Source organism: Cannabis sativa, chromosome X (genome assembly GCF_029168945.1).
Source record: "Cannabis sativa cultivar Pink pepper isolate KNU-18-1 chromosome X, ASM2916894v1, whole genome shotgun sequence".
Classification (NCBI taxonomy): domain Eukaryota; kingdom Viridiplantae; phylum Streptophyta; class Magnoliopsida; order Rosales; family Cannabaceae; genus Cannabis; species Cannabis sativa.
Genome location: NC_083610.1, coordinates 26429261 through 26501349, shown reverse-complemented (window position 1 = coordinate 26501349; position 72089 = coordinate 26429261). Strand labels below are relative to the sequence as shown.

Sequence of the window (72089 nt, the reverse complement as noted above, 5' to 3'; positions counted from 1 at the left end):
TGGAGCTGAATCTTTAATTCCTTAAGTTCAGCTGGAGCCATTCTATATGGAGCCTTGGAAACCAGTTCCACCCCTGGTGCCAAATCTATCACGAAGTTAATCTCCCGTTGAGGTGGTAACCCTGGAAGTTCCTCGGGAAAAACATCTAAAAACCCTAAACAACGGCCAGAAACCCTAAACAACCGCCATGCAATAATTCTCTAGCTGACATGGCCGAAATCACCGGGATCCGAGATCCCCGAACTGAACCAACAAACACAAAAGGTTCTTCACTTTCCGGTTGGAAGATCACCACCTTCCTTTTGCAATCAATACTCGCCGAATATTTAGATAGGAAATCCATTCCTAAAATAATATCGAACTCAACTAAGATCATCTCTATCAAGTCAGCGCTTAACTCTCTACCATCTATTCTGATCGGCATAGACCTAATCAACCTTTTGGAGATAACTAACTCTCCGCCAGGTAATAGGGTTCCAAACCTTGATTCATATCTGTCATACGGTCTATCAAATTTACTAAAGATTCTGGCTGGCACATAAGAATGTGTAGCCCCAGAATCAAACAGTACTGAGTAATACGAGTTATTAACAGAAAGCTGACTTGTTACAACTTAGGGGTTGGCATCTGCATCAGCCTGAGTGATGGTGAACACCCTAGCAGGAGTGGGTATCGCCGGAGCCCTCGGTGCCTCTGAGCGGAACTGGGGACAATCCCTCTTGAAGTGTCCGGGCATGCCACAGTGAAAGCACCCCTGACCTTTGCATTCACCCCGATGGTGCCTTTTGCAGCTGGGGCACTCGGGATAGGAGAACCGGGTCTCTTCACCACTAGGACGACTACCTCTATCCTGGTTCCCCCGGAACCTCTTGTTCTGACTCGAGCCTCCGGATGCAGTGGATGCTCTCCTCTTCTGGTCCATGGCCGAACCACTACTCCCCCTGCTAAAGCCTGATGTAGGAGTGGTAGGAGCCCCGCCACTCGCCGGAGTACTAGCTGACTCCGACATACACCCAACTGCGCCCTCAGCTCGCAGTGCCTTCTCCACCATCTCAGCATAGGTGGTCTTGTCGTTAGTGGTGATCATCAAATCATGTTTAATCTTCGCATTTAACCCGTCCAGGTATTTCTCTTTCTTGCTGAAGTCGGTTGGCACTATTCCCGAGGCTAACCTCGCCAATAGGTCGAACTGAGTTGTATACTCTGTCACGCTCATATTCTCTCGCTGGGTCAGGTGAGCGAACTCTTTCCTCTTGGCGCTTCTGACCGCCTCGTTATAATACTTGGCGTTGAAGAGTTCCTGGAACCTTTCCCAGGTCATGGTAGTGACGTCATGGATCTGAGACACCATGTCCCACCAAACAAGAGCGTCTTCCTGGAACTGGAAAGTGGCACACACCACTCTGTCATTACCGGTGACACCCATAAAGTTTAGAATTTTGGTGATCACCGTTAGCCACTGTTCGGCCTTCATTACATCTGGACCCCCCAAAAAGACCGGAGGTGCTTGCTTCCGGAACCGTTTATACAAAGGTTCCATTCTGTTGGACGCCACAACTATTTCGGCCTGAGCAGCAGGGGCGGGTGCCACTGGAACTACTGGAACAGGCACTGCAGGAGCCCCCTGCGGCCTCAATCTCTGAATCTTGAGGTCTTGCTCTTCAATTCTGGCTTGCATTTCAGCAAACCTAACCTCCCAATTCTGGGCTCCCTGATCGGCTTGGGGAGCCTAGGCAGCCTGTGGCGGGTTCTCATCACCCCGACCACGAGCCCTGCCCCTGGGACCTCTACCTCGGCCCCTAGCTGGCGGGGGAAACTGAGCTCCCTGACCTTGATTCGACCCTACCGAATTGCCCTGGCTCCTGGTAGTCCGCCTGGCGTCCATCTAGTCGGAACCGCCTGCGAAACCAAGAGTTGGCATATAAGGTCGTGTTCAAGGAGAGCTTACTAATGCCGCTTAATTTGGAAATCAAAAACAAAACATGCGCCTATTCTACTATCAGGCTACTAACATGCTTCCTATCAGGCTTTTCTTATTCATAAATAAATAAATAAACTACTAAAGCAATAAAAGCTTACTGAACCGTGGAACGAGCTAACTGCTGATGATGATTGTACATGTCGTGACGATCTTCGGAAGACAACCTGGCGGCTCTGATACCAAATTGTAACACCTAACTAGCATAGGCGTATGACGTGATTTTTAAACATGCTGTGCATCTCGTTGCTAATCAACGAGGTTTATGAAAAACGTGATTAATTAAAATTTTTGCTTTTTAATTAAACTTGTAAAATATGTATACAAAATACTCGGGATCTCGATTACAAAACCATTTACAAAACTTTACTGCCTATACAAAATACTTGTCACCTAGCGACTACTTGTCGCCCCGACATGTACAATCTTCACCGGCTCGCTCACGGTCCATCTGCTCTAGCCTTGCCCTTACCTACACATAAACATAGCACTGTGAGTCGATAGACTAAGTAAGAAAAGCATAATAATACTCATACATAAATCCCAGTCATAATCAGACGCCCATACCCCTGACTATAACCCTAACTGCCGTGTCCAACACGATACTGAGTCCCCCTAACTGCCATGTCCAACACGGTACTGAGTTCTGAACGTTCATAGGGACGGTACTATTGACAAGTAACAGCCTAATCGGTCGAACCGGTCATACTCCGGCTGTTGGTCATACTCCAGCCTGTACCGATGTGTTACAGTATCAGCCTAATCGGTCGAACTGGTCATACTCCAGCTGCTAGTCATACTCCAGCCTGTACCGACGTGATACCTCAAATAGTACAAAACCACCAACCTAAGTATCAGCCTAATCGGTCGAACCGATCATACTCCGGGTGCTGCTCATACTCCAGCCTGTACCGACGTGATACAGTGTCAGCCTAATCGGTCAAACTGGTCATACTCCAACTGCTGGTCATACTCCAGCCTGTACCGACATGACACAGTTGGATGGTTCGAAGCCAACATACATATCTAATGTAATCTAACAGGCTTCCTACATCCACGCTAAACATGTAATCTACATATGCATACTGTTATACTAATCTTACCCGGATTCCGAATTTAGGTGTGCCGGTCAACCTGACTGGAACTAACTGCGCGGCTGATTACATGCTCCTAAACCATAAAAATCACAACACTATAAGTGATACGCTAAATCACTTCCCGGGGACTTAAACTAGGAACTAAAAGTTTCCCTATCGATAAAAAGCATGGCAATACCCCAAATAACATAAAAACGAAGAAATCAAGGGTTCCTGAAATTTCCCCAACCAGTAGACCGGTTGTCCAACCGGAATTCCGGTTCTGGGAATTTTCAGAACCCCATCAAGAATTTTGGATGCACAACCGGAATTCCGGTTCCTCGCAGGCAGATTTTCAAAATTTCATAACTCAACCAAATCACACCCAAACAACCTCAAACCTTCCAGACCTGTTCTATAGGACCCAAATAACATATCTAAAGTAATAACACAACCTAGAATGCACAGATACAAAAAGTGCCATTAAAGCCCAAGCTTTGAGTTCCAAAACTCCAACTTGGTTAAAATCAACTAACATGCATCCAAATCAGATCAAACCTACTTAAACATGCATATAAAAGCTTCTGAAAACACAAGAAATCGACCTCAACAAACACAGCAACAAAACTCACAATTTCACTTTGAAAACTCAAGCTTTTGCATAGAAAATTCATAACTTTAAACAACCTAACTATCAAGCACCACAAGTAGCTTAATTAACCTCAAATAAACATGTTTAAATCTCAGAAATTAACAACAAAATCACAGCAGCAACAACATCAATTTATCATGCATGCATTACACAATTTTCATCAAAAATTTAACAAACTTTAAGAAGAAAAGATGAGGAGCTAACCTAGCTTGGATTAAACACACATAAATCTTGAATCCACAAAGAAAGAGGAGCAAAAACCAAGCTGCTCCAAGGGCCAAAAATAGAGAGAGAATTTTGAGAGAAAAGGCTTGGATTTTTTTCAAGTTTTCTAACTTTGTAATTTTTGAATAAAAGGGATGATAACATGCTCAAATAACACTCTTTATTCAGCCAACACATAGCATAATAAAACACATATAATTCACATAATTCCAACTACAAAGTCCACTAAAGGACAACATATCATTGGGGGCAAAAAGACCATTTTGCCACTCCACACTAAAATCACATAAATAACACTAAAGGGGTATTTTTGGGAAAGTCTAAATTCCCGGCCATTCCCGACATTCCCAATGTCTAATAAACCGTCCCAAACTACTAACATACTAAGTTGTGATTTTACTGAGCCAAACACCGAGTTCCATGTTACCGGGCACCGGAAATGCAAAATTATGAAAACTACTAACTGACATAAAATGCATCTCAGAATTCAACAATAACAGTATAAATAATTATTTAAATAGCTATAAATAATTTCATAATTAAACGTGATTAACTGCTAATTTCCAAATTAAACTAAGCGGTCTTTACAATGTGTGTGGGCACTACTCTATCACTCAAGGGAATTTCGAAATTTTAGAGAGGAAAGAGAGAGAGGGGCGACAAAGCTTTTCTCTGAAGGAAACAAAGTGCAAAGTCATGAGTTTCCTGAAGCCAATACTTTCTATTTATAGAATGCTCTCTAGGTTTAGGTTAGAATTGTATGACATTAAAATAATGAAAAACTAAATGGTAAAGGCTTGTGCATAGTGGGCGGCCATATAAGGAAATTGGGCCTCACTTTGCAACTTTCCCATTTTGTTATTTTTCATTCCCATTTTCTGAAAAATGCCAATTTTCCAATTTTCACCATTTAAATGCCAATTCTAATTATTTAATAACTTAAAAATAATATTAAATAATATTGTCATTTAATATATTTATTAATTTAGACATATAAAGTATCCTAATTAATAAATAAACCTAGAATCTCTTTTCTTTACAATTTCGCCCTTGCTTAGTGAAAATTCATAAAGTAGACATAGTCTAACTTTAGAATTATAATTGATTAATCAAAATCAATTAACTGAGTCTTACAAGCAGTATGGTCTCAACTAGTATGGGGACCATGGGTCTATATAACCGAGCTTCCAATAAGTCGAACCGAATTTACAAAGTAAATTCCATAACTTATTAATTCCTTATTGAATCCACAGTTAGAACTTGGAATTGCACTCTCAGTCATATAGAACGCTCTATATGTTCCATGATATAGACACGTCATTAGTTATCCATTGTTATAATCCTAAAGTGATCAATGACCCTCTAATAGATGATCTACATTGAATAGGCACTAAGTTACTGTTACACATTCAATGTATTTTATCCTTAAAACACTTAGCTCCGTATAAATGATATTTTAGCGAAGTGAAATGAGATCTCCACCATTTATCTCTGTTTAGCCAAGCTCAAAGGATATCATCGTTTCACTTCTAAATTCCTATAGAAGTTATAAACTCCATATTTATGTTAGCGCTCCCACTCAATTATACTATCATGTTCCCAAAATGTACGTATCACCCTGACCCAAAAGTAGGCTTAACTAACAAATCAAAGAACATGTATAGTACTCTTGAGATCGAACCTAAACATATCAGGATTAAGATCATTTGATCTAGGATCAAGGGGTGATATTGAATTGAATAGATATTACGGTAAATTTTAATATATCTAATCAAAGTTCAATATCGGTCCCTTCCGATGTATACTCCATACATCCGATACTGGTAAACTTTGCCAATGTCTTGGAAAGGACATAACACTTTTCCAAGGTGTAAGAATACCTATCGCTGATTCTACCATGTCAGTCTAAATCCAGTGTTCTGACAAATCAGGGAATAAACATTCGAACATATAATTAAGATTATATTCCACTGTGCTGACAACACTATAATCATTAACAAATTCATATGTTCTGGACTTAAATGGAATTCATACATTATATATATAATCATGAAATAAATCATGTGAACCATGCATCATAAAATGTTATTTATGATCTTTATTAATAAATAAATCTGATTTTATTGAAATGGGTTTTATTTAGGGCAGAAAACCCAACATGTTCTTCGTAGGACAAGTCTGACTATAGTTCAAGGGCTTCATAACTCAAGAAATGAGTCAGGTCTAAAACATATTTCCTCAACATTGAAATATGAAATACATTTTCAACAGTCAATAATGTTGGTGATAAGGCTAGCCAACATGCTACCTGCCCAACTTTCTTAAGTATCTGAAATGACCCAATGAACCTAGGGCTTAACTCGCCCCTCTTTCCAAAGCGCTTAATACCCTTCTCTGGAGAAACTTGTAGGAAAAACATGTTTTCTTTCTCGTAATGTCATGTTTCCGCGCTTTAGATCAACATAACCTTTCTGCATGTTTTGGAAAATAAGCATCCAAGCCTTGATCTTATTTATAGATTCATTAGTCCTCGAACTAATGAATTACGGAATGACACTCCCTACCATACAATATCTCATAAAGAGATATTCCTATCATACTCTGGTAGCTGTTGTTGTAGGAGAATTATGTTATAGGCAAGTATTTATACCATGAACCCTCAAAGTCCATGGCACAGACTCACAATATGTTTTCTAATATTTGACTAGTTCTCTATGATTACCTATCAGTCTGAAGATGAAAAACTGCACTGAACTTCAATTTGTACTCATAATTCCCTAATGACATATCAAAATTTTCAATGTAAACTTTGGATCTTTATCTAAAACAATGGATTTAGGAGCTCCATGGAGACAAACTATCTCCCTCGCATACAGCTCAGCATACAGGTCCATTGTATAAATGGTCTTTACCAGCAGAAGTGAGATAACTTTGTGAAATGGTCCACTACGACCTAAACTTAATCATACATTCCTGTGGTTCTAGGCAAACCAACAACGAAATCCATTGCAATAACCCCCCACTTCCATTTAGGAAAGGATAATATTTACAGTAACCCTGTCGACCTCTGGTGTTTCGCTTTGAATTGCTAACATGTTAACATTTAGTCACATAATCCACTACATCTTTCTCACTTCTATACCACCAATACTAAGGTTTGTAAAATCCTGATACCTCTTGGTGGTTCCTGGGTGTAACGAATAAGGTATTGTATGAGCTTCATCAAGGATTTCCTTTTTAACCTCACAATCATCTGGTACACAAACTCGAATTTTTTAAAGTAACATTCTGTTATTCAAGGTTGAAAAGTCCCTAGGCCATCCGGCAAGTACCTCATTCCAAACTTTATCTAACTCAAGATTTTGTAACTGTGCCCTTCTGTAACATCCGAACATAACTGATTAAAGTGTCAGGTTATGTAACTTCCCAACCATAATTTAATTTCAAATTTAAAAATTTCGGAAGTTACGGTGTCAAAGACCTGCCCAGGATCATTTCTACTCAAAGCAACCACCATAACATTGGCGTTCCCAAGATGATACAGAATTTCGCGATCTATGTAAATCTTTAACTAATTCCAGCCACCATCTCTTCCTCATATTTAAATTTTCCTGAGTTAAGAAATACTTGAGGCTCTTGTGACCTGTCTAAATCTTACATTTTTCACTTAAAGGTAGTGTCACCATATTTTAAAGCATAAATTATAGCGGAAAGCTCTAAATCATACGCTGGGTAACGCTGTTTGCATTCCTTCAATTGACAGAAAGCATAAGCTATAACGCTATCAGCTTACATCAGGATGCACCCCAGACCTGGTCTGGATGCTTCACAATAAACAAGAAAATTTTCTCGATCTGATGGCCAAGCAAACACCGATGTTGTTATCAATTATTGTTTCAACTCCTACAAACTTTCTTAACACTTATCAAACCATGCGAACAGTTGATTCTTTTTTATTAGCTCAATTAATGGCATAAAGATCTTAGAAAATCCTTCAAAAAGATGCCAACAATATCCTGTTAAATTGAGATAATTTTGCACTTTTGCCACTATCTTGGCCTCGACCAACTTTTCTCTGACTCGATCTTCCCCGGGTCAACCATGATTCCATCCTTTCTGACAACGTGTCCTTGAGAAAACACCTCCAATTACAAGAGTTCACACTCTTTTAATTTTGCATACAGCTTTTGATCCTTGAGTTGTTGTAATACCATTCAGAGATGTTGCTCTTACTCCTAATCTATCTGAGAGTACACGGGGATGTCATCGATAACCATTATAACACAGTTATCGAGAAAATCCTTGAATACTCTATTTATGAGATCCGTAGAGGCCGCTAAAGCATTTATCAATCTGAATGACATTACCAAAAACTCATAATGACTATACTTGGTCTAAAATAAAATTTTGGGATTATCTTCTTCTCGAATTCTAAGCTGATGGTAATTAGGTCGCAAGTTAATCTTAGAAAATACAAACTTTTCATGAAGCTAATTGAACAAACCATCTACTCTGGGCAACAAATACATATTCCTGATCGCTAACTTGTTTAGTTCTCTATTTTTAGTATATATTTGAAGGGAACCATCCTTCTTTTTCACCACAAAACCGGTGCTCTCCAAGACGGTACACTAGGTCGAGCGAACCATTAATTAAGCATCCCCTGAGGTTGTATTTTAACGCCTTGAGTTTTGCTGAAACCATCCTGTATAGCGCTTCTGAAACAAGTCCCACACAAGGTACCAAATCAGTTATAGAATCTATTTCTCGTTGTGGCGGTATTACAGGTAACTTCTCAGGAAATATGTCGAGAAATTATTTTACAACTTTGACTACTTCAAGCCCAAATGTTTTGGGTCTGTTGGAGTCAATCACAACTGCTAAAAATCCTGCACATCCATTGTATAGTAAATCTTTAGCCCTTAAAATTGAAATCGTTGTGATTCAAAACCCCTAAACAGATTCAACATAGACAAATGGATCTTCACCCTCTGGCTAAAATGTTACCATTATCCGCTTACAATTAATGTTGAACAAATACTTGAGACGGAAATCCATCCCAAGTATAACATTGAACTCCACTAATTTCAGCTCTACTAGGTCAGTACTCAACTCACCATTTACTACTCTAGCCGGCATAGACCTAATCTGATTTTTGGAGATAACCAACTCCCCACTAGATAACAGGGTTCCAAACCCTTTTCCAATAAAGTAATAAGGCCTACCCAAATAACTAATCACCTTTGATGCAACATATGAGTGTGTAGCCCCAGAGTCAAATAACACCGTAAAATAGGAGTTATTAAAGAGAAACTGACCTGACATCACAGAAGGACTGGCTGCAGCATCAACTTAAGTAATAGCATACACCGGAGCAGGTACGAATTTTGCTTCCTGCTCCTACTCTTCTTTCTCTGCCTGAGGGCAATCTTTCTTAAAATGCCCAATCATGCCACACTAGAAGCATGCTTTCCGATTGCACTCTCTGGGATGGTGTGTCATGCAACATGGGCACTCAGGGTAAGAATACCCCTGGCATCCACCTCTGCCTTGATTCCCAAGGAGCCGCTTGTTTTGTCTTAAACCCACCACTGTCAATGTAGGTTTCCTCTTCTGCTCAACCACAGAGCCCCTACCACCCCCACCATAAATGGAAGTAAGGGGAGCAGTAACTCGACCTTCTATCATAACCTCCTTAGGCTTTAAAACAAATACTTTAGGGCTCCTAGTCCAAAAGGTGTCCTTCACCTCTGAATCTCCTTGAAAGGCTGGAGATTCTTGCATCCAATTTCCCCCTGGTAATAGTTTCACTTGGTTACTAGCCATACTCTGCTCCACTGGTAATACTGGATTAAAAACTTTTAGTATATAAGGTAAAGGTACCATAGGAGATCTTTGTTGTTTGAACCTCTGAATTTCCTCTTCATCCTGTTTAATTATAGCTTCCATATCTACAAACCTTTGCTCCAAATCTAGCAGAGTCTGTGGCGGATAATCATAACTCCCACCAATAGCCCTCCAATGGCTTTCACCTCAGTTATGGGAACAGCTTAGATTCCATTCTCTCCAACTGTTACTAGCCCTGACCACATTGTTCTGACTCTCCACATTTCACCAGGTGTCAATTTTATAGGACAAACCTGTCGATTCGTAAGTCAGTCTGGTCAGGCAACGACCCAATTTGCAATCTTACTAAACAAGTAAAGGCTTACAGAACCATGAGCCAAGCTTTTCTCTGATTATGATTGTACATGTCTTTACGATCTTCGGTGGACAAACCTATCAGCTTTGATACCAAAATTGTAACGCCCTGATACTTAGTTGCACAACAGTGATTTTCTAATTACAGTGCCACCTTTACAAATCAAAGGAGTTTTCTTGAAAATCGTGAGAAATTAAAACTTTTGATTTAATTGCTGAATGTTATAAAATTTCATACATTTATTTGCAAAAGCCAGGATCCCATATTTAAACTTTTATAATATTATTAAAATATATTTATAATTTGGTCGCGCAGCGACTACAAAATAAAACCCAGATGTCTCGAGACTGAACTCTCTAGCTCGCGTCGCCTTGACATGTACAATCTTCATCGAAGACTAGAGCTCACTCCTATTCAGCCTTTGCCTTACCTTTACCTACACATGAAAGTAACATCCGTGAGTCAACACACTGAGTAAGAAAAGCATATATCAAATCATATAATCACGACTTGTGTTTAGGCACCCATACACCCATCCACAAGGCTTACCAGATGACTTAAGATTGTTCTTAACAATTGGTACTACTGACCATGATATCACCCACTACCAGCACTATGATCACATTGCGAGACCGACACTATGTTCGCACCGCAATGATAGCATCAATAATACCTAAAAGTATAATTTGCCATGATATCATTTTAACTAGTACGATACCTATACTGCTGAACCGACACAATGGTTGTCCCGCTATGATAGCGCCAATTAATACTTTGTGGGGTGAGTACCACTCTTAACCTGTACGATGACTGTACTGCTGAACTAACACAATGGTTGTGCTGCTATGATATCACCCAAATCATATACAATCACAACAAAACATGTATATATAACATACATACATACATTAGCATATACAAAACGTTCTATACTATTCTTAACTAATTTCCGAATTCAAATGAGTTGGCCGACCAGAACAGAAACCTTAGTACTGGATGGATGCCCTATGCCACATTTACATAACCGGGTAAATAACACGCCAAAACCCTAATCCGGGAAACTCAAACTCCAACAAAGGGTTCTGCCATTACTAACTAATACCCCAATACCCTAAGTATCAAGGAAATAACTAAGGCACGAGAAATAACACGAATCAAGAACACAAAAAATTTTGGAAACCCGTTTCTGATCCAGTTAAACAGATTTACAGGGCCGATACAACCGGTTAACCGATTTGCACCAGGTAACCCAAACAAGTTCAAATTCATGCCCAACACGTATCCAAACTTTACCAATCTTTCTAGAACACCTATAAAAACCTCAAACAATATATTCCAAGAAAGAAAATCCAGAATTACACCCAAAAAGAAAGTGCCATTAATGACTCAAGTTTGAGTTTTTAAACTCAAACTTGATCATTTCAAACAAAACTCATCTAAACCAGCTATTACAACTCAATTGCAACTCAATAACAACTTAGAAACAGAATCACAAACCATTCAAACCCTAGCAGCCAGTAATCCACAACAATACATACTAAAATCAAACTTACAACTCAAGAAAACTTGAAATAAAAAGGTTTAGGCTTTACCTCAAGCTACAACTGAATTTTCCCACACAAGAAGAGCCCTTGAATCCAGCTAAAGTGAAAAGCTCAAAGACCAAACCCTAGGTGTTGGTTTGGTTTGAAGAGAGAGGGGAGGAGAAAAGAGATAAACATTGCTTTTCTTTTAATTATTTGATTTTCTTCAAAATCCTAAATTCAACATTAAACCTTGCTGAATAAAAGAATATGGCCAGCCGCCATCCTAGTATAGTGCAACCTAATTCCAAAAATGGAAATATCCAAAATGCCCTTGGTCCTTCAAAATAGGTAAAGGTAAATCTAGGGGTAAAATGGTCAAAAGCCACAACCCCACTCAAACCGGATATCCTATCTATCTCAAATATTTATCCAACTAAGGAAAAATGTTCTAGACTTGCCCATGTGACTCAAATGGCCATCAATTGCATTTTCCGTCGTTGTCAAGCAAAAACTATAACAAAAAAAAGCATAATTGATATATAATACGAATAATACATCTAGAGTTTAATAAAATATTTAGAATTGAGAAATTACAACTCTAATGCCCATTTCTAAAAAAAATGGGACCCACAACTAAATAAATTCATAAATATTTATACGAATATCAATAATTAACGCTAATTGTCTTTACTAATCAATATTCTAAAATGTGGTCAGTACAAGCGCTTTGGTGAGTTGTAACAATTCTACACTAGGAAAAAACTCTAGTCCAAGTGGATACAAAAGAGGTAACTCACAAGGACATGATAATCCAACACCATATTATGGGAGCATCATGTGAAACTGTTTTAAGATACTAGGTCACACCAAGTTTGAGTGTAGGAAGTTACAGTTCATAAATTGACAACCACACTCTATTGATATTGCAAGCACTAGTGATGCATCTAACAAATCAGTCCTTATTTCTACAGATGAATTTTCCAAGTTCTCAAGGTATCACGAAAAACTTAAGTCTTCATCTCCCTCTGTCACTGTGATTGCTAATTCAGGTAACTCTAATACATTCCTTCTTTCCAAATCTTCAAAATGAGTCATTGATTCTAGTGCCACAGATCATATAACAGGTAATTCCAGTCGCTTTTCCACTTTTTAGTCTCATAGTCCGACTTCTATTATTATCTTAAGTAATGGATCACCATCTTCTGTTCTTAGATCTTCCGTTGTTGTTCGTACACCTCTGCTCACTTTATCGTCAGTCTTACATTTAGCTAATTCGTCCTTTAATTTGCAATCTGTTAGTCAACTCACTCTTAATCATAATTATTGCATCTCATTCTTTCTCGATCATTGTTTGCTTTAGGATCTTATGACGAAGAAGATTATTGGTAAGGACATCAATCTGGTTGCTTGTTCGAGTGTTGCTTATGCTTTTGAGGCTCATTGTCGTTTGGGTCATCCATCCCTTCCTTTGCTCAAGAAACTTTGTCCCCAATATAGTAAGTTGTCTTCATTAGATTGTGAGTCATGTCAGTTTTCTAAACATCATCCTGTTAGTTTACGTCTTCAAGTCAATAAATGTGCTAGTGTTCCTTTTGAGTTAGTTCATTCTGGTGTTTGGGGTCCTTCTCCTATTCTGTCTCAACCTGGATTCAGGTATTTTATTACTTTTCTCGATGATTATTCTTGTCCAACTTGGTTATATTTAACGAAACATTATTTTGAGTTATTTTCCATATTCTGTGCTTTTTCTGTTGAGATTCAAAATCAATTTAATGTGTCTGTTCGTACTTTGCAAAGTGACAATGCCAAAGAGTACACATTAGCTCAATTTCAATCTTACATGACCTCTAATTGCATGCTTCATGAAACTTCCTGTGTTTATACCTCACCTAAAAATTGTGTAGTAGAACATAAAAATAGACATTTACTTGAAACTGCACGTGCCCTCTTATTTTAAATGAAAGCTCATAAACCTTTTTGGGCCGATGTAATTTTGACATCATGCTTTCTTATTAATTGCATGCCATCCTCTATACTTAATGGTAAGATCCCATTTAAAATTCTTTTTCCTAATAAGTCATTATTTCCAATTGCTCCTCTGGTATTTGGTAATTTTGTTTTACTCGCGATGTTCGTCCACATGTCACCAAATTAGACCCTAAGGCCTTAAAGTGTGTCTTTCTTGGTTATTCTTGTCTTTAGAAAAGGTATAGGTGTTATTATCATGATCTCAACAAATATCTTATTTCTTTTCATCTTCAACTACTCCTACTCATTAGGGAGAATATGATGATTTTTTGGTATATTCTGTCAAATCCTCTGCGCATGATACATGTTCTAACGAGTCTCTTGTTCCTTCACTTGCCTCGATCATAACTCCCACAATGCCTACATCTCCACCACCTCCACCACTACCTCGACCTCCTATAGTGTACACCACGCATCCCTCTCCTTCACCTCTTGTTTCATGTCCTGCACTTGCATCTTTGTCATCAGATCTGGAATTCAAAGATGTTCTTTCCATTGCACTACATAAAGGTAAACACCAATGTACTTTTCTTATTTCTTCTTTTATTTCTTATAATCATCTTCTTGCTCTTTTATTGCTTCACTTGATTCTATCACTATTCCTAAAACTGTTCATGAAGCAATGTCTCATCTTGGGTGGCTTGCTGCAATGATAGAAGAGATGAATGCTTTTGTTGCAAATAATACTTGGGACTTGGCTAATTTACCTTTAGGAAAATGGGCCATAGGGTGCAAATGGGTGTTTACAGTTAAATTCAATCAAGATGGAACAATTTCTCACATAAAGGTATGTCTTATTGCCAAGGGTTATGCTCAAACCTATGGAATGAACTATCGTGATACTTTTTTCCTATTACTAAACTCACATCTGCTCAATTGTTCATTTCCATGGCAGCTACTCATCATTGGCCTTTGCATCAACTTGACAATAAAAATGCTCTTTTTCATGGAGATCTTGAGAAGAAGTGTATATGGAGCAACCTCCTGGGTTTATTGCTCAAGGGGAGTTAGGGCGAGTTTATCGTCTTCGCAAATCTTTATATGGATTGAGACAAAGTTCTCGTTATTGGTTTGGTAAATTTAGTCAGCCTGTTGAGAAATTTGGTTTGTTAAAAAGTAAGTTAGAACATTCTGTGTTCTATAAAAGATCAACTGCTGGTATCATTTTATTAGTGGTGTATGTTGATGATATCGTTATTATTTGAAATGATAATGAAGGCATCTCATCCCTTAAGTCTTTCATTCGTACCCAGTTTCACACGAAGGATTTAGAGGTGCTTAAGTATTTCTTGGGAGTTAAAGTTACTCGAAGTAAACAAGGTTAAGGAAGTATTGAATTGAATTGTTAACTTAGAAAGAAAAATAGGGAGTAAAACCTTGTAATGCTCCAATGAATCTACCTGTGCATCTTACACGTGATGGGGAACAATTTGAAGATCCTGAGAAATATCGCAGATTGATTGGAAAGTTGAATTATCTAACTGTGAATCATTTAGATATTGCATTCCCAATTAGTGTCATTAGTCAGTGTATGTCTTCTCCAACAATTCATCATTGGGTAGCATTACAGAAAATTTTATGTTACTTGAAAGGAGCACCAGGACAAGGTATACTTTACAAGGATCATGAACATACACAGATTGAGTGTTTCTATGATGAAATTGGGTAGGCTCCAATGTAGGTAGACGACCCAGTTCAAGATATTGTGTATTTTTTGGGGGAAATCTGATCTCTTAGAAGAGTAAGAAACAAAATATTATTTCTAGATCCAGTGCTGGATCAGAATATAGAACTATGGCATAGTCTGTGTGTGAGGTAATATGGAATTATTAGCTTTTGAATGAATTTGGGTTTAAGACTTCTGTTCCAGCAAAATCGTGGTGTGATAATTAAGCTGCTCTTCATATTGCCTCAAATCTCGTGTTCTACAAGCGAACTAAGCACATTGATATTGCTTGTCATTTTGTTCGTGAGAAAAATCAACAAGGCCTGATCTCCACATGATATGTGAAGACTAGAGAACAATTCAGAGATATTTTTACAAAGGATTTGAATGGGGTGTAGGTTGATTATCTTTGTAACAAGTTGAGCATGATTAACATCTATACTCCAACTTGAGGGGGAATGTTAAATTATTAGATGTAAAAATTAGGATAAATTGTATTTAATAGTTTCCTATTTGTATTTAGTAGTTTCCCATTTAGTCTCCTAGCTTTGTATATAAATATATACTAATATATGGAATATAACACACAAATCTATTCACCATTCTCTATAATAAGGAAGATAGAGGTATGAGTTTTAGATACATTTGTTTATTTAACAAGACACTCTTGGCTAAGCAAGTTTCTCGCATTTACCATGTTCCTGATTGTTTGGCTTGTTGTATGTTAAAGGGCCTGTATTTTTGAAAGCGGTCCTTTGTCGAGATCAACAAATCAAAGAGTGGCTCTTTTGTGTAGAAACATATCTTATGGGGGAAAGAACTTTTTGACTCTGGGCTGGTTGGCATGTAGGGAATGGGAATGACATTGCTATTTATTCTAACAGCTGAATTCCTTCAGTTATGCCTTCCGTTTTGTCTGCTTCTTCTTTAACTGATGGATCTAGAAAGGTGTCGGTGTTACGGAAAGATTCAGGTGTTTGGGATAATGTGTTAATTCGATCCATTTTCTTGCCTCATGAAGATGAATCTATCCTTTCTATCCCTCGATCTTCACATGATGTGCCAAATAAAATAATATGGAGCTTTGAGAATTCAGGTTGGTATTCTGTGTTAAGAGTGGTTATCGGCTGGGCCTTCGCAATTCTGCTGCCCCTCGTGCTTCTCTGTCTGATGTCGTATCTGGTTGGTGGAAAAAGATATGGTGTCTTAATCTTCCTTCAAAGGTTGGACTCTTTGCTTCGGAGCGTCCCATAATTGGATTCCTACTAAAACTAATCTAGCACTTCATGGTCTATTATCTGATGGATTATGTCCTTTGTGTGGGTTGGAAGATGAATCTACTCATATGCTCTTTGGGGGTGTACTACGTTGTTACAGTGCAGGAAACTCTAAGAGTTTGTGTTGGGGGATCCTCTTCTTCATTGTGTGGATTTTCTTGACTTTATTAATAGTGTTAATGTTGATTTTTGTTAGCCAAATTTGAACCTCGCGATGATAATTCCACACATAAAAAATAAAAGCTATAGAAAAATAATATATGAACAAAGGGTTCTTTACGTGGTTTTGCAGTTAAAATTCTACATACTCCACGAGTCAATCTTATTCAGATTTCTGAGTATTTTTTTCAGGGCCTCTTTCATAAGAGTTTTTCTGTCCCCTCTTTTGATCTTGTCTACCACTATTTATAATTGCATAGCGGCAGTTAATTACAAAGCTGACCAAAATATGTTTACAGCCATTATCCCTAAAATCGTGGGATCTGATTACAAATTAAGCCAAATAAATTAGGGTTTTACACAGCTGTGAATATCCCGCTTTTATTGGGCCGAGAAGAACGTGTAATCAAAAATATACGGTAAGCGTTATCTCATAGGGATGCCTCGCCGAGAATGGAGTCAAGATAACTTTGATAGCGAGCGGTTGCTTGTCGAGATGATCTTCTCGAGACTAATATTGTTTTAACTATGATAACTATGCTTTCTGGTGTTGAGATGATCTTCCTCGCATGCATACCATCTTCGAGCAAGATAAGTGCCTCGCTGTCTGCTATCTTGACTCGTCACACTATCTATACTCAGTTTTTATATCGTATAATATACACTAAGTATTTTAAGTGTAGTCATTTTCTCTTTCATGCACGGAGGTTGAGGCCCTGTCATGAACGCGTGTACCCACATGGTTTCTTGTCAATACATAAGTTAGTAGTTCGTACATTTTTGTCTCGTAGAAGGCTCTTCAGCAAGCCGAGTTATAAACATACGCTGGAAATTATATTTCCAACAAGTTGTTCCATGCTAAGTATACTTTCGCTTGCGTGTTTGAGTTCTCGTTCTTCCCAGCTCGACACATGTCTTCCTCTGATGTGCTTACCGAATTTCGGGTATAACAATTACCCCTTAAAAAGTTCTTTTCTAATTAAAAAGAGCTTTCTAATAATTACAAAGGGTATTTTTGTCATGTTCTTCTTTTTTGAAAAGACGCATTCCCTCTAATTTTGGCAGTTGTGCGGTTTCAAGGTACATCAAAATTAAATGACCATCTTTTCCACTTCCGCTTCAAATCATGTCCATTGGATCAAATCTTTCTTTGATCTAATGAAACCATTATCATGGGTATAAAATAAGGAAAAAGGGACCACCTTTGCACCATTTCAGAAAGTTTGAGAAGAACCCTTAAACTCTTTTGGCAAGGATCACCATTAAATCCGTCCAAAGACTTGCATGCCATCCTTGTCTTTGACCTTTTTCCTGCGAGTTTCCTTCGACTTCATTTTCTCAAAGAGATCCTTGCTTCGTTCAAAGGTTTGCAGATGGAATTACGAGGCATTGCCCTAAGCCCTAACTTCAAACGGTAAGTTACTTTCTTCTTTCTCTTGTTTGTTACATAGTGTTGATCAGTTACTTGACTTGTTTGTATCGTTATCATCTCATCTTGTTTTGGTAGTTTTTTAGGGTTAAAACTGTTCATACTAGGATTCAGGTAATATGTAGGTTGTTTTAAGATCTCCAACTCATTACCTTCTGGTTTGATAAAATTCTCTCCAAGGATTGGGACTGCTTCTTGACGGCAGCAATGTCCCACTCTGGTTCAGCAATTTATCTTCCAGAAGTTTTAGAGTTTGAGTTTCCTACAGAATCGACCATCCTATATAAACCCAACCTCTCAAAACCCACCTCCAAATTAGAGCTAAACAATGCTAGGTCTAGGGAACACACAGTGAGAACCAAACATGAAGATATTTCTAGTCGCTACAGGCACTTCCTGGAAGAAATATCCGAAAAGAGACGCCGATTCTTGCGAGAAGCAGCCTGGCCAGAACAACGCATCGTGGCCTTTATTCCTGTGGCAAAGCCTTTGTTTTTACCCAACGTCACAATTGCTTTTAACCCAGGTGACTTGGATTTTGAGATTATGCCTCCCAAGCCACGTACGTCTAAAACGCCTCAGGATCCCAGAATCACCTTGGAGGCTGAGTTGATAAAACCGATGGTCCGATCTGTCTCAGGCTATACGGGCAACATGCTGAAGACCTTTGGAATTGCACTTGGGCAATCGTGCCACGTTAGTTCAGTACGAGAGGGTGAATTCAGTTGCTACCCCCTGCACGCTTTGCTAGCAGTAACCCATGAACCAGTGGTGAGACTACTACTAGTGGTTCAACTAGTATGGGCACCTAGAGCCTTGAGCATATTTGTGTAGGGGCCATCCTCCCTCTTCGGGACTACTTCAAAGACTACATACATGACATTGGGGTTGCCCCATTCCAGCTGACTCCCATCTCCTACAGGATTCTCAGTAGTCTGAAAGTCTTGTACAAAATTATGAATTGGTGTTGTCCCACACCCGTAGAGATGACTGGGTATCTTTACTCAGTTAAGGCCATTCCATCGAGGAAGCACGCCACAGTCTATTTTGGTACTCACGCTAGCGAGCCAAAAATTATTATAGACTTGCCAAATAAGGTGTCTTTCAAGGACAAGCTCTTCTAGACATTTGGCCTCTCCCCCATTAGAACAACCACGTTTTGCAAACTCCGTAAGTGATTGCTCTCTTCTTACTTATTTGTATCAATCTTCCTTTTTCAAGTAATTGACTAATATTTTGTTTGTTCTGACAGCTCTTCTGACGAGACCTACTCCTACCCCCCGAGATGGTAAGTAGGCACAGGCGCCTGATGACTCTCCCTTATGGTCTTCAATCATGCAAATTCCTTTCGAACGAAGTTAACTTGCGATCGGCGGGCCTTCTTGCTGACAAAGAATACACTTGCAATTACAAGGTTCCTAAGTATTCTTCTTGGCAACAAATAATTGTTCCACCCGAAGACCAGGCCTAAGATCACTTAGCCCAATCACAATACCTTCAAAGCACTACCCCTCAGGAATCCGGTGAAGGAGCATCTCGAGATAATCAATGTGGCTTGTCACCTACTGTACTTAAGGCTGAGTATAATACATTAGTTACCTTCCAAGACTCCCGTCTTAATTTTTATACTTGGAATGCCATTCTCGTGGACCACATTGCTCATAAGTTTGATAGTTGGTATCCTAGATTCCACGTCCAAATTAACTGTCACGAGTCATTTTATGGTATAGCTGAGCAATACGATACTATGGAAGATAGGGAAGGTCACATAGATGCGAGCTGGGATTTAGAACAAATCGACCCTTTTGATATATTCAAAATTACAGGCTGTAGGGATTTTAACGAATATTATGGTCGTTCTACCCCTTCATCTAGTGATAGCTCGCCTTCTAGTGATTTTGGTAAATATCTTAGGTGGAAAATTATACTCCTCCCCTTTTTAATCGGCTTTTATAATGATTGTAACGCCTCGTCCGGTTTTGCAGACATGGGTTATGAAAACATCCTAGACCGTAAGGGGAAGAAAAGGACATCCAACCCCGGAGTCCCTACTGCTGCCGAAGTGGTTCCTGCTAAGAAGCAAAGGAAAACCACTGCCCATAAGAAGAAATTACTTGCCAAGCCTATCGATCTCGAGGTTTTGGACAACGAGATCCAAGAGCAAGTTCCTCCTCTAGTTGTTCCCAATGCCAATGCCCCTCATCTCGAGGCGACCCCCGCTACCGCTTCTCTGAGTCAGGCCATCGAGACCCTGTCGGTCGCAGCTGGAGAAGCTGGCTCTGAATTTTCCCAGGCATATGGGGTCGCCTATTGGCGCAAATTTCAAACTCTCCTTCCCCCTAATTGGGATATTCTCAATCTTAGGAGCCCAAAAGAGATGCTTTCAAGGACCTTGGACTGCACTTCATGGTATGTCGCCTTTGTTATTATAATTATATTATCTTCTTATATCTCTTTTATATTCATCTGCTTGCAATTCTCAAGGCTTCTTTTGCTTCTTTTGCTTCCAATCAACTACTCTTTGAGCGACTTGGGTATTTGGAGGGCAAGAATCACAAATTAGTATCCCAATGCAAGGTTGTGTGCGAGCAACGAGACAACGCCTAACAGGAGATTACCCGCCTCATGCAAGAAGTCAAAAAAGCAAAGGAGGAAGTCGAGAAAGCAAAGAAGGAAGCCAAGACGGAAAAAGAGGAAGCCGAGAAGATGAAGGAGGAGGCCGAGAAGACCATCAAAGTCCAAGCCGAGGAGTTTGAGGAGAAGCTTGCTGAAAAAACTTGCTAAGAAAGAAATCGAGACCGTAGAACGGTGCGATAAAGTTTGTTTTTGCACTGTATATCAGGCATGGCTTTGGAACCCTAACATATACCAGCTTCTTGGAGGAGAAGGAAGAGAAAACTTTAGCTCTTTGCGAGAAGACCAAGATGGACGAAGAAGACGGCGAGGTCGAGGAAGAAGAAGAAGATCTGTCCAAGTCTCGCAGCATGTAGACTTGGTTTATTTATCTTCCTTTTTTTTTCTTTTAGGAAATGGCCCTTTGGTCGAGACAATGGTTTTGCCCCTAGTGGCACTTTTTTGTAAAGAAAGATTTGCAAGGTTGGGCGACCAACTTTGCTTTTTAATGCCTCACACTTTTAAGTGTAAACTTTATTATGTGGATGTTTGCTTGTATTTTATTCACAATATAAACTATCACATGCATAAAGTTTATTACGGGTTTCCATTGATTGTCTTTTCCTCCGACGTTAAGTAGTTAACTTCCTACTTTACGCGCGAGCAGCTTATCTGCCCGTTCCTTAATCTGCGAGCCATCATCGATTCCATCTCCCAATAATTGAAAATGATCTTATTTTAAGCACATTCAAATATATTTTTAATGAACTTGTCATCTTATATATATATATATATTTTCATTGCTGACATGAGTAGTTAAAATTTCTACCCACGTGTTGGGTTTAAGTATTTTTTAAAGACATTTGGATGTCTTGTTTAATACTTTCCCTTAGCGCGAGCCGTTAGTATTCAGCTTTATGTGCTAGTCATAACTTTTGATTTTCCTTTCTCGTCAGATAGGTTATAAATCAAAAAATTACAGTTGTTTCATCCCTTTCTCGTCAGAAAGGTTTGATCAAGGCATTATAATGATTCGACCCCTCTTCCATTGAAAATGTTTGGTCAGTGAGTTATAACAGTTTGACCCCTCTTCCATCAAAAAGGCTTGGTCGAGGCCCTTTTTTTTTTAAACAATGGGTTTGCATTTTACTATGTATCTCCAGATCAATTCTGGTTAATCATACATATATGCCCCTCAAGTAATTTTAAAGGGTTTACACTTTATAATTACTTGTTTGAAAGAAATGATTATTTTATTCACAACTGGAATTCAAAATATTTCATCAGTAATGTGATTTACAATCATTAATCTCAAAAGAACTTCCCCAGTTCAATTACTTACTTTATCAATCTTCCAGGACAATCTGGTTTTGATAGAACGGGTTTTGATAAAACGGGTTTTGATGTCCAGGGTCAATCCCCAACATACTCCCACAATTGTTTCAATATTGAGGGTGAATCCCTTACATATACTGGGGTTCTGTGAGACCCTAACTTAGGTTCGCTCGGCGAACCTTGACATCACTCGATGCTTAGCTTGTGGGATAGCAGCATATGAGTGAAGTGCACCTGCCAGGGGGCAGCAGGCAGCAGCAGCATAGGCGCACAACAACATTGGGGGATGTTAGCTGAGCTTGGCTACGTTATGGGCTTAGATGGACGTGACTTTGCATGGGCATGCATGAAAATGGTTTCTCAGACAGTGTGCATGGTGACACACGTGAATGACAGTCATCGGAAGTTACCTATTTCTATCCAAAGACACGCACGTGGGCTTAAGTAATCTGTTGAAGGATAGATGCATGGAATCTAGGCGAGGGCTTGGATGACTGACACGTGGGTGTTAGTTATTTTGCATAAGCTATGCTGATGTGTAATGTGCTGGTGAGTCCAGCATGGCCTAGGCGGTTGGGGATGTCAAACGCAACCTATTATTGTGTTATATAGTACGTTGGGCCCTAGAGTCATCAGAGTTTGTGATGTCCAGCTTGAGCATTGTGTAATCCTTGATATTGGGTGAATAACAAGGTTGGGAAAAGGGTTTCCTGTATAATGTGTGTTCTTATGCTTGTGTATGCATTTACTTGATAGGAAGAGTGTGTTGTTGAGTGACGCTGGGTAAGAGTGAAACCGTGAGTGTGTGTGCATACTAACGGGTTGTTGGGTTGGCTGACTAGATTGGGGTGAATCTAGGACATCGCAGGGAAAATTTGAGTCTGAGAATTTAGCCTTGTGACAACTAGTATCAGAGCAGGAATCGTGTTGGGAAATAGCAGAAATCATGGTGACGAGTGCTGAACTTTGTTCTCGAGTTGAAAGACTCGAATAGTTGGTTGGTTCTCCCAACGAAGATGATGGTGTCAGTTTGTTTGTTCTCAGTGAACAAGATTCTGATTAACTGGAATCCCTTGAGATGCTGGCTCGAGATTTGTTGAAGGAAGCATCAGATCAAGTTGCGGGTTGTGGCATGGCCATGATGGATATGCAAAGAGAATTCGATGAGAATATGAAGGGGGTGGTGGACAAACTATCGGACCTGTCAAATTCTGTGAGGAGAGATTTATGGCTCTCGATGCGGATGTAGCAGTAATTAAAAGGGCGATAGCAAATCCGTCCCAAGGAACTGAATCATCTTCTAAGTCCCTGAACTGAAAGCCTTCAATGGTAGTCGAAACTCGAAGGAATTAGAGAATTTCCTTTGGGACGTCAAGCAATACTTCAAGGCATCGAGAATTCTAGATGCAGATAGAGTGACCATTACAAGCATGTATCTTCAGGGTGATGCCGAATTATGGTGGCGCACTCGAATGGAGGAAGATACATGATCGGGAAGGCCCAATATCGGGACTTGGGAAGTGTTGAAGAAGGAGTTGAAGGATCAGTTCCTTCCATGCAACATGGATCGCTCGTGAGTCCCTAAAGAAACTCAAGCACACTGGTTCGGTGAGAGAGTATGTGAAAGAATATCGTTCTTTGTTGCTGGATATAAAGAACATCTCCGAGGAGGACAAGATATTCAACTTCTTGTCGTGATTGCAGCCATGGGCACAAGCTGCATTGAGGAGGCAAGCAATAACGGATTTACCCTCGGTGATTGTGGCTGCTGAGAAATTGGTGGATTACAGATATAATTCGAATCTGTCATAGGGTGATAATTCAAAGAAATCCACTGGTGAAAAGAAACATAATCAGAAGCCTTCCTCGTCCAAGGGTGGGCAAAGTTATGATGGCAAGAAGAAAGATGGTGCTGGTGGGAATAACCAGAAAGGATCACAGCCGAATGCCAAGAAAGGTGTGGGGTGTTTCATCTGCAATGGTCCTCACATGGCGAGGGAATGTCCTAGTAGGGAGAAGTTAAATGCCCTGATCGGACAAGACAGAAGAAGCGGCAGCGAGCAAGAAACAACTTCTAGGATGAATCCCTTACAACTTCTCAATGCGATCACTACGGAGAAATCAAGTTTGTTCAAAGGCTTGATGTATGTGAAAGCATTTGTCAATGGGAGAGAAGTCACGCCATGGTTGACTCGGGGGCAACAAATAATTTTGTGGCGCAAAAAGAAGCAACTAGACTTGGTCTGGAATTGATCGGAAGTTCAACTCGGTTGAAGGCAGTAAACTCAGAGGAAAAATGATTCAAGGGTTTTCTACGGTAATGTTGAAGGTTGGGGCATGGGATTCTCAATCCAAACTCATGGTGGTCCCGTTGGATGATTTTGACATGATTCTTGGTGTAGAATTTCTGAGTGCAGCCAAGGCAATGGTTGCACCCCATTTGAGAGGGGTCATGATTTGTGTGGAGGACTGCCCATGCTTTGTTGAAGCAATCTCCTCAAGTCAAGATAAAGAGAAGGACGTTGTGTTAGAATCAGTGACCCAATTTGGGAACTCTATTAAGAAGAAAGGCAACCAAGCGTATGTGGCTGCCTTGATAGAGATAAAACCAGATCAATGGGTAGAGGTACCCGACAAAGTGGTTGGATTGTTGGAGGAGTTTGCCGACACCATGCTAGACGAGTTGCCGAAAGAACTCCCTCCTAGGAGGGCGATTGATCACAAGATTGAGCTTATACCGGGAGCTGTTCCGCCAGCAAAGGTGCCGTACAAGATGGGTCCTTCAGAATTGGAAGAACTCAGAAAACAATTGTACGGGATGGTGGAATCAGGATACATGGTGCTCTCTAAAGCTCCATAAGGTGCTCCGGTATTGTTCCAAAATAAATCAGATGGATCGTTGCGAATGTGTGTGGATTATAGGGCTTTGAACAAAGTCACAGTAAAGAACAAGTATTCGGTGCCAAATGCGGTAGACTTGTTAGATAGGCTGACAAAGGCGTCATACTTCACTAAGTTGGATCTCCGGGCGGGGTACTGGCAGGTTCGAATTACAGTGGGGGATGAAGCAAAGACAACCTATGTAACAAGGTATGGGTCTTTCAAATTTTTGGTGATGCCTTTCGGTTTGACAAATGCCCCGGCAACATTTTGCAACCTGATGAACGATGTGTTATACGAGTTTTCGGATAGATTCGTTGTAGTATATCTTGATGATATTTTGATTTATAGCAACTCTTTAGAGGAACACTTGCAGCATCTACAGAAGGTGTTGGCAAGGCTGAGAGAGGAAAAGTTGTACATTAAGAACGAGAGATGCGAGTTTTTTCGGAAGGAGGTGAAATTGTTTGGTCATTGGGTTGGTCAGGGGAAACTGAGAATGGATGAAGGCAAAGTTAAGGCAATCATGGATTGGCCTATCCCCACCAAAGTAGTGGAGTTGCAGTCATTTTTGGGGCTGGCTAATTACTATCGGAAGTTCATAAAAGGGTACTCAAAGAGGGTGAGCGCTCTTACTGATCTCCTTAAAAAGGATCAGAAATGGTGTTGGTCCGAGGAATGCAATGAGGCATTTGAGAAGCTGAAAGTAGCAGTGTCTTCGGAACAGATATTAAAGTTGCCTGATTTTGATCTACCATTCGAAGTACAAACAAATGCATCGGATCGTGCCTTGGGTGGAGTACTGGTGCAAGATGGTCATCCAATAGCTTTTGAAAGTTGGAAGTCAAAGGATGCTGAGCAAAGGTATTCGACCCATGAGAAGAAAATGGCTACGGTGGTGCACTGTTTAGATGTGTAGAGGCACTATCTTTTGGGAACAAAATTTACAGTAGTGACGGATAATGTAGCCAACACCTACTTTAAGTCTCAGAAGAAACTAACTCCGAAGCAAGCTCGTTGGCAGAAGTACTTGGCTAAATTTGATTTTGTATGGGTTCATAGACCGGGGAAGAAGAATCAAGTGGCTGATGCACTTAGCCGAAAAGATGTACAAGTTTTTGTTGGTGCGTTGACTCAAGTGAGTTCAACTTTCTTCGACCGGGTGAGGGAGCAGTCATTGCTCGATCCTAGTTACAAGAAGCTTCTTGAGGAAGCAAGAAAGGGAGAATCAGTGCAGTAGTGGGAAGAAGATGGGATTCTCTATGCCAAGGGTGGCAGATTGTTTGTACCAAACAGTGGAACTTTCAGGAGGGAATCACTTAAAGAAACCCACGATCCTAAGTGGGCTGGTCACCCGGGTGTGGCTAGGATGCTAGCTTTACTGTCAAAGTCTTACTATTGGTGGAAAATGGAGCAAGACATAGAAGTGTATGTGAGGACATGCCTTGTATGTCAACAAGACAAGACGGAAACGAGGAAAGAAGCAGGGTTGCTTCAACCTTTGCCAATCCTTGGGAAACCATGGTAGTCTATAAGCATAGATTTCATTGTGGGATTTCCAGAAGTGAAGGGCTTTTGGTCTATCCTTGTAGTGTTGGATCGATTCTGGAAATACGACATATTCATTCCTGCGCCTCATGCGTGTCCAGCAGATGTGGCAAAAAAACTTACCATGAAAAATGTGGTCAAGTACTTTGGGTTACCCGAAGACATTATAAGTGATCGGGATTCAAGATTCACGGGGAGGTTTTGGACGACATTGTTCAACATGCTTGGTTCAGACCTTAAGTTTTCAACAGCAAACCATCCCCAAACTGATGGTCAAACGGAGAGAATGAATCAGTTGTTGGAAGAGTATTTGCGGCATTATGTGACTGCTAGTCAGAGGAATTGGGTTGATTTGCATGATGTGTCCCAATTTTGCTACAAGATTCAACAATCTTCTACAACGGGAATGAGTCCAGCGGAGATTGTCTTGGGAAGACAACCTCTGACGCCACACAAAGTGGCAAAATAGAAATCTCAAGGGGTCTGTCCTGCAGCCTATCGGTTCGCTAGGGATAGGACTGAGTTGCTGGAATTGGCCAGGGACAGCTTGGGAAAAGCTTCACGGAGGATGAAGAAATATGCTGACGAGCATAGGAGAGACTTGGAATTTTCTGTTGGAGACGAGTGTTGCTGAAACTCACTCCACAGATTTGGAAAAAGATAACTGATAAAAGGTATCATAAGGGCTTGGTCCTTAAATACGATGGTCCCTTCGAAGTTGTCCAGAAAGTGGGGGTTGTAGCATACAAATTGAAGATGCCGGAACGTTTCAAGATACACCTGACTTTCCATGTTAGTTTCTTGAAGATATACAATGAGGACAAAGAGGAAGGAAGACAGCAGGGGGTGAGGGCCCCGCCTATTGTGAGGAAATAATTTGAGAAGAAGTTGTCGAAGATCCTTGATCATTGCACTCTTGGAGCCAGCAAGAAAAACCAGAGAACCGAATATTTGGTTCAATGGGAAGGTGAAGAGGTGGCAGATGCTAAATGGGAAAAGGCTGTGACTTTGTGGCATTTTGAAGACGAGGTGCAGTGCTATATCAGAAGTATATCGACGAGGACGTCGATTCCTTCTGGTGGGGGTGGTTTGTGAGACCCTAACTTGGGTTCGCTCGGCGGACCTTGACATCACTCGATGCTTAGCTTGTGGGATAGCAGCATATGAGTGAAGTGCACCTGCCAGGGGGCAGCAGGCAGCAGCAGCAAAGGCGCACAGAAACATTGGGGGATGTTAGCTTAGCTTGGCTACGTGATGGGCTTGATGGACGTGACTTTGCATTGGCATGCATGCAAACGGTTTCTCACACAGTGTGCATGGTGACACACGTGAATGACGGTTATCAGAAGTTACCTATGTCTATCAAAAGACACGCACATTGGCTTAAGTAATTTGTTGGAGGACAGATGCATGGAATCTAGGCGAGGGCTTGGATGGCTGACACGGGGGTGTTAGTTATTTTGCATATGCTATGCTGATGTGTAATGTGCTGGTCAGTCCAGCATGGCCTAGGCAGTTGGGGATGTCAACCGCAACCTATTATTGTGTTATATAGTAGGCTATGGGCGCTAGAGTCATCAGAGTGTGTGATGTCCAGCGTGAACATTGTGTAATCCTTGATATTGTGTGAATAACAAGGTTGGGAAAAGGGTTTCCTGTATACTGTGTGTTCTTATACTTGTGTATCCATTTACTTGATAGCAAGAGTGTGTTGTTGAGTGACGCTGGGTAAGAGTGAAACTGTGAGTGTGTGTGCAGACTAACATGTTGTTGGGTTGGCTGACTAGATTGGGGTGAATCTAGGCCATCGCAGGGAAAATTTGAGTGCGAGAATTTAGCCTTATGACACGAGTAAAATAATCCTGGTTTTAGTTGTTTGTCTTCGATTACTACTGGTGGACGATCAGCTTTCCACGTGGTAGCTTGATATGGCAACCAAAGTGGGCCGATATCAACTCACGTCGCAATTCTTTTACATAATTGCTTTACCGGAGTAACTGCCCTTTGTATTCTTGTGACCCCCTCCCTCTTGAGATAACCAAAATGTATCTTCTTCTCGCAGAAGAGGGTTATAATCTTAAGTAGCTCGAGTTACTGGCAGATCAAACTGATCATAGGCATCTTCCTACCCCTTTATATATCATTGAAGGTGTCCTTGTGATATGAGACCTTCTATCTCATCTTTCCACCGACGACACTCTTCCGTGGTATGACCAATATTACCATGATATTCGCACCGCTTATTTGGATCCCTCTTGCGCCTCGCATGTTTCATAGGCTCTTGGCTCGCCAAAACCAGTTTCTTGTACATGTGCGAGGTAGAACTTTTTCTGAGTTTCATTGAGCTCGGTATATTCGCCATAAAGAGGGATATACCTGTTGGACTTCTTATCCTTGAGCAGCCTTTTGGAATCCTCTTTTTTCTTTGATCCTGAGGCCTCCGAATCAGGTTCTCCAACAGTATCGTGCCCCGGATGTCTCCTGGGTTCCGGGACTTGATGCCCTCTAAACTTATTCTCTGACTCACTCATTCGCAAATGGAATGAATACTATTGCCTTGAACTGAGTCATTGGCGGAGGTCAAGCTTCTTTAGCTTCAGATGTTCTCCACATATCTCAGGCTGTGTCTCCAAGTTTTTCTCAGTTCCCTCAGCTTACATTTCCTGAGGGTTCAAAGTATATCCCTGGGTTATCCTCTGCCCCTTGGCCTGCGAGCCGTGAGGTTTGCCTTGTGAATCTCTTTTCCCAAGGTCAGGTTTATTTTGGGTACCATCTTCCCGCGTTTCCTTTACTGCAGCTATTTCATGCTCCAACTCGGCATTACGCCAGTTTACTTCCTCCAATCGATGCCTAAGATTGCAGTTTTCCAATTCCACGATTGGTATGTATATGGTTGGGTCGTAAGCGCCATCCTTATCAACGTGATTAGGAGGGACCGATTGTTGCTCACCCAAGGTCCGTCAAGCCAGGGGCCCAATACTGGGTCTTCCTGGGGCTTGCATTCTGTTCATGCAATGACTCGATAGATCCTTGAGGACTCAATGGTTCTTTTCCGGGATGATGATTGTTTCCTTCTTGAGGATTATTATCTTTGATGTCATCCATCACTTTTATGTCAAGAGGCTTTTTTTCTGAGCTTTTTCACAGAGGCTCTCAATGAAAGCAGAAAACTGTTAACGCAAATTTTCGTTAACCAAATTTGAGCCTCACCGATGATAATTCCACAAAAAAAAATAAAAGCTATAGAAAAATAATATATGAACACATGGTTTCTTATGTGGTTTTGCAGTTAAAATTCTGCATACTCCACAAGTCAATCTTTAGATTTCAAAGAATTTTTTTGAGGGCCTCTTTCATAAGAGTTTTTCTGTCCCCTCTTTCGATCTTCTATGCCACTATTTATAATTGCATAGCGACAGTTAATTACAAAGCTGACCAAAATATGTTTACAGCCATTATTCCTAAAATCATGGGATCTGATTACAAATTAAGCCAAACAAATGAGGTTTTTACACAGCTGTTAATATCTCGCTTTTATTGGGCTGAGATGAACGCGTAACCAAAAATATATGGTAAGCCTGATCTCATAGGGATGCCACGCTGAGAATGGAGTCAAGATAATTTTGATAGCGAGCAGTTGCTTATCGTTTTTCTTCTCGAGACTAATATTGTTTTGACTCTGATAACTATGCTTTCTGGTGTCGAGATGATCTTCCTCGCATGCATACCATCTTCGAGCGAGATAAGCGCCTCGCTGTCTGTTATCTTGACTCGTTACACTATATATACTCAGTTTGTATATCGTACAATATACGCTAAGTATTTTTAGTGTAGCCGTTTTCTCTTTCACGCAGCGAGGTTGATGCCTCGTCATGAACGCGTGTACCCACATGATTTCTCGTCAATACATAAGTTAACAATTTGTACGTTTCTATCTCACAGAAGGCTATTCAGCGAGCCAAGTTAATACCCTGCGAATTATATTTCTAACGAGTTGTTCCATGCTAAGTATACTTTTCGTTTGCGTGTTTGAGTTCTTCGTTCTTCCCAGCTCAACACGTGTCTTCCTCTGATGTGCTTACCGAATTTTGGGTATAACAAATAGGTTTATTGATACCCTTTCAATGGAAATAATTGAATTGCTTATGGTAATTTTGTTAAGTTGACTACTGTGCTTACTGTGCATTGGGCCTGTGATTACTTGGGGACGTTTCGTAACAACCAGACTTCAGCCACATGTCCCCCCTATCAGAAGGCGCTTGACGTCCCTACTGGTGGGATGCTGTCTCAGATAGCACCTCTTCAAAGCTCCTCTACTTGGTTATCTCAAAGTCAATACAGATGTCGCCATCAGTTCTTTGGGCAATTGTAGTTGTTTTTGTATGGTGATTCGTACTCAATTAGTAATAGTTGTAGCTTCAGCAAGTTGGCATTTGGATGGCTACTTTGTTCCTGAAGTAGCTAAAGCTTTGGCTTTCCGCAAGGCGCTAATTCAATGCATCTCCATTATGTATGAAAATATTATTGTTGTCTGATTATTTGAATATTGTGCTTAAACTGAAAAATAATGTTTCTATTATTACTTATTTGGGTCTAGTTTTAGATGATATTATTGGTCTTGGCAATAGGCTCCAAGATGTAAATTTTGTACATTGTAATAGATCTTGTAATGGCGTTGCCCATACTTTGGCGAAACTTACTTTAACAGCTGGAAAAAGCGTAGTTTGTTGGCTAGGGAATCCTGCTTGTATTAAGAACTTATTTATAACGGATGTTATTTTTGAATAAATCCTCACTCCCACATTAGTAGAGTGCTTGTTACTCTTGGTGTTTGGTAGTTGAGACCTTTTCTTCAAAATAAAAAAAAAAATAATGCATATCAGTATGATACATATAAGAAGAGGTAAGTGATAACTTTTAACGGTACAAATTAATTATTGTATAAATGAATACATTCAATTAATTATAGGGACTTTTTCATTTTTACACTTTAAAATAATTTTGGTTTCTTGCATTTTTACAGAATTCTACATAGAAACCTCTATTGCAACTAGCGCTGCAACCTAAATTGCAACAAAAATAGTATAGAAAACCCTATTGCAACTAGCACTACAACCACTTTAGAAACCCAAACCGTAAATGTGAAAAAAAAAATGTTAAAAAAACAGTATATGTGGTAATTCTCCTTAATTATATTATTAATAAAAAAATTTGAAAATACAAATGTCAAAAAACTTTTAAGAAAATAAAAATAATTTCAATAAAATAATATAATATATATTAGAAATGATATCAAATCAATTAGAATTTTAACACTTTTTTTTGAAGATGTAATTGCAACAACCCACAAGAGGGAAAGGAAAAGAAACAATTACAAACTTGGAAACAAGAGAGCCATCAAGCTCTCCTAATATGATCCCTATCATTGCATAGAGCATCCAACATGTTTAGCACTCTTTAAACGTGATGAAGGGAAGCACTAGGTAAAACAGATAAGGCGTCGATGATACCAACTATGGTACCCGATAAAACTGACCTGTCCTCTTTAAAAGTATTCACTTTCTTGACTAGCAGAACGCAATCTAATGAAATACACTTTAGAGGAATCTCTATTAGCTGTTGGGTTTTATGCCTTAAATAAAACTCATTTCAATATAATCAGATTTACTTATTAATATAGATTAGAAATAACATTTAATGTTGCATGGTTCACATGATTTATTTCATGATTGTATATAATGTATGAATTCATCTGAAACCCTTTTCACATACTTGATCCTGTTTATTGTGCCGTCAACACATTGGAAAGTAAACATGACTATGTGAATAAAGTTTCCTAGATTTATCAGACATAGGGTTTTACTGATATGATAATCTACAACAGAGTTTACTTGCATTTGGAGAAATGCTATGTTCTTTCCAGAGCATTGGTTAAAGTAAAGCCCAGGTTGGATGCATGGAGTATGCATCGGAAGGGACCGATATTGAACTTTGACTTAAATTTATTAAACTTACCGTAATATCTATTCAAGTCAATATCGCCTAGTTGATCCTAGATCAAATGTTCTTAATCCTGTTATGATTAGGCTCAATCTTGAAAGGCTATTCGTGTTCTTTGATTTGTTAGTTAAGCCTACTTTTAGGTCAGGGTGATACGTACATTTTGGGAACACGGTAGTGCAATTGAGTGGGAGCGCTATCATAAACATGGAATCTATAGCTTCTATCTGGCGAATATTAAGCAAAGGATGATCTCCTTCGAGCTTGACCAAACGAACATAAATGGTGGAGTACTCATTTCACATAAGCTGAAATATCATTTATACGGGGTCAAGTGTTTTAAGGATAAAATACATTGTAGGGTGTAACGGTAATCTAATCCCTTTACAGTGTAGATCATTCATATAGAGGATCATTGATCACATTAGGATTATAACAATGGATAACTAATGATGTGTCTATATGGTGGAACATATAGAGCATTCTATATATTGAGAGTGCAATTCTAAGTTCTATGCGTGGATTCAACGAAGAATTAATAAGTTAGTGAATTTTAGTGCTAAATTCTTGATCTACTTATTGGAAGCTCGGTTATATAGACCCATGGTCCCCGCACTAGTTGAGATAATATTGCTTGTAAGACTCATATAATTGGTTTTGATTAATCAATTATAATTCTCAAATTAGACTATGTCTATTTGTGAATTTTCACTAAGTAAGGGTGAAATTGTAAAGAAAGAGTTTTAGGGGCATATTTGTTAATTATGATACTTTGTATGTTTCAATTAATAAATATGATAAATGACAATATTATTTAATAATTATTTATAGTTATTAAATAATTAGAATTGGCATTTAAATGGTTGAATTAGAAAATTGGCGTTTTTGAGAAAATTAGATGTAGAAAAGGTAAAACTGCAAAATTGCAAAAAGTGAGGCCCAAATCCACTAGTATAGGGCCGGCCACTTTTGTAGGGTTTTTCCCTCTGATAATTTTATTATTTTAATGCCAAATAATTCAAACCTAACCCTAGTGGAATGCTATAAATAGATAGTGAAGGCTTCAGGAAAATTACACTTTTCTTCTGACACTTTTGATTCAGAAAAACCTGAGCCTTCTCTCTCCCTATCTTTGGCCGAACCCACTCTCTCTCTCTCTTCCTCTTGAATTTCGAAATCCTTAGTGTATGAGTAGTGCCCACACACAGCAAGTGATACCTCAATCATAGTGAGGAAGATCGTGAAGAAAGACTTTCAGCAAGAAGGAGTTTCAGCATCAAAGATTCAGAGAAAGAGATCCAGGTTCAGATATTGATAATGCTCTGCTACAGAAAGGAATCAAGGGCTAGATATCTGAACGGAAGGAGTCATTATATTCCGCTGCACCCAATGTAAGGTTTCCTAAACTTTATATGTGTTTATTTCATCGTTTTAGAAAGTTCATATTTAGGGTGTTAACAAACATACTTGTGAGTAGATCTAAGATCCTGGTAAAATAAATTTCCAACATTAGCTTGCACCAAGTGAGACCAGCAAGAAGAGCTTGTGCTTCAGCAAGGATGGCCGAGTGAGTACCCATTCGAGGCGAAGAGAAAGTTGCCACCAGATCTCCATTCCAATCCCGGATGACAGCACCCAAACCAGTTCGATGGTTTTTAGAATCAAGGGCTGCCTCCACATTTACGTTGTACTCACCTATAGCTAGCTGGGGAGGAATTTTGGGAGGGTCCCTCTCAGCCACAAAAGAAACTTGAGGATTTGATCTCTCAACTGTAGAAGAATTAGGACATTGTGAATGTTGGGCCATTGAGTATTCCTGCAAATAAATGTTAGCATAGGTTTCAAGATCATAATGACAATTTGGCTTTTTATGAAAAAGTATTTCGTTTCTTTTTGTCCATATTAGCCAAATCACACACACAAAAATATTAAAATCCTGCTTTATTAATAAATCATATCCCCGAAGAAAAAACTCCCTAATGTCACACTTTTTATTTTATCTGTAAAACTTGTTGAACGAAGTCTTTTCCCACAAATCCTTAGCTGTGCGACAGTCTAATAGGGCATGGGAGACTGTTTTCTCCTACGTTTCGCAACCAAAACAAAAAGGAGTAGGAATACTTTTTCTTTTAAAGAGATTATAAGCACAAGGGAGTAGGTGATGGAAGGCTTTCGAAACAAAGTGTTTTATTTTTGGGGAAACATTTGAGGACCATAACCGCTTCCACCATGAGGATAAGCTAGTCTGAGTCGAAGTGGAAGGAGAGTGAGTTTGGGTAAGAGAGTGAGCAAGGTGGTAGGCCGAGTTGACAGTAAATAAACTTGAATTATGATGGCCCCAAAGAAGACTGTCATCTCTAGATGGGTCAATGGGAACTTGGAGAATAGACTGAACTTGGTATGGAGGAAGGTGAAGCTTGAGTTTATTGTAATTCCAAGTATGATTAGTGTCAATGAAAAAAGAAATAGTTTTGTCCCTAAGATGGTCAATTGTCGTAAAAGCATGGCTATGAAGTCCAGGAGCCCATCAGGTGTCTGTGATAGGAATAGCAGTACCCTTTCCAACTCTCCAGGTAAGGCCTTTAAGAAGGAGTTCTCTTCCCCAAAGTAAACTTTTCCAGGTACTAGATGGATTATGACCAACACGGGAAGAGAGAAAATCATTCCGTTTAAAGTATTTGGCTTTGAGTAAGGATGAAAGAAGGGAGGAAGGGTTGGTCCAGACTCTCCAGGCTTGTTTGGCCAGTAACGCTTGATTTTGCAATGTGATAGAACGAAACCCAAGACCCCCAGTAAATTTTGAGACAAAAAGACTGTTCCAATTTTTCCAATGTATTTTTTTCTTATGATTTGACGAACCCCACCAAAAGTTTGCAATGAGACTTTGCAGTTGCTTAGTACTGCGGATGGGAAGTTTGAAGGAGGACATGGCATAAGACGGGACTGCTTTGACCACTGCTTTTATAAGGTTTTCTTTTCCGGCTCTAGAAAAATATTTAGAATTCTAAACACTCATTTTGGAGGAGACATTTTGGACAAGATAGTGAAACACCGAGTCTCAGCTCGAGCAGAAGTTTGTTTTGTCCAAAGGATTGGTATTGGGTGAGAAAAGGATAGAGGATTTGGCAAAGTTTACCATTTTGGTCAGTGGCACGATTGTGGATTGAAAGAATGTCTTGAATGGCACTGCAGGAATCATCATTAACAGTGGTAAAGAGAAGACTGTCATCTGCGAAGAGAAGGTGGGAAACAACAGGAGCGCTTCTACAAATGGCAAAACCAGTAAACTTCCTTTGGTCCTCGTAGACACGGATAGCAGCTGAGAGACCTTCAGCTACCATCAAAAAAGGTAGGGAGATAAAGGATCACCCTGTCTAATGCCTCTAGAGGAGGGGAAGCTTTCAGAGAGTTTACCATTGATCCAAAGTCTAAAAGTGACCGTAGAAATACATCGAATGATGAGAGTGACAAGACGAGTTGGAAAACCAACACATCTCAATATGGCTTTAACAAAGCTTCACTCCACTCTGTCAAAGGCTTTTTCCATGTCTAGCTTGACGGCTGCCCAGCCTATACGGCCTCTCTTTCTATTGGATATACGTTTACAAAACCAACACATCTGAGTATGGCTTAAACAAAGCTCCACTCCACTCTATCAAAGACTTTTTCCATGTCTAACTTGTCATATTTAATTATGTTTTACCTTTTTACTTTTTAAAAAATAATGAACATGGTTCACTTTTTTTTTTTGAATAAAATTGACAAAATAAAAATATAAATATTGTTTACTTTGTTACCCCAAAATAACTAATATCAATTTTTCTATGTAATAATTTTAATATAGAAAACTAAAAAGAAAAAATTTCTAAAAAGAGAAACAAATTTGACAAGATAAAAAGGTAAATTACCCCATATACTATTTTGTTAACTTTTTTTTAAAAAAATTTACAGTTTGAGTTTCTAAAATGGTTGCAGCGCTAGTTGCAATAAGGATTTTTATACGATTTTTTGTTGCAATTAAGGTTGCAGCGCTAGTTGCAATAGGGGTTTCTATGTAGAATTTCGTAAAAATGCAAAAAAAAAACTGTTTTGAAGTGTAAAAATGAAAAATGCCTAAATAAAAATATAAATTTAGAAAAAAGAAATCCTTTGTGTTTTCATAGATTAATGTTAATGGACTTGATAAAAAAAATTATGGACACGATAAAAAAAAAAAAAGGGAATTACCCTATATACTAATTTTTTAACTTTTTTTTAAAATTTACGGTTTAAGTTTTTAAAATGGTTGCAGCGCTAGTTGCAGTAGGGGTTTCTATACGATTTTTGTTGCAATTTAGGTTGCAGCGCTAGTTAGAATAGAAGTTTTTATGTAGAATTTCATAAAAATACAAAAAAAATTATTTTAAAGTATAAAAATGAAAAGACATGGTAATTACCTTATTATTATTATTTAAAACAATTTAATCTATTACAATATATTTTTTAAAAGAATAAAAGTGATGTGTAATTTTTTCATTTAAAAAAAGTGTATTTTTTTCAAAAACAATAAAGGTTACTGTATGGGAAAAATCACAAAGTTTGAACTTTGAACTAACCAATTCAAAAGAATAAAAAATAATTACTATTTTTTCTTTCTAAACTTCTAGCACAATCAGATTTTGTCCTTATGTTTGTTAAAAAAAAATTCTTTAAAATATTATAATTACATAATTATGATTCTTCTGTTAGGTTTTGTTTTTTTACTGTCAAAAATTAACATTTTTACCCCTTGAACTTTGATCAATACAAAATTTTCCCTCTTTTATAAAAAAAATTAATTTTGAAAATTGTAATTCTATTAATTCTGAAAAAAATAAGAAAAAGTATTAAAAAACTTTATAAAGATATTAAAATTTATTACAAAATATTAATTTTACTTTAAAGAAACTTAAATTATTTCTAAGAAAATATTTTTAAACTTTATTTTATTTATAAACACGTATCTTAAAAAATCAAACCAAAATTATTAAGAATCTAATAAATAATTTAAATAAACTTAAATTTTTTGAAGGAATATCAAACTTATTAATTAAAAATTTAATAAAAATACAAAATTATTTGAAAAAAAAATTAGAAATTAAACTAAAAAATATTATGTTTACTCTAACAAATCTACATTTTTTTGAGAAAAACAAAATAGACACAAATTTATTCTCGTAAAATTTAGTTTTTACAAAAATTAAAATTTTAATATATTTTCTTTAAGATCAAAATGATTTTTTAATAAAAAATAAATAAGTTTTTACATCACTTAATTAGTTTTAAAATTTTAATTTATTTTTTAATTTCCTTAATCATCCAAAATAATTTTATTAAGATCTAAATTAATTTTTTAAGATTTACTAAAAAAAATATTGAATCTTTCTCACTTTTATTTTGAAGTGGTACGATTTGATAATTATCAAAGTTCAGGGGATAAAGTTGCTAATTTAGAATGACACGTCAACATTTAAACGAAATAATGGGACGGAACATAACAGAAGGACTAAATTTCTGTAAACGTAAAAGTTCATAAGGTATTCTTGACAAGCCGTATATTTTAAGAGGTAAAATCAATATTGTTAAAAATTCAACGAGAAAAATTCTTAATTATTCAAAAAAAAAATAATGGAATCTTCTGATTTTTTATATAAGACAAAAAAATAATTTGAAAATAAAAAAATTGCATAATGTTATAAATAATAGATATATATATCCAAATTATTTTAAATCAATTATCATTAATTAATTGTAATTAGTATTTTAAATTTTTTTTTAATTATTAGAGAACCCCAACTATCCTCTACAAACTATCCTCTATGTTTTCTTCATCTTTAAGAGAAACTTAGAGAAACAGAGTTAGGGTTTTATATAGTAAACACTACTTGTAATACATTTTATAGCCTAAAATGCCAATACATTGACTCGTGGACTAGGGATAATTAACGCTCGAACCACGTAAAAATTCTCCATCTTATTTACTTAATCACTATTTAATTTCCTGAATCTCTTATTTAATTAGTTTCCGTAAATCTCGATAAACACTAGTTTATTAAGTTCAAATACAATTATCTTTTAAGTACATAAGATGTTAAGTGGCCCCTTTGCAATACGTACTGAAAAAGAAATTTCTTATTATGCCCGAGTGGGGTTATTTTCTCTGTAGCGGTTATTTTCTGTTTCCTGGGATTTCTGATCTTCCCTTCCACTTCTTCTCTCTTAATGCCATGTCCATGGTTAACCGACCATATCTTCATCCTTTTTGGATGAAACTACTTGTTCCTACCAACTCCATGATCTCCTTTTTAGATACTAACCTGGCTTATAAATATCATCACAGCCTCTACCATTTGTTCCTAAGATTTCTGTTCTCCTTCTCTTCTTCTTATTCTTGTATGGAATCAATCCTAAAGGATATGAACTCAACACTCTGTTTGTCTGAGAAAGAGAGAATTGTGCATTCTCTTTATGAAGCTGATCTCTATGATCCCAACCAATCCCCCAATTTTTTTGCTGGTGACTAAGTGTCTCGCAAATTCAATTAACCCGAACACTTTTATCATAAAGATCGGCGAATTTTGAAGTAACAAATGTCGTTTTGAAGTCGTTGTTTCAGAAATGCATTCTGATCTCTTTCTTTTAACTTTGGCTTGTGCAGGGGATCTACAAAAAATTCTTGTTGGGGAGCCATGGCACTATTTTAATCAACTTATATTACTGCACTCTCCTTCTTTGCAAAATGTAACTAGAGAAGACCTCTGTCATGCCCAGTTTTGGGTCTAAACTCATCGCCTCCCTTTCTTCAGCAAGTCGAGAGCTTTGGCTAAGAAAGTTGGGGAATAGGTTGGAGAGTTCATTGATGTCCATGAAGACTCTCTTCATGAAGGCTGGGGTTCTTTCATGCGCACCAGAGTTAGAATTGATGTTACTCAACCTCTTATGCGGGGTAAAATGGTTACTCTGCCTCGGGTGAAGGATCAACATTGGTTAGAGTTTCACTATGAGAATTGGCCTGTATTCTGCTTTCATTGTGGTAAACTGGGGCACCCCTTTGACAAATGCATCACTTTCATGGAGTTTGTAGATGTTGGAGTTGATCCTGAACAGCTCTATGGCCCACAAATGATTGGAGATAAACTTCCAATTTCAGGATACGATCGATACCGAAGTGATTTTTCCAAAGCAAACGCTTACCCTTTTCTTACTCGTGTCACTAGAATAACCGTTGCTTCATCCATTCCCACTCTTCACACTCATCGAAACTTGGCCATTGGAACACAGCTTCAGCCAAAATCCTTAACCTTAGCCGAGTCATCTACACCAGAAAAACCAGCAACTATCGATAAAGGAAAATGCCCTTAATTACCTCTGCCTTTCCCATCTTATATCCCTACTATTTTCCCTCATGAAATGCCATCGAAACCACCACCATTGCAACCTGAAAATATACCTCATTTACCCTTGAATTCGATCTCTCAAAGCCCACCTATCAGAACCTTTGAAGTCTCGATTACTGCAGCTTTGAACAAATGGAAAGCTGTGTTGAATTCTGAGGTTCCTGATGAGAATATTGATTCAGTCAAGTCCTTTAAGAGACAAGTAGATCCAGAGAATTTTTGTAGTGTTCTGAAGCGATGTCGTGGTAATAAAATGGATAGTTCATGTGTTGATGGTGTTGGGTTTTATGCCCTAAATAAAACTCTTTACAATCTGATTAGTTATCAATATAAGAAATTAGAAGTGATTGATGTTTGCATGAATTTTACATGCTAATTGTTTAATATGTTTAATATGTTTATTACATTCATACACACAGAATCAGTTAAATCCAGATCATATGTTTATTCACAATTACAGTATCGTCAACACAGTGGAATGTGATTGTGATCATATGAATCAAAAGACTTGGTCCCTGTTTCATCAGTGTTATTGGATTTACACTAATGTGATAATCACCGATGATGTGTACTTACACTTGGAGTAAGTGTTATGTTCTTTCCACGACATTAGTAAAGTATACTAGTTTCGAACGTATAGAGTATACATTGGACTGGACCGATATTGCAACTAAGTTAAGATATTACAAACTTACCGTTATACATATCTTTCCAAGTCAATATCAGTAGTTGATCTTAAGATTAAAAGAATCTAAATCCTGATATGCTTAGGCTCAACTCAGGAGTGCTATTCATGTTCTTTGATTTATTAGTTAAGCCTACTTTTGGGTTAGGGTGATACGTATATTTTGGGAACATGATAGTATGATTGAGTGGGAGTGCTGAACATAAATATGGAATCTATAGCTTCTACTGGTGTATAGAAGTCAAGTGATGATTCCCTTCGAGCTTAGCAAATAGAATTAAATGGATGAGCTCTTGTTTAACTGACTAATTATTAGATCACTAAACACCATTTACAGGTAGCTAAGTGTTTTAAGGGGCAAAATACATTGAGGGGTGAGAACGGTAAAGAAATCTCATCTCGATGTAGATCATCTATATAGAGGATCTTTAAATCACAATAAGATTATAACAATGGTTAAATGAGATAGTATATTGATATCGTGGAACATATAATATGCTCTATATAACTCTGAGAGTGCAATTCTAAGTTCTAAGAGTGGATTCAACGAAGAATTAATAAGTAGGAATTTACTTGATAAATTTGGTTCACTTATTGGAAGCTCAGCATATAGATCCATGGTCCCCATTCTAGTTGAGAACATTCTGCTTGTAAGACTCATTAATTGATTCGTGATTGATCAATTATCATTTTAAAGTTAGACTATGTCTAATTTTATGAATTTTCACTAAGCAGGGGTGAAATTGTAAAGAAAAGAGTTTCTAGGTTTATTTATTTATTAATAGACTTTATATGTCTAATTAATAATTAAATTAAATGACAATATTGTTTAATAATCTATTTTAGTCATTAAATAATTAGTTTTGGCATTTAAAAGGTTAGAATTAGAAAATTGGCATTTTTGAGAAAATAGAGATAAAAATTTGATAAAACTGCAAAATCAAGTGAGGCCCAATACTACACCATGGCCGGCCACTTAATGTGGGATTTCAAATTAATATTTTCATTATTTTAATGCCAAATAATTCCTAACCTAAACCTAGTAGTTGCCTATAAATAGAAAGTGATGGCTCAGTCACAACACATGCTTTCACATGCTTTCATTAGTAATCTGACAGAAATTTCTCTCTTCTAAAAAACTGAGCCTTCCCCACTTTCTATACTTGGCCGAAATCATCCCTCTCTTTTCTCTTCATCAATTTCGTGACCCTAGTGAAAGAGTGAGTGCCCACACACAGCAACGATCAAACTTGAAGAAGAAGGACATTCGGGCTCAGATTTTGATTATACTCTGCTACAGAAAGGATTCAAGGGTTAGAGATCTGAGTGGAAGGAGACATTAATTCCGCTGCATCAATGTAAGGTTTTCTTAACTTTATATGTGTTTAATTTATCGTTTTAGAAAGTTCATATTTAGGGTGTTTAAACAACATACTTGTGAGTAGATTTAAGATCCTGGTAAAATATATTCCAACAACTGGTATCAGAGCCATGGTAATTGATTTACTTGCAAGAAATTTGAACTTTAAAACGATTGTTTGATTGTTTTTGGATGGTATCATGTTGTATTGAGTGTTATTTGATGAATGATTGATGTTTGTGAATTTTCGTAAAAAATAATTGCGATTCTGTTTCTGGAATTATTTTTATTTGATATTATGGAGAAAATTAAGCAAGTTAACTTTTTACAGAACTCAATTTCGATTTTATTTGAATTAGTTATGATTTTTTGAAGATTCGGAAAAATCGGAGCTGTGCTGAAATTTTTCTGCGATCGCGAGAACTGTCCGTACAGCTCACAATTTTTTCGTTTTTCTTCGTTTTTTCATGCTTTTTCATGGAATTAACTTCTGATTTTTTGTATAGTTTTGTATATATAGATTTGCTATTCCTAATTCAATTCTAATTATCATTATGAATTAATTTAATATTTTTTAAATTTAATTCACACTACTACAAGAAAAGGCCTTTTATCCCGATTTTTAAGGCTTTTTATCCCAGTTTTCGCTAAAATGAAAACCGGGATGTATGCCAGTGGGATAAAAAGTATTTAAAAAACTGGAATAAAAGGGGTACTTTTTATCCCGGTTTTTTCATGAAAACTGGGATAAAAAGTACCCTTTTATCCCGGTTTTTAGAGAAAAGTGGGATAAAATGGTACTTTTTATCCCACTTTTGATGAAAAAACTGGAATAAAAGGGTACCTTTTATCCCACTTTTTATGAAAAAAATTGGGATAAAATGGTACCTTTTATCCTATTTTTTAAATAAAAAGTCACCTTAATTTTGATCCCATTTTTATAAATGTATAGGTTTTTTTTTATTTTAATTTTATTATATTTCATTTCATTCATTTTTTTTAATCACTAATAAATAGAATTTTTATTTTTATAATTATATAGAGTATGTATAAAAAAAACTTAATTAAAAATAAATAATTAATATCATTTTTAATAACAACAATAATAATTGGTAAGTTCAATTCTAAATAAAACTTTACATATTATGCATAAATCTCTAAAATACTACACATAGTTTCTAAATAAATACAATAAAATGCTACTAATTAATTTTTATATGTCAAGGGAAACAATTGACTTAACCACTGTTGACGAAGCGGTAAGATCATACAACTCTTCCCGATGTCATTGTTATAATCAACATCCAATGCTTGCTGAAAAAAGTAACAATATTATATCAATATAAAATAAATATTATAGCGAAAGTGAAATAGAGGTGTGATTCTTACCCTATGTTCCATGGTATAAAAAAATATTATCCTACTTGAGTCATAGTGTTTAACCACATTGATAATTGATTGATGGCTATCACCTTGTCTTGCTCATTATTATAACTAAGAAGCTCGACATCATAAAACTTGTATAACTCTTTTTGTCTTTGATTTAAATTTTTCCAAATGCATTTGTTTTAAAAAATGAAATAGAGTCCTAAAAAAATGGGCAGAGTTTCCTCTATTTCCATAACATTCCCGAATTTTTTTTAAGTACATAGCAATACAACAAATGGGTAGAGTTTTTCCTTATATCTCCACACAGTCAATAAAACCCAGTATCTACTTCACTACGGATGAAAATTTAAGATATTCAATCTCCACTAACATAATATATATGATATATTAGTCAAAGTTAATTTGTCATCTGCAAGAGATACAAGGACACCGAATTTTTTCAGGATCGCTACAATTCTTTAGGGCAAACTGTAAAAAGTTTTTAAATCCTTCTAGGAATTGTGGGATTTTTCTCTTCTCTTCCATCTATGACTTATCCATTTTAAAAATAAAAATAAAATTCATAATAAACAAGATTGAAAAAAAAAACTTAAAAGTTGCAAGAAAAATTCTAAGCATGCTTAGTAATTAAATATTAAAAAACATGTTATTTAAGAATCCAAAAAAAAATTGGCCAGAGTTTCCCCTATTTTTACAATATTTCCTAATTTAATAACTCTCTAACAATGCACACAAGTAAATGGGATAACAAGAAAAAATAATTAAAAAAGTATTTAACAATATAATAATTGTCACCCATCCGACCGCAGTACATTTATATCGCAGAACCTACTTCACTACGGATGAATATCTAATATATTCAAACTCCTCTAATAGCTTTATAATTAGTAAAAATTTGTTGGTCAATAATGTACCTTTAACTAGCAATCAATGATCACCGATATTTTGATTCATTTTCTAATAACAATCCACAACCTACAATATTAAATACAATTAAAAAAAAGTTCAAATTAAAATTTAAGTGAGAATAGTAACAATTAACTAATAAATATATAATTTATCATTTTGTTTGAAGTGTTATTAGATTGTTGGAATATAAAATTTGTTAATTAGCAATCATAATAATAATAATAAAAAAAAATGAATTGAATGATAAAGTTAATTAAAAGGATACACATTGTCTTAGAAAGGAAAAATAAAATAAAAAAGAAAAGAAAAATGTACATGAAATTACATACTAATTTGTCTTAGGAGATATAGGCTCTTATATTACTTAAAATTTACCAAATTTGTGTGCATGGTAAATTAAAAACCTCAACATTAAAAATAATATTAGAATAGATTAGTTAATAAATAGACAAAATTAAAAATAGATTTATTTTTTCTCTCTCTCAAAATGCATATCAATAAATATTTTCAATCATCTTCTTTATTAATTTTAACACCTCATCAATCTTTGCAAACCTTATAAACAATATTAGTATATTATTAACTAATTGTTACGATAATTGCTCTTAAGTCTCTTTAGTGCCATGTAATTACTTTTTTAAAGCATATACAATGCCACTGTCATGTAAATAATTATTTTGACACAACAAATTCTGTTTAGATACACATTTATAAGATATATAAAAGACCTATTTGCCCCTAGTAGAAATGTTTATTTTTGTCATAGCAATTTTTTTTACCATTTCATAAAAAATTCTATCAATAACTCATTCAAATATTATAAAAATCAAATCTTTAAGAACTAGAAAGGTAAAAAATGATACATAATAAATAATCCCTAAACTAGAAGACATTATTAACAAAAAAAAAATCAGATTTTATTTTCTTGAACCCAAAAAAAAAAATTGTGGATAAAAATACAAAATAAGGAAAAATAACAAAGAAAAAAAGTATACCTTTAACCGTTTGATCAGCTACTGGGTTTGGGCGATTCTGGTATGGGCGAGATCGAGACTATTTTTGGGTTTGTTGGGCGAGGGTTTCTGGGTTTAGGTGAGGGTTTCTGGGTTTGGGAGGGTTTCAGTCGAGGTTATAATAACAGAGATATATGTGTTCGCGAGATAAAAGTGTTTTTATTAGGGAAACACTTTTTATCCCGGTTATTTAGTTAAAAACCGGGATAAAAGGTTTCCCTAAAAATTTTAATCTCTGTTTGGCTAACCCATAAAAATCGAATCTTGAACTTATTTTTTTACCTTTGATATTTTTTTTTAAACTTTCTACCAAATAGGGCCCTTGTCTAAAAAAAAATTTAATCTAAAAGTGGGATAAAAAGTCTCAATACATCTTTTATCCCATTTTTTATTTTTGTTAACTAAAAAAGTGGGATAAAATGTCCCCTTTCTTGTAGTGTCAAGATATTAGTGTAATTTGAATTTTAAAATAGTAAATATCTATCATATTGCTTAATTATCTATCTTATTTTTAAATTTGATTATATCTTATCTTATTTTTAAATTTAAGGTCAGATTTTAACTATTTTAAATTATTTTTTAAATAATTTAATCTTATTTAAATTTAAAATAAGATAACTATAATCATGTAATTTTAAATAGATGTAAGATATTTTGCTAACTTTTAAATTTTGTTATTTTATTTATTTAAATTAAATTTTAAATCTGAAAAGATATTTCATTTATCTTTTCTAATTTTCATTTAATTTTTATTTTTAAAATAACATTTAATTTTTAAAAGAAGTTAGCAAATTTTTGAAATGATATTTAGGTTGGTTGAAACCTAATTTTTCAAAATAGTAGGTTTAATTTTAAATATTTATTTTTTTAAATAATTTCGAAATTTAATTTTTTTTTTATTTTTGAAATTAAATATATTTTTTTTTTCGAAAATTAAAATATTTTTTTATTTAATTATTTATTTTTCGAAATTATTTATTTAAAATTAAATAAATCCTACTTCCAACTATCCAGCTAACCTTGTTGCAGGAGTATGTGGTTTTAGATTATATGTAAGTTTTTAAAACCTATTATTACTTGATTGCAAATAGCCATGGTTACTTTTTGCCAGATCTAATGATCTGATGGCTCCCTTGGTCAAGTTAATAATTTGTAACAGGTAAATTTTACAATCTTCTTTCATCGATGTATGACCTAGCAACATGATAGGATCCATCCAAAGTATGCCTGTGTGAGCCTATATGTTTATTTTGTTTTAATATAGATACATATAGGTTGTTGCTAAATAAAATGTCACACCATGATAGATTTTATTTAGGTCCATTTAGTTCTTGGACCTATTCAATTAATAACAGTTATTTATTTTAAGGTTAAATTCCTCTCTTTTGGGCCTTGTGTGAGAGTTGGGAGCCATAGAAGTGGGTACGACATACTGAACCCAGCACCCCCTCACATGAACTACCCCAATTGTGAAGGCCCATTTGCCTGATTTGAATAACTGTACTAGGTTAATTATATCAGTTTGACCTAATAAAATTGAATTAGCAACATAATTAACTTTTAAAATATATGAAAATTTATTTTCATTTTAATATTTTAAAGTTAATTTTAAGAAAAACACTTTTAGTTTAGATATTATTTCTAGACAAACTATTTGTATTTTTCTTGTATTTAATTAAATATAGAATTTTAACTAACTAAGATTCTTTCTGGAGCTTATTTAATTAAATATTCCTATTTAAGTTATAAATTAGTTGTATCAACTGATTTTTCTTATCTAACTTAAATTTGAATATTTTATTTAAATTTTAAATCAAGTTGAGGAATCCTAGGCATTAGTTATTAAAGATTCTTAAGATATTTTTTAAGTTAATATCTTTTCAAATATTAACTTAAAATGGAATATTTTAGATATTTTTTAGGTTAATATCTTTTCGAATATTAACTTAGAAAGATATCTTCAAATTAAGTGGTTATAACTTAATTTTTGATATTTAATTAAATCTAAATTTGAAATTATTTAAGTTTTAGATTTTTTCTATATAACTTAAATTAGATATTTTTCAAATTTTTGAAAAGATACTTAGTCAAATAAGATATTTTCTAGATAGTAATTTCTAGACTACTTATTATTTCTAATATTTAAATAGGAAAATATTATACTTTGTGAAATTAATTATTTAAATTATAAATTTTGGTACAATTTTATTAAGTATATTTTCCTAGTATTAAACTAGAAATAAATAATTAAGCCTTCTCTACACTTAATTATTATTTCTTGAATTTAATACACTTAATTAACTTGAAAAATCTAAATATCTAAGTTGATTTTCATCGTGACACTTAAATACTTATTGATTTTTCATGACACTTAATTAAATAGTAAATTATTTTTAGGTTAAAATTTAATTTTTCATCTTAAATTTAAATAATTTTCAAAATATATATTTTTCTTTATTTTATTAATCAATTTCGAAATTTGCATTTTAATTATGCAATATTTTTGAATTTTTTTTTGAAAAATAGATTGAGTTGTAAATTAATTATTTATTTTAATTAATTCTTGGACCAACTACAATCAATAATTTTTTTCATTTAATTGATTAATTTAAAATAAATGAATTTAAAATATATATATATATATATTATTAGAAATTGAATTAACTAGTCAAAAGAAAATCTAGATAGGTGATATTTTTGCTTGAAGTATTTCTTTTCTATTTTTATTATTTTCGAAAATTGTATTTTTTATATACTTTAAATTTTCGAACTCAATAAATATATTCTCAAAGGAAATTTTAAGTTGCTAATTATTTAATTTAATTCAACTTAAATTAATTTCCTTAATATTTATATTTAAGATTATTACTAAGATGGAAATAATTAATTTTATTTCAATCACCATCTAAGTATAATTTTATAAATATTATATTAAATTCTTAATTTTGAATTTTTCAATTCTAAATTTCGAATTTAATGAGAATTTATTTATTAGAATAATAAAGAAAATACATTTTAAAGAATGAGCTTTATTATTATTAAGATATTCGATCTCCATTGTGGGTTTTACACCGCGTTTGTTTTAGTGAGTAATCCTCCGTAATGGAGGAACGTTCATTAGCAATTTCGCACCGTTTAATCTCGCATGATAAGTGGTTTGTAAGTATTTTATATGGTATAGATCACCCTAATGGTGGCGACCATATTTGACTTGCAAATTGCGAAACAATGGTAGAAGCTCATAAGATAGAATAGCCTTGACTCTCGCCTAAACGGGAACGCTGGATTCCAATCTTGATCGAATAAAAGGTTGCTAGAATGTTTAATATTTTAGATGAGCTGGCAACTCTATTAAATGGATGGTAACTTTGACTCTCGCCTAAACGGGACACTGATATAAGTTTGTTGAAAAACCTTGGAAATTATTTAGGATTGAATTTTTAAGTATTTTGTCATATCATTCCTACTTGCTATGTGCTTATAATTTCTGAATTGATTTTGTGTTAAACCATTATTTATTTCTATTTGTTGATTTCTATTATTTTGTAGTATCCTGTATTATCAAAATGAATCCCATGTAATCATTATTGACTGAAAACAAGATGAATGGATCTAACTTTAATAAATGGAATGAGAACATTAATATTGCTCTCATAGGAGAAAGTGCCTTGTTTGTTTTAACTGAACCGTCACCTGAAGTGCCTGGGGATAATGCATCAAAGCTGTGAAAGAAAAGTATGAGCGTTGGCAGAAAGCAAATGACAAAGCTCTATACTTTATGCTTTCTAGCATGGTTGACACCCTCAAAACTCGGTTTTCTAAAACTGAGAAGGCTGCTGAAGTTATGACGAAGTTAAATGAGCTATTCGGTAAGGCATCACTTCAGTCCCGCTTTGACGCGACTAAGAAGCACATTAATGCACGGATGGAACCTCATCAAAACGTGCGTGACCATGTTCTCCTCATGTCAAGTTATTTCCAAGAACCCAGGATCATGGTGCTGAAATGGACAGTGCTACTCAAGTAAGTCTTATCTTGAATAGCCTGACTCCAGCATTTCTACCATACACATCAAATTATGTCATGAATAAGAAGGAAATTGACTTTCATGAATTAGTCAATGACCTTCAAACTTATGAAAATTTGATTGGAGGACCCAAGAAGAAAGGGAGTAAACCTCATAATCCTGGGAATGGTAATGGGACGATGAAACCTGAAGCAAATGTTGCCTCTGCTTCAAAGCCCCAATCGAAGAGGAAGTGGAACAACACCAAGAAGCGAACAAAAGCCATGAAGAATAAAAAGGCTGTTCCTTCTGGTGATGCTACACTTAAAGGAAAGTGTTTCTACTGCAATGAGAAAGGTCATTGGAAACCCCAGTGTCCTAAAGTTCTTGCAAAGAAACAAGGTATTTCCATTAATAAACTTTAAAAGTTTAGTGAATTGTTATCCAATTGGATTTATGATTCTGGACTAAACTTTGTTTATTTGTTTTCTTCTTCTTATAGGCCAAGCTACTTGAACTCAATTGAGTTGGAACAGAAAGCTAAACCAAAGGGTGAAATCGTCCAGATGAAGATGAAGCTCTTCAATTTATTTTTGAATTAATTGTTTTAGTTTAAAAACAATTTGGATTTCAAATTTTAGTTAGGGATATTTATCCCTGTTTTTCTCATATTGTTGCAATACATTTTTTTAAAAAATTCTTTATTTTCGAAATCACCATTGCAAATTATGAGATTGAGCTTCATTTATTTTATCTTCATCAACAATTACCACATTATATTTATATGTTTGTATGTGTAAGTGTTTTTATTATTGATGCAAATTCTATAATATTTACAACTCTTCATAGAGTTATATTAAATAAACAATAGAAAGTATTTCTATGTTTATTAATAATTGTTAATTCTCATACAATTATTAAGAATTTGTTTAATAAAAGGATCTTTTGATCTGATAGGGGTGGAGAAAAGTTAAGAAAACTATGCAGTTCAACGATCTTTTATGTCTAATGAACTCTGGATAGTATTCAACTCCACATAAACTCTATCACACTAAAAGAATCATGATCTTTACAACCTTTAGGGGTGGATCATAATCTCTATATACTTAGGGGTGGAGGTTATCCATAGTACCCTATATGTATATTCTTAGGGGTGGAGTCTATTCCACAATTCCCTATGTAACACATATCTTCTTTAAACATGGAAGTAATATAATGAGTCAGCTATTGTCAATATAAATTCTTGATCTTGATTGTATGTTCCATTTCGTTTTACTGTTGTAAGTAAAAGTTTGATACCTTTGAAAGTTCTTTGTTAAAGTTTCACACTACCTTAATTGAGTGGGAGAATTTTAAAATTCTATACCCATCTTCATTAGGTTGATAATTGTGATAGGTACTTAAGAACACTACTGAAAAGCAAATCTAACCATTCACATGGATAGGTATAGCTTATCAGAATTATGAGAATAAGATAAAGAACTCTAGTTCAGTCCATTCGAATGACTTGAACCTAGAATTCTTAATCCTCATAAAATTTTATGGTGTCTTAATTTTGATTACTTTATCTCTAGCATGTATTTTTCACTTCAAATACTAGTCTGCTATGTTGATGACTTAGTCTTGACTTAAAGTTTCAGACTAATACAAAAGTCACAACTAGGTAACTCTCTAAACAATCAGAGGTTAAAAGTATTATTTAACCAGACATCTGCTATTGAGTGGGAGCTATCTGAGATGTAATCAAATAGGGAACATTAGAAGATATTCAAGAAGGATTTATGAAAGTGATCTATATGTTAGATATTAAGGAACTGTGTATCAGTTGTCTTTATATCACACCATCTAATTTTGAAATTCTATAAGATGGTGCTTACTTTGGGGGTGGACGAATTATTGAATAATAATTCAAGCTCTACCAAAGAAGAATTATAAGTTTGTCAATTCGAAAATACCAGAAAGTTATATTGTTGAAGAAAGTCTACACTATATTATCTCAATTCCATATTTTAAAATATGAGAGATATGTCTTCTGTTAATTCAGGTGTACTTTTAAAACAGTAAAGATTTCAGTATCCCTTGATGAGTAAAGCATATAGTAAAGGATGTTTCATAAGAGTATTTATGAACTAGTTTCCAGAAGTTTGGGTGGATTCAAATATACTACACTTGATCTGAAGATCAAGACATCAGATTGACCTATTTGCACAGTTTGTTTTACATTAGTGCAAGTGGGAGTTTGTTGGGTTTTATGCCCTAAATAAAACTCTTTACAATCTGATTAGTTATCAATATAAGAAATTAGAAGTGATTGATGTTTGCATGAATTTTACATGCTAATGGTTTAATATGTTTATTACATTCATACACACAGAATCAGTTAAATCCAGATCATATGTTTATTCACAATTACAGTATCGTCAACACAGTGGAATGTGATTGTGATCATATGAATCAAAAGACTTGGTCCCTGTTTCATCAGTGTTATTGGATTTACACTAATGTGATAATCAGCGATGATGTGTACTTACACTTGGAGTAAGTGTTATGTTCTTTCCAGGACATTAGTAAAGTATACTAGTTTCGAATGTATGGAGTATACATTGGACTGGACCGATATTGCAACTAAGTTAAGATATTACAAACTTATCGTTATACATATCTTTCCAAGTCAATATCAGTAGTTGATCATCAGATTAAAAGAATCTAAATCCTGATATGCTTAGGCTCAACTCAGGAGTGCTATTCATGTTCTTTGATTTATTAGTTAAGCCTACTTTTGGGTCAGGGTGATACGTATATTTTGGGAACATGATAGTATGATTGAGTGGGAGTGATGAACATAAATATGGAATCTATAGCTTCTACTGGTGTATAGAAGTCAAGTGATCATTCCCTTCGAGCTTAGCAAATAGAAGTAAATGGATGAGCTCTTGTTTAACTGACTAATTATTAGATCACTAAACACCATTTACAGGTAGCTAAGTGTTTTAAGGGGCAAAATACATTGAGGGTTGAGAACGGTAAAGAAATCCCATCTCGATGTAGATCATCTATATAGAGTATCTTTAAATAACAATAAGATTATAACAATGGTTAAATGAGATAGTATATTGATATCGTGGAACATACAATATGCTCTATATAAGTCTGAGAGTGCAATTCTAAGTTCTAAGAGTGGATTCAACGAAGAATTAATAAGTAGGAATTTACTTGGTAAATTTGGCTCACTTATTGGAAGCTCAGCATATAGATCCATGGTCCCCATTCTAGCTGAGAACATTCTACTTGTAAGACTCATTAATTGATTCGTGATTGATCAATTATAATTCTAAAGTTAGACTATGTCTAATTTTATGAATTTTCACTAAGCAGGGTGCAATTGTAAAGAAAAGAGTTTCTAGGTTTATTTATTTATTAATAGACTTTATATGTCTAATTAATAATTAAATTAAATGACAATATTATTTAATAATCTATTTTAGTTATTAAATAATTAGTTTTGGCATTTAAAAGATTAGAATTGGAAAATTGGCGTTTTTGAGAAAATAGAGATAAAAATTTGATAAAACTGCAAAATCAAGTGAGGCCCAATACTACACCATGGCCGGCCACTTAATGTGGGATTTCAAATTAATATTTTCATTATTTTAATGCCAAATAATTCCTAACCTAAACCTAGTAGTTGCCTATAAATAGAAAGTGATGGCTCAGTCACAACACATGCTTTCACATGCTTTCATTAGTAATCTGACAGAAATTTCTCTCTTCAGAAAAACTGAGCCTTCCCCACTTTCTATACCTGGCCGAAATCATCCCTCTCTTTTCCCTTCATCAATTTCGTGACCCTAGTGAAAGAGTGAGTGCCCACACACAACAAGCAGTAACTCAATCATAGATTGGAAGACTGTGAAGGATCAAACTTGAAGAAGAAGGACATTCGGGCTCAGATCTTGATTATACTCTGCTACAGAAAGGATTCAAGGGTTAGAGATCTGAGTGGAAGGAGACATTAATTCCGCTGCATCAATGTAAGGTTTTCTTAACTTTATATGTGTTTAATTTATCGTTTTAGAAAGTTCATATTTAGGGTGTTTAAGCAACATACTTGTGAGTAGATCTAAGATCCTGGTAAAATATATTCCAACAGATGGGTCATCCTGGCAACATGTTTCTGATCAGTCAACAAATTCAGTTGAAGGAAAGTCATCTTGTTCAGCAGAGGTTGCACCAATGCAGCCCCACCCCCAGCAATAAAAATTATAAGCTGGAATGTCAGGGGATTGGGAAACCCTTCGACATTCAGATTTCTGAAGCTGCTAGTCAAAGAGCAGCGTCCTGACTTGCTTTTTCTTGTGGAGACTAAATTAAAATATAATTTCGTTGATCGTTTTTCGTTCTTCATTTAAATTTAGTAATGGACTTGAAGTCCCTAGGTTGGGTTTGAAGGGTGGTTTATTGCTGTTATGGTTGGCTAATATTGATGTAACTCTTAATTCATACTCAATGAATCACTTTAATGTTTTAGTTTCATCCGATAATTTCCACAAATTTCACTTTACTGCCTTTTATGGAGCACCTGAAACACATTTGAGAATCAACACTTGGAATCTTTTAAGTAGCTTGTCTCTAATGCTTCTAATTTACCTTGGTTGGTTCTTGGAGACTTTAATGAGTTACTTTCAAATGAGGATAAAGATGGGGGTCCTCCTAGAGATGATGACATGCTATTGGATAACTTTAGAAGAACTATTGACTGTTGTAATTTTAGGGCTATCCCTTTTACTAGCGATCTTTTTACATGGACAAATAAAAATCATCATGCGAATGTTGTTCGAGAAAGACTTGATAGAGGTTTCACTGATAATAAGTGGTCAGATTTTTTTACTGATGCCACTCTTTCCCATCATGATTTTTACCATTCGGATCAAAGAGCAATTGCATATACTGTGTCACAACCTCATCTGTCAGCTCCTTCTTCTCAGAGGCGTACAAGGTTTCAATTTGAGCAAATGTGGCTCAAAGATACTGATTGCAGGGATATTGTTCAAACATTTTGGTGCCCAAATTCTCCCAGTCAGCCCACGGTTTCATTCCTGCGACTCTCTCTTTCAACCTCAATTGAGCGGTCAAGGGTTCTGTTATTCCTAAGAGAGGCTTACGTTAGGGGGATCCGTTATCACCTTATTTGTTTCTCATATGCTCTGAAGGAATATCAGCTTTATTGAAACATGAAGAAACCATGGGCCATCTGAAAGGTTTATCAATTGCGAAGGGTGCTCCTGTTATATCCCACCTTCTTTTTGCAGATGATAGCTTGCTATTCTGTCAAGCTACAGAAGACTCTTGCCAGGCTGTTAATCGAGTACTTGATCATTATCATAGAGCGTCAGGACAACTTCTGAATACTGAGAAAACTGTTATGTCATTCTCACCTAATGCTACTCAAGGTATTCGTGATCGTTTTCATAATGTGCTTGGTATGTGTAAAGCCCGCTTAGTTAATTTGGAAATTAGCAGTTGTTTATGTTAATTATGAAATTATTTATAACTATTTAAATAATTTATTATTCGATTATTTATGTTATTCAGTATCTTGCATATTTTTCATTTCCGGTGTCCGGTATTTTGGAACTCGGCGTTTGGCTCAGTAGAAATCACAACTTAGTATGTTAGTAGTTTGGGGACGGGTTTTAGACATTGGGAATGTCGGGAATGGCCGGGAATTTAGAATTTCCCAAAAATACCCCTTTAGTATGATTTTCATGATTTTATGGTGGAGGGGCAAAATGGTCTTTTTGCCCCATTAGTGTTTTGTCTTTTAGTGACTTTTTATTTGAAAATTTAATGTTTAATTTTTAGTATTATTTGGCTGAAATAAGGGTTATGTAATGGGGGTTTAATTCATTTATCCGAAAATTTCAAAGTTAGAAAAATTAGAAAATTGGAAAACCTCTCTTTTCTCTCTCTCTTTTTCGGCTGAAGGCTTGGGGTTCAAGGGCTGGTTTTCTTTCAATTTTCAAGCTAGTTTTATCCTATCTAAGTGCTCTTCTAATCCTTGGTAAAGTCTCTAACCTTTCTTGTTGTAATTTCTTGAAAAAAATGATGAAAAATGGTGATGCATGCATGGTGTTTTGGTGTTGTTGCTGCTGGATATTATTGTTGTTGTTTCTGTGATTAAAGTGTTGAATTCAGTAGGTTTAATGTGATGGAATTGCATGCTTGAATCCTTGTTCTAGTTGGTTAAATGTTTATGTGAAAAAGTTATGAATTTTTGAGTGAAATGGTTCATTTTGTTTCTGTGAAGTTGCTGGATGTTCTTGTGTGTTTTCAGAAGCTATTTCAAGCTTATTTGAGTAGAATTAACTAGGTTTGGATGCATGTTAGTGGATTTAACCAAGTTTGAGTTTTGGAACTCAAAGCTTGGTCTTTAATGGTGATTTTTGTGTATGTGTTTTCTGGGTGGTTTTGAGGCCTTAGATTTGTTCTTTGGGGTGTTTAGAGCAGGTCTGGAAAGTTTGGTACCAATTGGGGTTGAATTGGTCGAGTTATGAAAATTTTAGTTGGTCACTGCGAGGAACCGGAATTCCGGTTGCTCATCCGGAATTCCGGAAGAGGGTTCTGAATTTTCCAGAACCGGAATTCCGGTTGGGCAACCGGTCTACTGGTTGGGGAAAATTCAGGGACCCTAGTTTTCCTCGTTTTTATGTTTTAGGGCGTATTGCCATGCTTTTTATCGATAGGGAAACTTTTAGTTCCTAGTTTTAGTCCCCGGGAAGTGATTTAGCGTGTCACTTATAGCGTTGTGATTTTTATGGTTTAGGAGCCGATGTCCGCCACTCGGCTTCGGTTCCGGTCGGGTTGACGGCACACACGAAATCGGAATCCGTGTAAGATTAGTATAACGGTATGCATATGTAGATTACATGTTTAGCGTGCATGTAGGAAGCCTGCTAGATTACATTAGTCATGTATTTAGGCGTCGAACCATCCAACCTGTCACGTCGGTACAGTGGAGTATGACCGGCAGCTCGAGTATGACCGGTTCGGCCGATCAGTCGACATTTGGTTGGTGGTTCGGTGCTATTGACCTATCCCGTCGGTACGGTGGAGTATGACCCGGCGGGGAGTATGACCGGTTCGACCGATCAGGAGGATACTTGTCAATAGTACCGTCCCTATGAACGTTCAAAACTCAGTACCATGTTGGACATGGCAGTAGTGGCTCAGTACCATGTTGGACATGGCAGTAGCGGGACTCAGTATCGTGTTGGACACGGCAGTTAGTATTATGTATGTTATTATTATGCTTTTCTTACTGAGTCTGTCGACTCACAGTTTATGTTCACGTGTAGGTAAAGGCAAGGCTATTGCTGATGGACCGTGAGCGAGCTTATGAGATTGTACATGTCGGGGCGGTTAGGCCTGGAGCGTACGATCCTCGGGACAGCAAGGCTGAATTTTTGTAACTGGTCGTTAAACGACTTTTAATTTTATGTAATAGTTAAACGGTTAAAACTTTTGTAAATGGTTTTATAAATCGGGATCCCGAGTCTTTTGTAATATGGTTTATAAGTTTAATTAAAAGCAAAATTTTAATTAATCACGTTTTTCCATAAACCTCGTTGATTAGCAACGAGCTGCACAGTACGTTTAAAAATCACGTAATACACCTGAGTTAGTTAGGGTGCTACAATTTGGTATCAGAGCCGCCAGGTTGTCTTCCGAAGATCGTCACGACATGTACAATCATCATCAGCAGTTAGCTCGGTTCACGGTTCAGTAAGCCTTTATTGCTTTAGTAGTTTATTTTATTCAGTTATGAAAAAGAAAAGCCTGTTAGGAAGCATGTTAGTAGCCTGATAGTAGAATAGGCGCATGTTTCGTTTTTAATTTCCAAATTAAGCGGCATTAGTAAGCTCGCCTTGAATACGACCTGATATGCCAACTCTTGGTTTCGCAGGCGGTTCTAACTAGATGGACGCCAGGCGGACTACCAGGAGTCAGGGCAACTCCGTAGGGTCGAATCAAGGACAGGGAGCTCAGTTTCCCCCACCTGCTAGGGGCCGAGGCAGAGGTCCCCGAGGCAGGGCTCGTGGCCGGGGTGATGAGAACCCGCCACAGCTGCCCGGGCTCCCCGGCCGATCGGGGAGTCCGGCCGGGAGTTACGGTTTGCGGAGATGCAAGCCGGATCGAAGAGCAAGACCTCGAGATTCGGAGGTTGAGACGACGGGGTGCTCCTGCCGGTTCTGTGCCCATAGTTCCGGTGGCACCTACCCCTGCTGCCCAGGCCGAGATAGTGGTGGCGGCCCATAGATTGGAACCATTGTATGAGCGGTTCCGGAAGCAAGCACCTCCGGTATTCCTGGGAGGTCCAGATGTAATGAAAGCCGAACAGTGGCTGACGGTGATCACCAAAATTCTGAACTTCATGGGTGTCACCGGTAACGACAGAGTGGTGTGCGCCACGTTTCAGTTCCAGGAGGACGCCCTGGTATGGTGGGACATGGTGTCTCAGATTCATGATGTCACCACCATGACCTGGGAAAGGTTCCAGGAACTCTTTAATGCGAAATACTACAACGAGGCGGTTAGAAGCGCCAAGAGGAAAGAGTTCGTTCACCTGACCCAGCGGGAGAACATGAGCGTCACTGAGTATACTACTCAGTTTGATCGGTTGGCGAGGTTAGCCTAGGGAATTGTGCCGACCGACTTCAGCAAGAAGGAGAAATATCTGGACGGGTTGAACCCCAAGATCAGGCATGACCTGATGATCACCACCGACGACAGCACCACCTATGCTCAGATGGTGGAGAAGGCACTGCGAGCTGAGGGCGCAGTGGGGTGTATGTCAGAATCAGCCAGTACTCCGGTTGGTGGCGGGGCTCCTACCCCTCTGCATCGAGGCTATAGCGGGGAGTAGTGGTTCGGCCATTTATCGAGAGGAAGAAGGCACCCATCGCTTCGGCGGCTCGAGTCGAACAAGAGGTTCGGGGGAACCGGGCGAGGGAGTCGTCCTAGTGGTAATGAGACCCGATTCTCCTATCCCGAGTGCCCTAGCTGCAAGAGGCACCATCGGGGTGAGTGCAAAGGTCAGGGATGCTTCCATTGTGTCATGCCCGGACACTTCAAGAGGGAATGTCCCCAGCTCCGACCAGAGGCACCGAGAGCTCCAGCGATACCCACTCCAGCCAGGGTATTCGCTATCACGCAGGCTGATGCAGATGCCAGCCCATCAGTTGTCACAGGTCAGCTTTTTATTAACAACTCGCTATATTCAGTGCTGTTTGATTCTGGGGCTACACATTCTTATGTGGCGGCCAGAGTCTTTAGTAAATTGGGTAGACCCTTTGATAGATATGAATCAGGGTTTGGAACCCTGTTACCTGGCGGAGAATTGGTTATCTCCAATAGGTGGATTAGGTCTATGCCGATCGGGATAGATGGTAGAGAGTTAAGCGGCGATACCGATAGAGATGAGCTTAGTCGAATTTGATATTATTTTAGGAATGGATTTCCTATCTAAATATTCGGCGAGCATTGATTGTAAAAGGAAGATGGTGGTCTTCCAACCGGAAAGTGAAGAACCGTTTGTATTTGTGGGTTCGGTTCAGGGATCTCGGATCCCGGTGATCTCGGCTATGTCAGCGAGAGAATTGTTGCACGGCGGGTGCTTAGGGTTTCTGGCCGTGGTGGTGGACACCACTCGGCCAGACACCATTCGGCCAGAGGACATCAGAGTGGCTCGGGAATTTTTGGACGTTTTTCCCGAAGAACTTCCAGGGTTACCACCTCAGCGGGAGATTGATTTCGTGATTGACTTGGCACCAGGGGTGGATCCGGTTTCCAAAGCCCCGTATAGGATGGCTCCAGCTGAACTTAAGGAATTAAAGATTCAGCTCCAAGGGTTGTTTGACATAGGGTTCATTCGGCCCAGTGTGTCACCCTGGGGAGCCCCGGTTTTGTTCGTCAAGAAGAAGGATGGATCTATGAGGATGTGCATCGACTACAGGGAATTGAACAAGCTGACGGTGAAGAATAAATATCCATTACCTAGGATCGATGACTTGTTCGATCAGCTTCAGGGGAAGACGGTCTTTTCTAAGATTGATCTCCGTTCGGGTTATCATCAGTTGAGAATCCGAGAGGAGGACATTCCGAAGACGGCTTTCCGCACTAGGTATGGACACTACGAGTTTCTGGTTATGTCATTCGGACTAACCAATGCTCCTGCAGCATTCATGAACCTGATGAATGGAGTATTCAAGGATTTCCTCGATATCTGTGTGATTGTGTTTATCGACGACATCCTCGTGTACTCTCAATCAGAAGAGGAGCACGAGTTACATCTTCAGATGGTACTGCAACGACTTCGAGAACATAAGCTCTATGCCAAGTTCAAGAAATGTGAGTTCTGGTTGTCTCAGGTGTCCTTCCTAGGGCACATTGTGAGTAAAGATGGGATCAAGGTGGATCCCGGGAAGATTGAATCCGTCAGGGATTGGCCGAGACCGAAGACAGTGACAGAGATCAGAAGCTTCTTGGGATTAGCTGGGTACTACCGTAGGTTCGTGGAGGGGTTCTCCAAAATCTCAATGCCCCTAACCGAGCTTACAAAGAAGAATCAGCGGTTTATCTGGTCAGATAAATGCGAAGCTAGTTTTCAGGAGCTGAAACAGAGGTTGATTACTGCTCCGGTACTAGCTTTGCCTTCGGACAAGGAGAAGTTCGTAGTCTACTGTGACGCATCCAAACAGGGTTTGGGGTGCGTATTGATGCAAGCCGATCGGGTTATCGCTTATGCCTCCCGTCAGTTAAAGGATTATGAACAGCGATACCCGACTCATGATTTAGAATTGGCCGCAGTGGTTTTTGCACTGAAGATTTGACGGCATTACCTTTATGGGGAGAAGTGCGAGATCTATACCGACCATAAAAGTCTCAAGTATTTCTTTACTCAGAAAGATTTGAACATGAGACAAAGGCGTTGGTTGGAATTAGTGAAGGATTACGATTGTGAGATCCTCTATCATCCCGGAAAAGCCAATGTAGTGGCCGATGCCCTGAGTAGAAAGGGTCCCGGGCAAGTAGCTAGCATGGTTCAGATCTCACCCCAGCTAGCTGAGGATATGGTTAGATCCAGCATTGAGTTTGTGGTAGGTCAGCTTCACAACTTGACGCTGCAATCTGATCTATTAGAAAGAATAAAAGTCGCTCAGATGACAGATCCGGAGTTAGTGAAAATCCGAGATGAGGTATTGGCTGGTCAAGCCAAGGACTTTTCAGTGTCAGATAGTGGGATGCTTTTGTATAAAGCCAGGGTTTGTGTCCCGAGCAGGGCGGAACTTAGAAATGAGATCTTTGAGGAGGCTCATTCTACTCCATATTCTCTGCATCCCGGCACCACCAAGATGTACCAAGATTTGAAACCGTACTTCTGGTGGAACGGTATGAAGAAGAATTTGGTAGAATTTGTATCGAGATGCCTCACTTGTCAACAGATCAAGGCTGAACATCAGAGACCAGCAGGGTTGTTGCAGCCTCTAACCCTACCAGAATGGAAATGGGAGGATATTGCGATGGATTTTGTGGTCGGGTTACCTAGGACCACGGGTTTGTTTGATTCCATCTGGGTACTGGTGGACCGATTTACGAAATCTGCTCATTTTCTGCCGGTTAGAACAACGTTTACAGTGGATCAGTTGGCAGAGTTATATGTCAGGGAGATAGTGAGACTTCACGGGGTACCGAAGTCTATAGTTTCGGACAGGGATCCGAAATTCACCTCCAAATTCTGGCAAAGTTTGCAACGGGCAATGGGTACGAAGCTAAAATTCAGTACAGCATTCCATCCTCAGACGGATGGTCAGTCCGAAAGGACAATTCAGATATTGGAGGATATGTTGAGAGCCTGTGTTATGGACTTTGAGGGTTCATGGAATAAGTATCTACCGTTGATAGAATTTTCGTACAACAACAGTTATCAGAGTACGATAGGGATGGCTCCCTATGAACTGTTGTACGGTAGGAAATGTAGATCCCCTATCCACTGGGATGAGACAGGGGAGAGGAAATACCTAGGTCCAGAGTCAGTTCAGCGGACCAATGAGGCAATAGAAAAGATAAAAGCTAGAATGCTTGCCTCACAGAGCAGACAGAAGAGTTACGCAGATCCGAAACGCAGAGATGTTGAGTTCCGAGTAGGGGACCATGTGTTTTTACGAGTATCTCCGATGAAGGGGATTAAACGTTTCGGGAAAAGAGGCAAGTTATGCCCTAGATTTACAGGACCTTTCGAGATTCTCGAGAAGATAGGTCAAGTGGCATATCGGTTAGCATTGCCTCCAGCCTTGTCAGCAGTGCACAACGTATTCCATGTCTCGATGTTGAGAAAATACGTTTCAGACCCCTCTCATATACTCAGTTATGAGAGTCTTCAGCTTCAGCCAGACATGTCATATGAGGAACAACCAGTGCAGATCCTGGATAGAAAGGATAAAGTCCTTCGGAATAAGACCATAGCATTGGTCAAGGTTCTCTGGAGAAACAGCAAGGTGGAGGAAGCCACCTGGGAGCTAGAGTCAGATATGAGAGCTCAATATCCAGAGTTATTCAGGTTAGATTTCGGGGACGAAATCCTTTTAAGGGGGGAATAGTTGTAAAGCCCGCTTAGTTAATTTGGAAATTAGCAGTTGTTTATGTTAATTATGAAATTATTTATAGCTATTTAAATAATTTATTATTCGATTATTTATGTTATTCAGTATCTTGCATATTTTGCATTTCCGGTGTCCGGTATTTTGGAACTCGGCGTTTGGCTCAGTAGAAATCACAACTTAGTATGTTAGTAGTTTGGGGACGGGTTTTAGACATTGGGAATGTCGGGAATGGCCGGGAATTTAGAATTTCCCAAAAATACCCCTTTAGTATGATTTTCATGATTTTATGGTGGAGGAGCAAAATGGTCTTTTTGCCCCATTAGTGTTTTGTCTTTTAGTGTCTTTTTATTTGAAAATTTAATGTTTAATTTTTAGTATTATTTGGCTGAAATAAGGGTTATGTAATGGGGGTTTAATTCATTTATCCAAAAATTTCAAAGTTAGAAAAATTAGAAAATTGGAAAACCTCTCTTTTCTCTCTCTCTTTTTCGGCTGAAGGCTTGGGGTTCAAGGGCTGGTTTTCTTTCAATTTTCAAGCTAGTTTTATCCTATCTAAGTGTTCTTCTAATCCTTGGTAAAGTCTCTAACCTTTCTTGTTGTAATTTCTTGAAAAAAATGATGAAAAATGGTGATGCATGCATGGTGTTTTGGTGTTGTTGCTGCTGGATATTATTGTTGTTGTTTCTGTGATTAAAGTGTTGAATTCAGTAGGTTTAATGTGATGGAATTGCATGCTTGAATCCTTGTTCTAGTTGGTTAAATGTTTATGTGAAAAAGTTATGAATTTTTGAGTGAAATGGTTCATTTTGTTTCTGTGAAGTTGCTGGATGTTCTTGTGTGTTTTCAGAAGCTATTTCAAGCTTATTTGAGTAGAATTAACTAGGTTTGGATGCATGTTAGTGGATTTAACCAAGTTTGAGTTTTGGAACTCAAAGCTTGGTCTTTAATGGTGATTTTTGTGTATGTGTTTTCTGGGTGGTTTTGAGGCCTTAGATTTGTTCTTTGGGGTGTTTAGAGCAGGTCTGGAAAGTTTGGTACCAATTGGGGTTGAATTGGTCGAGTTATGAAAATTTTAGTTGGCTGCCTGCGAGGAACCGGAATTCCGGTTGCTCATCCGGAATTCCGGATGAGGGTTCTGAATTTTCCAGAACCGGAATTCCGGTTGGGCAACCGGTCTACCGGTTGGGGAAAATTCAGGGACCCTAGTTTTCCTCGTTTTTATGTTTTAGGGGGTATTGCCATGCTTTTTATCGATAGGGAAACTTTTAGTTCCTAGTTTTAGTCCCCGGGAAGTGATTTAGCGTGTCACTTATAGCGTTGTGATTTTTATGGTTTAGGAGCCAGTAATCCGCCACTCAGCTTCAGTTCCAGTCAGGTTGACCGGCACACCTGAAATCGGAATCCAGGTAAGATTAGTATAACAGTATGCATATGTAGATTACATGTTTAGCGTGCATGTAGGAAGCCTGCTAGATTACATTAGTTATGTATTTAGGCTTCGAACCATCCAACCCTGTCACGTCGGTACAGGCTGGAGTATGACCAGCAGCCGGAGTATGACCGGTTCGACCGATCAGGCTGACATTTGGTTGGTGGTTCAGTGCTATTGACCTATCCCGTCGGTACAGGCTGGAGTATGACCAGCAGCCGGAGTATGACCGGTTCGACCGATCAGGAGGATACTTGTCAATAGTACCGTCCCTATGAACGTTCAAAACTCAGTACCATGTTGGACATGGCAGTAGTGGCTCAGTACCATGTTGGACATGGCAGTAGCGGGACTCAGTATCGTGTTGGACACGGCAGTTAGTATTATGTATGTTATTATTATGCTTTTCTTACTGAGTCTGTCGACTCACAGTTTATGTTCACGTGTAGGTAAAGGCAAGGCTATTGCTGATGGACCGTGAGCGAGCTTATGAGATTGTACATGTCGGGGCGGTTAGGCCTGGAGCGTACGATCCTCGGGACAGCAAGGCTGAATTTTTGTAACTGGTCGTTAGACGACTTTTAATTTTATGTAATAGTTAAACGGTTAAAACTTTTGTAAATGGTTTTATAAATCGGGATCCCGAGTCTTTTGTAATATGGTTTATAAGTTTAATTAAAAGCAAAATTTTAATTAATCACGTTTTTCCATAAACCTCGTTGATTAGCAACGAGCTGCACAGTACGTTTAAAAATCACGTAATACGCCTGTGTTAGTTACGGTGCTACAGTATGCCTATTTGTGCTCTCCATGAGAAATACTTAGGCATCCCATCGTATGCTGGTAAAGATAAAAAGGAGCTTTTTAGTGGTATCAAAGATCGTATATGGAAACTCATGAATCAATTGCATGCTAAGCTCTTTTCTATCGGTGGCAGGGAAGTACTATTAAAAGTTGTTGTCCAGTCAATTCCAACTTATGACATGAGTTGTTTCAGTCTACCGAATAAATTTTGCAACCAATTAGAGTCTATAATGGCTAACTTTTGGTGTGGTTCCAATACAAATAATTCAAAAATACTTTGGAAGAAATGGAAATTCATGTGCTCAAAAGCTGATGGTGGAATGGGCTTTCGATCATTCATCCACTTTAATCAGGATCTTTTAGCAAAACAAGCATGGAGAATATTGGATATCCCTGATTCTCTTCTGGCAAGAGTATTTAAAGCCCGTTATTTTAAGAATGGTGATTTTCTCTCGGCACAAAAAGGCACTCTACCTTCTCTCACCTGGCAGAGTATATGTGATGGTAAAAAGTTGTTGTTGAAAGGCCTAAGATGGAAAATTGGTACATGGAAAAATGTACGGTGTGCAACGGATCCATGGTTACCTGGAAATACTTCTTTTACTCCTTATTATTATGGTGGTGATCCCCTCTTCACAATTGAACACTATATCTCTTTGAATTGGCAATGGGATACTTGTTGGAAATATTTTACCAGGATCTAGATTTACTACCAAGTATGTTTCATTAACATCCTAATATGAATTCTAAAACAGTGAAATAAACACATAAGAGTTTAAGAAAACCTTACATTGGGTGCAGCGGAATATAATGACTCCTTCCATTCAGATCTCTAGCCCTTGATTCCTTTCTGTAGCAGAGCATTATCAAGATCTGAATCTGGATCTCCTTCTCTACTTCTTTGATGTTGATTATCCATAGTCTTACACACTATGATTGAGGTACCACTTGATGTGTGTGGGCACTACTCATTCACTCAAGGAATTTCAAAATTTTAGAGAGGAAAAGAGAGAGAAGGGGGGCAAAGCTTTTCTCTGAAGGAAACAATGTGCAAAGTCATGAGTTTCCTGACGCCAACACTTTCTATTTATAGAATGCTCTCTAGGTTTAGGTTAGAATTGTATGGCACTAAAATAATGGAAAAATAAAATGGTAAAAGGCTTTGCATAGTGGGCGGCCATTTAAGGAAATTGAGCCTCACTTTGCAACTTTCCCATTTTGTTATTTTTCATTCCCATTTTCTCAAAAATGCCAATTTTCCAATTTAACCTTTTAAATGCCAATTCTAATTATTTAATAACTTAAAAATATTATTAAATAATATTGCTATTTAATATATTTATTAATTTAGACATATAAAGTATCTTAATTAATAAATAAACCTAGAATCTCTTTTCTTTACAATTCCGCCCTTGCTTAGTGAAAATTCATAAAGTGGACATAGTCTAACTTTAGAATTACAATTGATTAAACAAAATCAATTAACTGAGTCTTACAAGAAGTATGGTCTCAACTAGTATGGGACCATGGGTCTATATAACTGAGCTTCCAATAAGTCGAACCGAATTGACCAAGTAAATTCCCTAACTTATTAATTCCTTATTGAATCCACACTTAGAACTTGGAATTGCACTCTCAGTCATATAGAACACTCTATATGTTCCATGATATAGACACATCATTAGTTATCCATTATTATAATCCTAATTTGATCAATGATCCTCTATATAGATGATCTACACTGTAAAGGGATTAAATTACCGTAACACCCTACAATGTATTTTATCCTTAAAACACTTAACCCTGTATAAATGATATTTCAGCTAAGAGAAATGAGTACTCCACCCTTCATTTTCGTTTGGTTAAGCTCGAAGGAAATCATCCTTTACTTTCTATTCGCCAGATAGAAGCTATAGATTCCATATTTATATTAGCTCTCCCACTCAATTGCACTACCGTGTTCTCAAAATGTACGTATCACCCTGACCCAAAAGTAGGCTTAACTTACAAATCAAAGAACACGAATAACACTCTTGAGATTGAACCTAATCATATCAAGATTAAGATCATTTGATCTAGGATCAACAATTGATATTGAATTGAATAGATATTACGGTAAATTCTAATATATCTAATCAAAGTTCAGTATCGGTCCCTTCCGATGTATACTCCATACATTCGATACTGGTAAACTTTGCCAATGTCCTGAAAAGGACATAACACTTTTCCAAGGTGTAAGAATACCAATCGCTGATTATACCATGTCAGTCTAAATCCAGTGTTCTGACAAATCAGGGAATAAACTTTCGAACATATAATTAAGATTATATTCCACTGTTCTGACAACACTATAATCATTCACAAATTTACATGTTCTGGACTTAAATGGAATTCATACATTATATATATAATCATGAACTAAATCATGTGAACAATGCAACATAAAATGTTATTTCTGATCTTTATTAATAAGTAGATCTGATTATACTGAAATGGATTTTATTTAGGGCACAAAACCGAATAATACTCAGATATTAGAGCAACATTTTGGAGTTATTGACATTGAGCGTATCCTCTCTATTTCGCTTAGTCCTTTTCCCTAAGAAGACAAGCTTATTTGGCACCATTCAGATACTGGTTTTTATACGGTGAAATCGGGATATCACCTTGCTGTAAGTTCGGATTCAATGGATGATCATTCATCATCATCCTCAAATACACAATGGTGGAACTGGTTTTGGTCTTTAAAGTTCCCCAAAAAAGTCAAATTTTTGCCTGGAGACTAATCAATGATGCACTTCCTACCTCTGTTAACCTTGCTCATAGAAAAATCACTTCTTCTACTGCCTGTGCACGTTGTAAATGCAGCTGGGAATCAGTTGGTCATGCAATTTTTCGTTGTGATAGAGCTAAGTCAGTGTGGAAAAAGTGTCATTTCAATGTGTATATCCTGAACATTGGTAACATCAAAGGTTTTGATATTTTTTTCCCACGTTGCTGCTGCCCATAATGATACTGATTTAGAATTGATTACATGTCTCATGTGGTGTATTTGGTCTGAACGAAACAAGGAGATTCATGGTACTAAGCCGAAATCCGCAGACATTATCCATACCTTTGCTGCCTCTCATTTGGCTCAATATCACAAGGCTACATCACAACAACCTGCTGCAACTGGTGCGAAATTCAACAACAGCAACTCTCAGGCTCATCAAGGGTCTCCACATGCGAAGACACGACCTAAATGGCATCCACCTGAAGCTGGTTGTTTCAAATTAAACGTGGACGCTGCTTGTGATAATGCAGGAGCAGTAATTGGTTTTGGAGCTTTAATTCGAGGTCACTATGGCAATGTCATTGCTGGTCTCTCGAAGCCTTTCCGAGGGTGTTTTTCTCCTAAAGAAATGGAAGCTGCAGCATTTTTTCCTAGTGTTAATTGGGCTATTCAGCATCAACTACCAATTCATATTATTGAGACTGATGCTCTTGTGGTAGTTAATGCACTTAATAAGACGTCTTCTACTAGATTTGTAATCCCTTTTTATGATTTGGTAGATGATATTTCCTATCTTTTATTCTATTTTCCTGGAGCAAAGGTATCTCATGCTAAAAAAGATGCTAATGAAGCAGCTCATGCTTTAGCTAAATTTGCTCTTCGATTGGATGAAGATAAAATTTTGTTGGGGGAAATTCCTTCTCCAATTTCTTCTGTTGTTATTAATGACTCTATTTTTTAATAATAACAATTTTTTCTCAAAAAAAAAAATAAAGACAATTATTTTTTTCATTTATTTTGTTATAAAAATACATGTAATTTATTTGTTGATTTCGCCTCTTTAATATTTGTTATAAAATCGTTATTGTTATAAAATAATATAAAGTAGATGAGAGGAAAGAAGAAGAAGATGAAGAGAGAAAGAGAAAGTGAATGAGAATTTCTGAGTTGTTTATTCCAATGGGGTGAACTCCTATTTATACAAATACAAGAGTGAGATATTAAGAAACTAAGAAAAAGGGAAACTAAGAAAAAGAGGAATGTTGATTACAATTAATGGTAATAAATAAAAGATTTGGACATCCACATAATTATTAATATTTATAACACTCCCCCTTGGATGTCCATAATAACTGCCTTATTAAAAATCTTGCTGAAAACTTGATCAAAGGAAAAAGAGTATAGTGTAAACTAACTCCCCTTCATTTAAGCATTTGTGGAGATCTTCTAATCGACGAATTTCGATCTTATCTGCCGTCTTCTCATATGTTGATGTTGGTAATAACTTTGTGAATAAGTTTACAAGATTGACACTTGATTAAATATGTTGAACACCAATATGTATTTTCTTGAAGCGTATAAAGAAGAATTTCGTGAAATGTGTTCTAACTCTATCTCCTTCAATGTACCATCCTTTTAGTTGAGCGATGCAAGCAGTATTATCTATAGAGAATTGCTTGGGTTGATACTTCTTTATTGGGTGCAATCCATATGTTTCCCGAATATGCTATGTTAATGATCTCACTCACACACATTCTCTACTTGCTTCATAAAATGCAAGTATGTTAACATGATTTAAAGTTGCCTCTTTAAAAACCTTGCCAAAAAAATCCAGTGGGACAAAATCTGAGCTAAGGAAAAAAGAGTACAATATATATTTCATATTTATAACTATTTGCAAGTTGCCTCGTTAAAAACCTTGCCAGGAAAACCCAGTGGGACAAAACCTGAGCTAAGGGAAAAAGAGTGCAACATGAATATGTCTCCCCCTCATGCACATATGATCCATAATTCTTTTGGTGATAATAGATCTCATAAGATTATTGTTATCACTTTTAAAATATCACCATGTATAATCTTTGATCATATATTTTCTATAACTCTTCCAGAGTATGTATGGACATCTAAATTATAGATGAGGGGTTCGTGGAACATTAATCTTTATCCAACTAATTGTATCATTCATGTGTATATACAATCTTGTTCATACTAAAATTTAACATTTCAAGTAGATATGAACATAACACATTAATGATAATATAAATTTTCGTTTGTGACAATGATGGTACTCCAAGACCATATATTTGTTCCATCTTGTTGTATGATCTTAATTTCCATATCAAATGATCATATATCTATAATTCTTAATACATATGAAGTACTTCAGGACTTCAATACTAATGAACAAACTTTATACATTTAATATTTCTCGATATACAAAAGAAATAAAAGTTTGTTTTGTAATTTATCAAAAACTCTTCAAGAGTCTATCACAACGTATAATTTACGTTTTATACTACATAGACAACCATACGTATTTTTCAAACAATAATTTACTTACATGTCTTTATTTCATACAAAGGTCTTTGTCATATAGTGCGCGCGACTTAGAATTTATATCACTTAAGACATGTATTAAATTCTTCTAGAATTTTTAGATAAGGCTTATTTCGAATTCTCACTATATTAGGAGCTCCAAATAAATAATCTTTTGTTGCAACATTTATGTGACGCTTATAAATCCTCATAAAATATATTCTAGGCTATAATCAAATCATGATTATATTTTCTCAATATTTAAGCCTTACTTCAATCAATCTCATGTCTATGCAAACTTTGTACAACAATTCATTATGTACAAATACATATATGCAAATTTCTCATTAGAAATATTTATTTGCACACCCTACAGGTCTTACTTCACTTTATGTGAGTAAATTTGCTTGGACTGCGTCATAATATTTTGGCCAAAAATCAAAATGTATGTCGATAATTCTCAACAAATCTAATACAATGATCCTTGCTATCTCATGTTAGTTTATTGCATATGCACACATTCAATATTTATTGTCGACAAAAATTTTAATAAATGATAATTTCTTCCCATATTGACATAACTTATAGAGATCTCTTTAAATTACATATTTTTAAATATGTTTATCATTTATAGGTACCTATAACGAATCACTTCAGGGATTCAATTATGATGAAATGTGTTATGCCTAACTTCTCTTGGGAGTCTCTTCGAGTACCTTTTCATCACGGTTATCATTTTAATACTTTATAACATTAAGGTATCTCCATGAGTACCTCTAGATTTAACAACTTCAGGACAAATCAAATGAACATTTACTAATAATTTCTATATTGTTCATTTACGCTTCAGGCGTTTTCAACTCATTCTATCTCAACTTTGAGTAATATTGATTTGTAGTTGGTATTTATCATTTTGAACTATATCGTTCTTATATACTTTGTGCAAGGATCATTTTTCAAAAATTATCATCGATCCCAACTGCTTCTCTCCCCCTGATCGAGAGAATTTTAAAAATTGTTATATCTAATAATATTAATACACCTGTAGGGATTTCAATATATCACAATGAATCAATATTTATTTAAACCCATATATACTATATGACATTGAACTTTAGGTTCAATAAACTTCGGGTTCAAGTTCAATACTTATGAACTTAATTCATTTCTAAGAATGAGTCACACGTGTATAATAAGAAATACATAAATTTACACATTTTGTAAATGCATGATCATAAAATCTTATCACATCGATAAGAAACTATGCAATAAAAATCTAACAATGGCTCAAGATTGTTAAAGAAATATAATTTAAATATTTTTTATGTGCAAATATATGCATATTCTTATTTTGAGCCTTATAAATTAATAATGAGAAGAATCTTCTGGTTCTTCAACAAAATTTAGTCAAGTCCTTTGACAATTTATTGCATATGATTGATCATGTCAAAATAACTCAATTCATGAACTTCAGGTTCACTATAATTTGTATTTCAATGAAACTTTCACAAGGTAATGTAAAATCACTACAAAATATAAGTAATCATAAAAAGTTTCATTTTTATATACACGAATAATATAATTATATTATTCTCCAAAACATATACACTCTTCAAAAGTCACTATTATGTTTATCAAACTTTATATTTCTTCAGGAATCACTATCATCAATTTAATGATGTGTATAATTTAAAGATACATGACAACTTCATCATGTTATTGTAATGGTCAAATAGATATAACCATAATATATCATTCATTTTTCCTAGTATCTTTTTAACAAGTCGTCTAATTATCATGACTTGATATATTATATATTTAAATGTACAACCAGTACATACAATAAGCTATTTCTTATTACTTTCATAACTAGATAAAAGTTATACATCTAGGTACATACAAATATATTTTACTACTCCAACTAGCAATTGTATGTAAGACTTCTTCAGGAAGCTTTTCAAATAATCATTTTGTGATTCTTTATCACTTTGATTATATTGGATCACTAACAAATATTAGTAAATTATATATCCACTTTTGGGAATATGCAAACTGAATTATATAGTAACTATATATATATATATATCCTGTACTAACAATAGTTTGAAACTATTGATTTCAAGAAATAATAAAATATGTATATATTAATTTGCTTCTGGCATTACCAATATATGTGAAATCTATATTCTTTGAAATAGAATTTCATGTCTGTTGCTCCAGAATTCGCCCAAAATACGTGGACCAGTCGAGAGGGAACACGTGGATCAGATAACTTGTAAACATTTGCTAAGTCTTTGTGCGCCACAAGGAAGCGCTGTTAGCATGGGTCCCGGAGGAGGCACCCGGAGTACAAGGTACTCCAGGAAGCTTGCATAGCGTGAAGGCTCTCCGGGATATGTCAGGTCTCTCCCGAGCAGTCAAGTCGCATTTAATGCTGCATGGGAGGAAGCGTGTTGGGACTGTAACACGCAATAAAGTCTGACGGCACAACCCCCAAACAACAGCGCTACAGTAA

General features: G+C 36.7%; 1 protein-coding gene across 1 annotated transcript; it reads left to right on the top strand.

Moving 5' to 3' along the window:
• The first annotated feature begins 54613 nt into the window (after positions 1–54613).
• Positions 54614–68000, top strand: LOC133032110 (uncharacterized). Its single transcript, XM_061105949.1, has 4 exons — positions 54614–54851; positions 64285–64941; positions 67014–67141; positions 67236–68000. The coding sequence occupies exons 1-4, from the start codon at positions 54614–54616 to the stop codon at positions 67998–68000; spliced, it is 1788 nt and encodes a 595-aa protein (XP_060961932.1).
• The last annotated feature ends 4089 nt before the right edge of the window (positions 68001–72089 follow it).

Bases quoted from the DNA above. Each gene is read 5' to 3' on its own strand.
- LOC133032110 (XM_061105949.1), top strand. From the start codon at position 54,614: ATGGGCCATCTGAAAGGTTTATCAATTGCGAAGGGTGCTCCTGTTATA. The intron at 54,852-64,284 runs GTATGTGTAAAG...AGAAATACTTAG, and splicing joins TCGTTTTCATAATGTGCTTG to GCATCCCATCGTATGCTGGT. The intron at 64,942-67,013 runs GTTGGAAATATT...TGGTCTTTAAAG, and splicing joins GAATTGGCAATGGGATACTT to TTCCCCAAAAAAGTCAAATT.